The sequence below is a fragment of the Pelophylax lessonae genome (genome assembly GCF_965119305.1).
Source record: "Pelophylax lessonae genome assembly, chromosome: 13".
NCBI lineage: Eukaryota > Metazoa > Chordata > Amphibia > Anura > Ranidae > Pelophylax > Pelophylax lessonae.
The window spans coordinates 108,770,325-108,839,459 of NC_138780.1; the positions used below are offsets into that span (position 1 = coordinate 108,770,325).

Below are 69,135 nucleotides of genomic sequence, written 5' to 3' on the forward strand. Positions count from 1 at the left end.
CAGAGTAATGTCTCTTTAATGTCAAGGTACGGATGAATTTATTCAGATCCTTAAACAGACCAAACTTGTTTGGTGCTGCTGAAGGGGAGAAACTGAGTCCTTTTTTCAGCAACGCCAGTTCAGCACCTGTAAGAGAATACGATGAAAGGTTGTAAATTTTCATCGTATTTTCTATCCCTTCACCTCTGTACCGTGGGATAGCGCTGCTGCCCCTCCCCCCCATTCACTGACTTATGCTGAATCAGCATTAATTAGCAGCAGCACCACACGGTAATTTGACTTTATTCATTCCTGAGAGTGAGAGATATCACAGTCAGCGCTGGAAGTCCCTTTGTTGTTTGTCAGGGGGGTTAGGACCACCTAAAGCGGAAGTTCCACTTTTGGGTGGAACTCCGCTTTAAATAGGCTTTTCAGGTGTCCATATGTCTAACGCGTTTCGAGGGAGAACCCTCTTCCTCAGAGCCGACTCTGAGGAAGATGGTCCTCCCTCAAAACGCGTTAGCCATATGGACACCTTCAAGCTTTCCTGTCACAAGTAAGCATTACGGTCCTATGGTCTCTGGACAGCTGAAGGGACTCTCTCCTTTTCACTTGTTTATAGCGTACTCTTGTAAGTAGAATATATGTTGTTTTAACTATTTTTTAATAAATATCTTATGGTATTGCACTAGGTCGGTGCGCCCTTCTCTTGTCTTTAAGCTTTCAGCTTGTGTGGATACCCATAATCCCAAGAGGGCAGCAAGACCTTTGATGCTTATGATGCAGCCAATGCCTCTCTGGCCTACATGCACCTTTTGAGATATTTACTTGCCTTAAATAGGCTTTCCCTGACCCAAGATGGCTTCTCGAGTCACATGGGCTGGCAACATCCAATTGGATTGATGACCCGGTGAGCCAGGAAACCATCGATTAACCATGTTCCTCTTGACTTCCCACCTCCGCAGTGGTACTGTGGAATAGCATCCAATAGCATCAGTGCCCATTAGTGCAACCTATCAGTGCCCATTAGTGCAACCTATCAGTGCCCATTAGTGCAACCTATCAGTGCCCATTAGTGCAACCTATCAGTGCCCTTTAGTGCAACCTATCAGTGCTCATCAGTGCAGCCTCAACAGCACACATCAGTGAAGGAGAAAAAAATAAATGTTTTCAAAATTTTGTAACAGAAACCAAGAAAAAACTCTATGTCTCCAAAAATTGATAGAAATGTCATATGAGTACATTGCTGCATGACCGCGCTATTGTCCTGTAAAGTGTGACAGCGCTGAAAGTTGAAAATACCCTGGGTAGGAAGGGGGTGAAAGTGCCCAGTAGGCAGGTGGTGAAAGAGTATTGCTGTCTGTGTATATCTGTTCTGGTGTCCCCAGTCCTCATTTGTTGCCCTGGTGTCACAGGACACAGGGAGGGAAAATCTCCCAAAACTTTCCAGAAGTTTTAACCCTTCCCTCCTTCTATCCATATATAATCGGTTGTGGCTCTATATGATTCGTATGTTGTTGATGGTGCCCAATGCCGACACCGGTGTATGCGTACAATTCAGAAAAGCTGACAGCTGTTCAGTCTGTGTGTCCTCCTGGGGATTTCCCCTACTAACCTGGCAGACTGACCGAACGAGTCTCCCAATTCAGTAAGGGGCACACCACAGGAGGATACAGACTGGGAGACCCGCTCCGCTTTATAGGAGTGAAATGTTCGCCTCTGACGGAACAAAGAGTAGAGGACTTAATACAACGCCTCACAACAACCGGAACCTTTATTCCGGAAGCGCAGCTGCAGCCCGGACCTGTATTGTTGTTGGACCGGAAGCCGGTGAATAAGTGAATGCAGGCTGAGCTGGTGCGGTGATTGGAGGAGATTTGCTGGCGGGATGGAGGCCGATTTGTTGGACACGCTGGAGTCTCTGGGGTGAGAGGAGATCCTTACAGGATGTATTGTGATCCATCCACTGTACACAGATCCCTGATACTGCTCTACTGCATGAATGGATGTTTGCTTGTACCTGGCTTCTGTCTCTGGCACTTGCCTCTCCCTGGTCCTTATCTCTCCCGTCCTCTGTGGCCCTTGTCCCCCTATATGTCTGTCTTCTGTGGCCACTGTCTCCTCCCACCTGTCTTCTGTGGCCACTGTCTCCTCCCACCTGTCTTCTGTGGCCCCTGTCTCCTCCCACCTGTCTTCTGTGGCCCCTGTCTCCTCCCACCTGTCTTCTGTGGCCATTGTCTCCTCCCACCTGTCTTCTGTGGCCACTGTCTCCTCCCACCTGTCTTCTGTGGCCCCTGTCTCCTCCCACCTGTCTTCTGTGGCCATTGTCTCCTCCCACCTGTCTTCTGTGGCCACTGTCTCCTCCCACCTGTCTTCTGTGGCCACTGTCTCCTCCCACCTGTCTTCTGTGGCCACTGTCTCCTCCCACCTGTCTTCTGTGGCCACTGTCTCCTCCCACCTGTCTTCTGTGGCCACTGTCTCCTCCCACCTGTCTTCTGTGGCCACTGTCTCCTCCCACCTGTCTTCTGTGGCCCCCTGTCCCCTCCCACCTGTCTTCTGTGGCCCCCTGTCCCCTCCCACCTGTCTTCTGTGGCCCCCTGTCCCCTCCCACCTGTCTTCTGTGGCCCCCTGTCCCCTCCCACCTGTCTTCTGTGGCCCCCTGTCCCCTCCCACCTGTCTTCTGTGGCCCCCTGTCCCCTCCCACCTGTCTTCTGTGGCCCCCTGTCCCCTCCCACCTGTCTTCTGTGGCCCCCTGTCCCCTCCCACCTGTCTTCTGTGGCCCCCTGTCTCTTCACAGCTGTCTTCTGTGGCCCCTGTCTCTTCACAGCTGTCTTCTGTGGCCCCCTGTCTCTTCACAGCTGTCTTCTGTGGCCCCCTGTCTCCTCCCATCTGTCTTCTGTGGCCACTGTCTCCTCCCACCTGTCTTCTGTGGCCACTGTCTCCTCCCACCTGTCTTCTGTGGCCACTGTCTCCTCCCACCTGTCTTCTGTGGCCACTGTCTCCTCCCACCTGTCTTCTGTGGCCACTGTCTCCTCCCACCTGTCTTCTGTGGCCACTGTCTCCTCCCACCTGTCTTCTGTGGCCACTGTCTCCTCCCACCTGTCTTCTGTGGCCACTGTCTCCTCCCACCTGTCTTCTGTGGCCACTGTCTCCTCCCACCTGTCTTCTGTGGCCCCCTGTCCCCTCCCACCTGTCTTCTGTGGCCCCCTGTCCCCTCCCACCTGTCTTCTGTGGCCCCCTGTCCCCTCCCACCTGTCTTCTGTGGCCCCCTGTCCCCTCCCACCTGTCTTCTGTGGCCCCCTGTCCCCTCCCACCTGTCTTCTGTGGCCCCCTGTCCCCTCCCACCTGTCTTCTGTGGCCCCCTGTCCCCTCCCACCTGTCTTCTGTGGCCCCCTGTCCCCTCCCACCTGTCTTCTGTGGCCCCCTGTCTCTTCACAGCTGTCTTCTGTGGCCCCTGTCTCTTCACAGCTGTCTTCTGTGGCCCCCTGTCTCTTCACAGCTGTCTTCTGTGGCCCCCTGTCTCCTCCCATCTGTCTTCTGTGGCCCCCTGTCTCCTCCCATCTGTCTTCTGTGGCCACTGTCTCCTCCCACCTGTCTTCTGTGGCCACTGTCTCCTCCCACCTGTCTTCTGTGGCCACTGTCTCCTCCCACCTGTCTTCTGTGGCCACTGTCTCCTCCCACCTGTCTTCTGTGGCCCCCTGTCCCCTCCCACCTGTCTTCTGTGGCCCCCTGTCTCTTCACAGCTGTCTTCTGTGGCCCCCTGTCTCCTCCCAGCTGTCTTCTGTGGCCCTTGTCTCCCCCCACCCACATTTGTCTTCTGTGGCCCTTGTCTCCCCCCCCCCCCCCACGTCTGTCTTCTGTGGCCCTTGTCTCCCCCCCCCCCCCCACGTCTGTCTTCTGTGGCCCTTGTCCCCCCCCCACGTCTGTCTTCTGTGGCCCTTGTCCCCCCCCCACGTCTGTCTTCTGTGGCCCTTGTCCCCCCCCCCACGTCTGTCTTCTGTGGCCCTTGTCCCCCCCCCACGTCTGTCTTCTGTGGCCCTTGTCCCCCCCCACGTCTGTCTTCTGTGGCCCTTGTTTCCCTCTGATGACAATGTGACTGCCTACCTAAATGGAAGCCAAATTTCAACATATTGAACACACTTTGAGATGATCTCTTCTCATGCCAGGTACCAGGGTCCCCTGTCGGATGAGACCACTCTAGGTCCAGCTTTAGAGGGCGGGTTGTCCTCTTCGGAATACTGTCAGCTCTTGTGTTGGCTCAGCTCTCAGATACAGTTATTAGGTAACTTAGAAGAAACTGTCAGCTCTGAAGGTAAGTAATGAATTTCATCAGATACGACATTGCACTGAGCCTTGTAAGAGATGCTTAGATCTATATGAATAATCTCAAATCTTCACCTTTTCATTTTGAATAATGCCAACTCACCTTGGCATGTCCCAAACCAGAAAGCAAAACGCAGTAATGTATTCCCATGCATTGCAGATGCTATTCAAAATGAATGGCAGTGCATTGTACTGACACATGAATGTTGCGGCACCATGCGTTACCGCAGCGCAAAAGTGTCAGTCTGAGTGTGAATTAAATTATGTGCAAATTCTCCTTATTTAACCACTTCAATACAGGGCACTTTCACCCCCTTCCTGCCCAGGCCAATTTTCAGCTTTCAGCGCTGTCACACTTTGAATGACGATTGCGCGGTCATGCTACATTCTACCCATATGAAATTTGTATCATTTTTTTTTCACACAAATAGAGCTTTCTTTTGGTGGTATTTTTATTTCTTACAAAAAAAAGAAAAAAGAACATTTTGAAAAAAAAAAAAAGTTTTTCTTATTTTCTGTGAGTAAATTTTGAAAATTCACTGATGGGCACTGATAGGCTGCATTGATGAGGTGGCACTTATGGGCACTGATGAGGTGGCACTGATGGGTGGCACCATCAGTGCCCATAGTGCTGCCAGTCAGTGCCTAGATTAGCAAGCACTGATGGGCACTGACTGGCAGCACTATGGGCACTGATGGTGGGCATTGACTGGCACTTTATTTCACTTTTGTGTAATCAGGGCAGTGATGATCGGTGCCCTGATTACCTGTCCTGGTCTCCCCTATGAGGAGGAGCCACTGATCGGCTCTCCTTGCCTCACACTCTGACAGCGTGAGACGAGGAGAGCCGAATAATGGCACTTCCTCATTTACATGTGACCGGCTGTGATTGGACACAGCCGATCACATGGGTAAAGAGTCATGTCATTGACTCTTTACCGAGATCGGGGTGGCACCATGATCACCACTCTGCGCGCCCCAGAGAGGCAGTTCTGGTGCGCCGTCATATGAAAGTGATGCTTGGGGGAGATGGCTAGAGGAGCAAAAGGGATGGGAACTTGACTAACAAGGGGGGGGGGACCTGCTGCTGCCGTTACCACTGATATTTTAACCAATTTCTTTTTTATTGTTTAAGGTAGTGTGGCTGCTTTTGAGCGCATGATAATAAAAAGTGGTGTCTGTTGCCTTACCTGTAATAGGTGGAGACCTGGAGAGTATGCAGCTGGAAATAAGTGGATTCTTAAAGGAGCTCTCTTGCCCATATCCTTCTCTGGTGTCTGGAGATATCAAAAGCAGACTCCAAAACAAGGAGGATTGTCTGAAGTTGCTGTGTAAGTACAAATATAACACCTGTATATGAACTAAGGGATATTGAAAGTTTTCAAAATGAAATAAAAGACAATAATTCTGTGCCCCCTCACCATCTTTGACCTTTTTTCTTTTCTCATATGTCCCAGTATTCTTAGGTTCAGAACTTCAGGCTGTACAGATCCTACAGACTAAGTCATCAACTTGTTCAGGTCCAAGCGATGCTGTGAATAAAGAACTAAAAACTATTTTTGAAGCTCTTCGGTTGCCTTTGCCATCCACTTCAGATATTGTTGACCAGTTAAAAAGTGTGCAGGAAAAGGTACAAAGCTTATCTATCTACTATATTGTCAAGTATTGGAACGCCAGCCTTTACACACACAAGAACTTTTATGGCATCCCAGTCTTAGTCCATAGGGTTCAATATTGAGTTGGCCCACCCTTTGCAGCTGTAACCACTTCAATGCTTCAGGGAAGGCTGTCCACAAGGTTTAGGAGTGTATCTATGGGAATGTTTGACTATTCTTCCAGAAGCGTATTTGTGAGGTCAGGCACTGATGAACGAGAAGGCCTGGCTTGCATTCTCCGCTCTAATTCATCCCAAAGCTGTTCTATTAGGTAGAGGTGAGGACTCTGTGCAGGCCAGTCAAGTTCCTCCACACCAAACCCCACACCATAAACCCCCCCCCCCCCCCCCCTTCACCAAACGATTTTGGACCAGTGCACAAAGCAAGGTCCATAAAGAGATGGAGTGAGTTTGGGGTAAAGGAACTTGATTGGCCTGCACAGAGTCCTGACCTCAACCCGATAGAACCCCTTTAGGATGAATTGCAGCAGAGACTGCGAGCACTGCCTTCTCATCCAACATCAGTGCCTGACCTCACAAATGCGCTTTTGAAAGAATGGTCAAACATTCCCATAGACACATTCCTAAACCTTGTGGACAGCCTTCCCAGAAGAGTTGAAGCTACAGACTAATGCCTCGTACACACGCAACGATTGTTGGCCGTGAATTTTAGGCCAACGTCCGATCGGCCGATTTTCGGCTTGTTAGTATGATGCTTCCGACAACCGACTCCAACTTTTCGGCCGAACAAAATCTGGTGTTCATGCTATAAAATTTTTGTTGGCCGTCAACCGAGCGGCCGATTTTTCTGTCAGTCAGTGCAGATTTTGGCAGACAAAAGTCAGATGAGCAAGACTGGGCATGCTCAGAGAAGAAAAAACACATGGAAAGTAAACCAGCACATGACATCACTTCTAAAGTTGGTTTTTGTTGGCCGAGAAAATTTGTGTGCAGTCTAGAGCACTTTTCAACCAACACAACAACACTGGACAAAAGACGGCCGATCGGTAGGCCGATAATCGTTGCGTGTGTACGAGGCTTAAGACTGGGAATGCTATTATAAGTTCATGTGTGTGTAAAGGTAGGCGTCCCATTTGTGTGTGTGTGTGTGTGTATGTATGTATGGAGATATATAATATATATGTATGTGTGTGTGTATGTGTATATAATATATATATATATATATATATATATATATATATATATATATATATAAAAAATTTTAATCGAAGTATAGCACAAAGTCAATTAAACTCCTGGAATATTGATCTGGTTAGTTAAGTAGCCGAGGGGGGTGGTAATCAGTTTCAGCTACTCTGATGTTAATGAAATTAACAGGTGCTCTAGATGGGCAACAATGAGACAACATACTAAACAGGAATGGTTTTACAGGTGGAGACCACTGACATGTTTTTTCCCCACTCATCTTTTCTGACTGTTTTGCACTAATTTTGCATTTGGCTGTGTTCAGTGTCACTACTGGTAGCATGAGGCGATACCTGGACCCTATAGAGGTTGTGCAGGAAGTCCAACTCCCCAAGGATGGCACATAAATATATGCCATTGCCAAAATGTTTGCTGTGTCTCCCAGGACAGTTTTAAGAGCATGGAGGAGATTCCAGGAGACAGGCAGTTATTCTAGGGGAGCTGGACAGGGCCATAGAATGTCCTTAATTCATCAGCAGGACCAGTATCTGCTCCTTTGTGCAAAGAAGAACAGGATGAGCACTGCCAGAGCCCTACAAAATGACCTCCAGCAGGCCACTGGTGTGAATGTTTATGACTAAACAATCAGAAACAGACGTCATGAAGCCATGGAGCTCGATTGGCATTTGCTATTGAACACCAGAACTGGCAGGTCCGCCAATGACGCTCCCCGTGCTTTTTACAGATGAGAGTAGGTTCCCCTGAGCACATGTGACAGACGTGAAAGGGTCTGGAGAAGCCGTGGAGAACATTATGCTGCCTGTAACATAGTTCAGCATGTCTGGTTTGGCGGTGGGTCAGTGATGATCTGGGAAGGCATATCCATGGAGGGACGCACAGACCTCTACAGGCTGGTCAGTGGCACCCTGACTGCCATTAGGTATTGGGATGAAATCCTTGGACCCATTGTCAGACCCTACGCTGGTGCAGTGGGTCCTGGGTTCCTCCTCGTGCATGACAATGTCCGGTCTCATGTGGGCAGAGTAAGCAGCCAGTTCCTGGAGGATGAAGGAATTGATACCATTGAATGGCCCCCATGCTCACCTGACCTAAATCCAATAGAACAACTCTGGGATGTTATGTTTCGGTCCATTCGATCCCGCTAGGTTGCACCTCTGTTTGTTAAGGAGCTCAGTGATGCCCTGGTCCAGATTTGGGGGAAAATACCCCAGGACACCATCCGTTGTCTCATTAGGAGTATGACTCAATGTTGTCAGGCATGCATACAAGCACGGGGGGACCATACAAAACTACTGTGCCATTTTGAGTTGCTGCAATGAAATTTCAGCAAAATGGACTACTAGCCTGCTTTATCATTTTTTCACTTTGATTTTCGGGTTGTTCTACCTCCTGTAAGTGCATAATTTTCATTTCCATCAAATAATGTGGCACCCTTTCATTCTTAACACACTACCCAGTCCATATCAGTATAGATATCCAACATGAGATTTTTCCCCATTGAGATCTGATGTGTTTTCAAAGTGTTCCTTAAATTTTTTGAGCAGTGTATAAATAAATATATAAATACACTGCTCAAAAAAATTAAGGAACCCTTTGAAAACGCATCATACCTCAACGGGGAAAAATATGGAAAACTATACTGATATGGACTGGGTAATGTGCTGGAATGAAGAGTTCAAAGACACCCCGAAGTCAAAGGGAAAAAATTACGCAGCAGGCTAGTCCATTTTGCTGAAATTTCATTACAGCAACTCAAAATGGTACTTTGTATATGGGGCCCCCACAAGCTTGTAAAAAAAATGATCCTAAAAACAGGAAGAAAAAAAAAATATATATAAATATATAAATATATATATATATATATCTATGGCCCTGTTCAGCTCTCCTAGAATAACTGCCTGTCTCCTGGAATCTCCTCTATGCTCTTGAGACAACCTTATGGTAATGGCACCTTCCTGGAGCAGCTGGACTGCCTGTGCAACCTCTATAGGGTCCAAGTATCGCCTCATGCTACCAGTAGTGACACTGGCCCTAGCCAAATGCAAAACTAGTGAAAAACAGTCAGAAAAGACGAGTAGGGGGAAAAAAAAGGCAATGGCCTCAACCTCCATAACAGGAATGGTTTTACAGGTGATCTCATTGTTGCCCATCTAGTGCTTCTGTTAATCCGTTTCAGCTGCTTTGGTGTTAATGAAATAATGAACAACCCCCTTTGCTACTTAACTGACCAGATCAATACCCCAGGAGTTTAATTGACTTGATGCAATGCTCTGATTAAAAGGTGTTCCTTTATTTTTTTTGGCAGTGTGTATAAAATATAATGTATATAGTCTAAAAGGGCTTGACATTTTTTTTCTTTAAATCTAGGAGCCAGCTAAAAAAGTTAAGACCTTATTTTTTTAACTAACAAATTATACAGGTGAAACATGTAATGTGTTTCTTAAGATGAACCTATCCTTTCACAGCCAGAGGCGATTTTGCGATTTTTGCACACGTTTAAAAATATATTTAGCCTGAAGGTTACATAAAACCCCCAAACATATTTTATTTTCTGACAGTAGACACCCTAGACTTAGAGAATAAAATAACAATCATTTTTTATGTCACACGATATTACAGCAAAAGTCTAGGAAACACAATATTTCCTAGAAAAAAGTTAATTTTAGAGGCACAAAAATGCAATAAATTACCCAACTTTTTGGTAAAATATAAAAGCCAAGATTGCACTGAGTAAATACCCAACATGTCAAACCTTAAACCTATCAGTACCCTATATTTTCTAGAGAACATTTTAACTGGTTGCTGACCGTCCGCAGCCTCTCCCAGGCAAATCGCCGTAGATGCACGTCGCTCTCGTACGCGCGTCTAGGGGGGCGGCGGCGCGCTCCGCCCCCACTCATCAGCAGGGAAGCCAATGCATGGAGCAGGCTGCTGCGATTGCCGCCTGACACCCGCGATCGCTCCCGGCTGAGAGAGAAGAACGGTCAGCTGTTGTAGACACAGCTGACCGTACTTCCCCCTGCAATGATCATAGAGCCCCTGTGATCCTTCTGTATAGGATCACATGAAGAAAAAAGAATTCCGTGATTGAATAGGCCATCGTCCTAAATTATGTTCAAAAACCAAAAAAGAAGAGAGAAAGCGGGACTATGTAGGCCACCAAAACGAAGGGATGCTCACAAGTATTAACAGTTTTGATAAAATGACATCTTTATTACCAACTTAAAAAAACAAAAAGCACATATACAAATGTAAAAGGTTTAGATCATTAGCTCCTGTCCAGGGCGCTATTATAGAATACCAAGATTGTCTGTGATCTAAACGTAAGTGCAGTCTGACGGTCCCCGGTAAGCCAACGCGTTTCGCAATTTATAGCTTCCTCAGGACACCAAAAGATCAAAGAGACCATTGCACTGATAATAGCCCTCAAGGGGCTTAGGGCAGGCTGGAGAACTGTATTCCTGGGCAGGCGTTGGGACCCCTTGTATGCTAGTAAGTATATAGATGTATAAAAATATCCTTTTGTATCTGCACCAACAATAGGGACATGTTCATCATCTCAATTGTTGATGTCAGTATCTCTCTTTCTATTTTAATATGACATCATATAGAGTCTTCAGTCCAATATCGGGGTGCTAGTAGGTGGTAGTCACGCCCTTAAGTATAAATGTGTCCCTCTTAGAAACATATACCAGAAAGATTTCTGATCCAGAGTCCAGACGTCCAATGCATCACCAGACCAACAGCCTCAGACCAGTTCCAAATAGGTCTATCTGTGTCCAAACAGTCTCCAGCATATACTGCCTGGATCACACGTCTCTATGGTCATTTCAGAAGACACGCCCCCCCCCCCCCCCCCCCACCACAGTTGGAATCACTCCCCTAGGCTCACATTTAACCCCTTGATCAACCATGTTAACCTCTTCCCTGCCAGTGTCATTATTGCCGTTACAGTGCATATTCTTAGCACTGATTACTGTAGGAATGTCACTGCCCCCCCCCCCCCCCCAAAGTGTCAAAAATGTCAGTTAGGGGTCCGATTTGTCCGCCGCAATGTCGCACTCCCACAAACCATCGCAAATCGCCGCCATTGCTAGTAAAAAAAACAATAAAAATTACATAAATCTTTCCCATAGTTAGTAAACGCCATAACTTTTGTGCAAACCAATCAAAATCTGCTTATTGAAATTTTTGTTTACCAAAAATATGTAGCGGAAAACAAATTGGCCTAAAATGTTACATTTTGTTTTAAAAATGTTTTTTTGAGAATGTCATATAGCAGAATGTGAAAAATATATATATATTTATTTTTTTCAAAATTGTCGCTCTTTTTTTTATTTATAGCGCAAAAAAAAAAAAAACTTGCACAGGTGATCAAATACCACCAAAAGAAAGCTCTGTTTGTGGGGAAAAAAGGACATCAATTTTATTTGGGTACAGCGTCGCACGACTGTGCAATTATCCGTTTAAAATAATGCAGTGCCGAATCGCAAAATAGGGCCTGGTCAGGAAGGGGGCAAATCCTTCCGGTCTTAAAGTGGTTAAAAGCTTTCCTTAGGTCATCAGTTTAGCATTACGAAGGAGGTCTGGTGCTAGAATTTTTGCTCTTTTGATCAATTTGGTGATATGTAACGTGTATTGCAATTTATGTTTTCAGGCATAGGTGCCCCGCTGCATGCATTTCATTTGTACTTGTGGGGGCGCCTTAATTTTCTTCCCGGGGTTGGGGTGGGAATTCCTTTTTAAGTTAATTACAATTAAAAAAATTACTTTTTTTTTTTTTTCTATCGCATAAGAAACAAAGTCCCCTATGTGATGAGTGTTTGTTTTTTTTTGGTGACAGGTTCTCTTTAATGAGACATCCAGAGTCTAAAAGGCCCAGCATGCCTCCTCTATTCTGTGAATGTAATACAATGCACATCACACTGCATTGCATTCATTCCCGACCGGGGAAACTGAACGGGGACTCAGAAGTGACTTCACTTCCGGGTCAACAACTCGCCTGTACCCGGCGATACCCGCTAGGCTGCTCCTGGGCCCGCAGATGGGCAAGCAGAGCCCGGGATGCAAAGCGAGGGGGGGAATTCGGGTGGCTCCCCAAGCGCCAACACTAAACTTCTGGTCGCCATGGCACCCTGGGGTTTGTCGAGCCCTGCAGTAGAATTGAGGAGCATGTGCGTGCAATATGGATGCCTCCTTGAACTTTTAAAGTTCATTATTGCGCACGGAACCTTTTTTTATTTCAATGAGCACCCAGAAGCTGGGGTTTTCTGAGAGTCAATGGCTGACGTCCTTTTTACTGTTACCAGAAGGAAGCATTGAAGCAAGCAGCTCAGCATAAGAGCTGGGCAATAAGTGTTCAGGAGGAGATCAGCAATGACAGCCCACCTATTTCTCTCATGACAGCTTACTGTAAGAATACAAGGAGCAATTAAACATTTGCATCTGAGCATTGGCTATGTACTTTTGAGGGTTTATTCAGTCCTGTTTAATGATATCTCCTTTCTAGGTTTTTAGTGGCTAGAAATACTAGGTATGACAAGGATTTTAAAAAAGCTGAGATTTTTAAGGCTTAATTCGTATCTGATTTATTCTTTTATGAAGAAAAACATACTCTTTCATAACTGACAGGTGGTTTTACAATTTAGCAGGAAAGAAATAATGTGCAAAATGCCATATATTATATTTATGTTGCCTGTTTCATCTCATTCACAGGTAACAGAATTATTGCCTAAAGTTCAGTCAAATAGCATTAACAAGACACTCCTCAGTGTGGAACTGAATGCAGAACAGCTGGTAAGAAACAAATGGGGGGGAAAAAAGTAACCCTAACATTTAGGCCATCTTGCTAAGTGACAAGCCCTGAAACGTCTAATTTCAGGCCTGGAATTGTCGACTTTCCCAGGTCAGACTTCCGGTTGTCCTGGTTTTCACTCTTCTAATTGGTGAAGAAATTATTAAACCCCGCCCACCCCCACTGCAGACAGCAGGAAGTAATATATGCAAATAGTTTGCAGTATAGAATGACTAGTGATATGCCCCAGTTCTACCCATAGACCTTCTAAAAGTAATTTCTCTTACGTCCTCCGACAGTCGCCGCCTCTTCATATTCGTCACATATGGGGTATTAGACTTTGCTCCGAAGGAGTAGCTAGGCAACAGAATATGTTAACATTAAAGCTTTTAACATATCCCACCCTCAAGGGGTGGTCCCCTCAGTCAATACCCTCCTACTTCCTGCAACCATATCTCAGTTTCAATGTCTAGCTTGTCAGGAGTGGCTGGCTCTCTCTGTGCTGGGGCTTTGTGCCCCAGACTCTTTCTTCTTTTTTTGATTTTTTGTTTGAGTTTTCTCTCTACCTTTGCTTAGCTGTTCTTTTTGTCAGCATTAGTTAGTTCTTCTGATGAAGAGGATCATGCGGGCTGGGTCTCGGGCTGATCCCCCTGGTCGCAGGTCGTGGGTCAGTGGCTTCCCAGCCTTCCATCGAGCGTTCAGCAAGGTAACGCTCCTGGCACAGTGAACGACCCATCCCTGTTCGGTGCAGGGATGATTGGTGAGGTGGCTACCTCACTGGACGCTGTGCGGTTTCTTAACCCCCGTTTTGTGCGTCTTGTATGCGACTCTCCCTGCCTCATGTGCAGCGGCTTGTTCGCCTGTGCGGGTCCCCCACGCCTTTGTGAGGTAAGTGTATCTATGTGGGGACCTGTCTGTCTGGAGGGGTGTCAGTCTGGGACTTTGTAACCTGCCTCTGTTCTCACTGTTTGTCTCTCTATCACTCGGCTGCATGCTGTGGGCTGCAAGGGGGGGGGAGCTGTGTGACACTATGTGTGTCAGCTTTGTCAGTGTGAGAAGCTGTGTGCTGTGGGGCATGTTTTGTGGCATATTTGGGCACTATACAGCGATCGCTGCGGCGATCTACCATGTTTTTTTATATATGGCTAAATGTGTGCATTACTGTACTGTGGAGCGGCGGTTTCGGCGCCAAACGGCGCCATTTTGCCTACACTCGCTCCGGCCGCATGTTCTACATGCATGGCGGCCATTTTCTTGTAGCCTCCCATAGGCTTTAATAGAGCGCCCTGGTCACATCACTTCCTCTTCTCCTGGGTACACCGATCGAGGCAGCAGCAGCGGCGAGGGTCTCCTCAGGTTATATCCTTCTTATCCATTGCCTGTGTCCGTTTTATTGTCCCTGTGGGGGTCTCATTGTGCTTGTGTGTGGTGCGGTGGGCTGCGCTCGCCGCGCTTGTTAAAGGGGCAGTTAACCTTTTATTATCCGGCATTTTGATATTGGGGCAATGGATTCTCAGGAGGGCAAATTTCCTACCGCCTTGGTGGATAGCCAGGGGACCGCTGTTTCCCCCCCAGGGGGGGATTTGGCCACTATTGTGGCTGGCCTTGCTGCTCAGGTGCAGATGCTGGTGGCTGCTCAATCTACCAAGAGACCCAGAGTTTCTCTTTCCTCTGAGTCTGAGGGTGAAGGTGATGGGGCTGTTATGGCGGGGGTCCCCTTATCGGGGTACCGCTCCTCCCTGGATCTAGTGGGGTCCGAGGTGGAGGCTGAAGTTGAAGGGGTTGATAATTCTCCCCCTGGCTCGCCTGAAGAGCTTGCAATCATGGATGAATTGATTGCTTCCATAAAACAAACGCTGCGTTTGCAGGATGAAGTGTGTCCCCCCGCTGCCTTGGCGGCTTTTGGGACGCAGAGGAAACGCAGGACGCCGCAGGTTTTTCCCTGCAATGATGATTTTCAGCGCGCTGTTACGGAACAATGGCGCAATCTACGCAAACCTTTTGCTGTGCCGAGTAGGTTCAAGCTGCGTTATCCTTTCTCACCTTCCACTGATGAACGGTGGTGTGTGCCACCCCCGGTGAATCACGCAATTGCGGTTTTAAACAAATCTACTGCGATTCCTGCAGAGGATTCCCCGGTGTTCCGTGATGCCACGGATAGGAGATTGGAGTCTCTTGCCCGTCATACTTACTCTATTACGGGTTCTATGCTTAAGGCTCTGTTTGCCTCTCTCATGGCGGCCCAGGCTGTCGCAAGTTGGACGCAGATGCTTAGGCGCGTCCTAGTGGCCGATTCGGCCTCGCCGGCGACCCTGGATATGGTGGATCAAATCCATCAGGGTGTCATGTATCTGTGTGATGCGGACTTGGACTTAGTTCCGTTGGCTGCACGTGTGCACAGCGTGGCGGTGTTGTCTCGCCGCCTGGTTTGGTTGAAATGTTGGTCGGTGGACCAATCTTCACGTAAGACCTTAGCCAATCTGCCTTATGATGGGTCTCGCCTTTTTGGGGAGTCCTTGGATGTGTTGATTAAGGGGATCACCGGAGGTAAGAGCACTCTCTTGCCCCATTTCCCCAAGGCTAAAGGGGCTTCTGGGAAGAAGCATGCTAATTTTCGGCCCCCTCAGGGGTCCTTTCGTGCCTTTCGGTCGCACTACAAGGGCAAACCGTTCAAAGGTCAAGGCTCTCAAAAGAAGCCCTGGTCTGGGAAACAGAAGTCCGGTCAGTCCGGATCCGCAGCCCATAACAGTGCGGCCTGAAGGGGCGCCCTCACCCAGTTTTGGGGTGGGGGGACGCTTGCTCGTTTTTCTTCAACCCTGGTTGGCCCGCGTGCGGGACAGATGGGTTCAGGAGATCGTTCGATCTGGTTACAAGATCGAGTTTCTCTCTCGGCCGGAGAGCAGATTTTTTCCCTCAAATCTTCAGCTGTCTCCGGAGCGTTTACGGGACCTGCACCAAGGAGGGCAAGGTTCGTCCAATTCTGGACTTGAAGGCTCTGAACCGCTCTGTGCGGGTTCGCAAGTTCCGCATGGAATCCCTGCGGTCGGTGGTGGCTGCCCTGGTTCCGGGGGAATTCATGGCCTCCATCGATTTGAAGGATGCGTATCTTCACATCCCCATTTTCGAGGGTCACCAGCGGTACCTTCGATTCGCCATTGCGGAGGATCACTACCAGTTCGTGGCGTTGCCTTTTGGTCTCGCCTCGGCTCCGCGGGTTTTCACCAAGGTGCTTGCACCGGTTCTGGCATTATTGAGAGCCCAGGGCATTTCTGTCCTGGGGTATCTGGACGACATTCTGGTTCGGTCTGCGACCAGCCAGGGTCTGGAGGAGGACCTGTCTGTCACGATGCAAACTCTGCAGGAGTTTGGTTGGACGATAAATTTTCCAAAGTCGACACTGAGTCCGTCGGTTCGTCTTCCCTACCTGGGAATGATCCTGGACTCGGTGCAGGCGAAGGTCTTCCTGCCGGAAGACAAACTCAGAACTCTCCAGGAGGAAGTCAGGTCCCTCCGGGACGTTCCGCTCTCATCTCTGCGGACGTGCATGAGATGTCTGGGATTGATGGTCTCGGCCTTCGAGGCGATTCCCTTCGCCCAGTTTCACACGCGGGGTCTCCAAGCGGAGATCCTGTCCATGTGGGACGGGCGAACTCAATCTCTGGATCTTCAAATCTCGTTGAGTCATCGCACCAGAAGAGACCTTCTGTGGTGGCTCCAGTCCCCGATGGTGTCCGGGGGCAAGTCGTTTCGTCCTATCTCGTGGACGGTGATCACCACGGATGCCAGCCTGTCAGGCTGGGGTGGTGTTCTGAGCGTTCTGTCCGCCCAGGGAACTTGGTCGGAGGGGGAGTCCTCCCTTCCGATCAACATTCTGGAATTGCGTGCGATAAATCTGTCTTCATCGCTGGACGGACCGGCTGCAGGGCTGCCCGGTTCGGGTGCAGACGGACAATGCCACGGCGGTGGCCTACATCAACCACCAAGGGGGCACCAGGAGTGCCCGAGCGGCTCGAGAAGTGGCCGACATTCTGACTTGGGCCGAGACTCATGTCCCGGCGATAACGGCGGTGCACATTCCGGGGGTGGAGAACTAGCAGGCGGACTATCTGAGTCGCCAGACCCTGGATCAGGGGGAATGGTCTCTCCACCCGGCTGTCTTCCAGATGTTGTGCGCGAAGTGGGGTCTTCCAGATGTGGACCTGTTCGCGTCTCGTCTCAACAACAAGGTGAGGAGGTTCGTGGCAAGGACGCGCGACCCTCGGGCAGACGCGTCGGACGCGTTAGTGGCATCAGTACAAGCTGATGTACGCGTTTCCACCGATTCAGTTGCTGTCCAGGTTCCTTCGCAGGTTACAATCGGAACGCAGCACAGTGATTCTTGTGGCGCCGGACTGGCCTCGCCGGTCCTGGTACGCAGACCTCGTGAATCTGGCGGTCGACGCCCCGTGGCGTCTACCTCTTCGAGACGATCTCCTGTCTCAAGGGCCGATATACCATCCTGCTTTACAGTCGCTGGCTTTGACGGCCTGGCTGTTGAGACCGAGGTCCTGAAGGAGAAGGGTCTCTCCCCGGAGGTCGTTCATACCTTGATCAACGCGAGGAAATCTTCCTCGGGGAAGGTTTACTACCGTACTTGGAAGGCCTATTTTGCCTGGTGTGAGTCCAGGGGGTTTTCACCCCGCACGTACTCGGTTTCCCGAGTGCTGTCCTTCCTTCAAACAGGTGTCGATCAGCGTTTTGGCGCTGGCTACGATAAAGGGTCAGGTGTCTGCGCTGGCCGTTCTGTTTCAACGTCCCGTGGCTTCCAACTCCTTGGTTGGCTCTTTTGTTCAGGGAGTGCGGCATCTGGTTCCTCCTAGGAGGGATCCTTTGCCCCCTTGGGACTTGAATCTCGTTTTATCTGTGTTACAACGTGCTCCTTTTGAACAGATCAGGGAGATCTCGTTGTCTATGTTGTCCAAAAAGGTCGCCTTTTTGGTTGCGATCACTTCGGCTCGCAGAGTGTCGGAGCTGGCGGCTTTGTCCTGCAAGTCTCCGTATCTGGTTGTTCATTTGGATAAGGTGGTCTTGCGACCTAATCCTTCTTTTCTTCCGAAGCGAGTTTCGGAATTCCATCTTAATGAGGATATTTTCTTGCCTTTGCTGTGCGCGAAGCCTAAACATCCGAAAGAGGTGAGACTACATTCTTTGGATGTTGTTCGGGCGATAAGGGTTTACCTTAAATCGACTGAGTCTTTTCGAAAGACGCATTCCTTGTTTGTTCTTCCAGAAGGTCCTCGGAAGGGCATGGCGGCGTCGGCCTCTACCATCGCCAAATGGATCAGGCAGACCATTGAACAGGCCTATGCTTTGCAGGGGAAGGTTCCCCCTGTGCCTGTGAAGGCGCACTCTACTAGATCTCTGAGTACGTCTTGGGCCTGTCGTCATGGGGCTTCTGTAGCCCAGGTGTGTAAGGCGGCGACCTGGTCGACCGTGCACACTTTCACAAAATTCTACAAAGTAGATGTTCAGGCATCGGCGGATGCTTCCTTTGGCCGCAAGGTTCTTAGTGTGGCAATTCCCTAGGGTCCCTTGTTGGGGACCTCTGGCTGTTGGGATAAGTTTTTTATCCCCTGATTCTTTGTCTTTTCCTGGGTTGTTGCTCCTGTTGAGCAATTATTTTTTCCTGTAGCCCAGCTGGTTTCCTTCCTTTGGTAAGGTTCCTTTCTTTGATGCGGAGACTGCGTTGCCTTTCGGCGCGGATGCGTTTCCCACCCCTCATGTTTGCACTGCTTTGGGACGTCCCCATATGTGACGAATATGAAGAGGCGGCGACTGTCGGAGGACGTAAGAGAAAACTGAATTTTTGTAAAATCTTACCTGTAAAATTCCTTTCTCGGAGTCCTCCGACAGTCGCCGCCCCCGCCCCTCTTTTGGGGTTTGGTTGTATACTCTACTGCTATTCCACTGAAACTGAGATATGGTTGCAGGAAGTAGGAGGGTATTGACTGAGGGGACCACCCCTTGAGGGTGGGATATGTTTAAAGCTTTAATGTTAACATATTCTGTTGCCTAGCTACTCCTTCGGAGCAAAGTCTAATACCCCATATGTGACGAATATGAAGAGGCGGCGACTGTCGGAGGACTCAGAGAAAGGAATTTTACAGGTAAGATTTTACAAAAATTCCGTTTTTTTAATCTAAAAATGACATTATGTATAATAAAGCATATTTCTCTTTTGGTCATTGACGGGCACCGCTCCATATCTTCTTTGACCCTTGGGTTATGCTGCTCTCTATTGGAGTAGGACTAGGCGGAAACAAATTTGACTATGCTGCTATAGGACCTCAGTTTTTTTTCTGCCTAGTCAGAAGTAAGGACCTGGTTCCTTGCTGGGATCTCTTATCTTGGCATTTTTTCTGTTTTAATTGGAATTTTGTTTCTTTTTTTCTATTCCTGTGAGAACTACAATCAACTGCCGGACTGGGCGACGCACTTGATATCCTAGATCTTTACGGTCTTCCCAGTCTGGTCAGCGAGCGCGACCCAACTTTAGCTGTGCGCTAGGTTGACTGTGACATAGCCCTTCTGGACGGGGGCTGGCCGGCGAGTGAAACACCTCGTGAGCCCTGGTCACGACCTGAGTTGCAGCATACCTCCTGGCTGCAGCACCCCCATTCCAAGATGGTGTGGTGGACTGTCCGGAGTAGTGCCCGCTCAGTTCGCAGGTGTGGTGAGTAGTGTCCCCCCCTTTCCGCTGTGGAAAATGTTAGGATGAAAATGTTAGGATGGACGCCGGCCCTTTCTGATCACTGCATGGCAAGTAGCTTGGCGCTCTGCATCCTTCCCCAAGTCGGTGGTGATCCCTGCAGGTGTACAACTTCTTCTTTCTGCTATAGCAGCGCAGCTTGTGCGCTGGGACTTGGAAGTACTACCGCTGCATCAGTGAGATGGGGTTTTTTTATTGCAATTTTTTTCACATATTGTGGGCTGCTTCCGGGTTAACCATGGAGTTCCTGGAGCATGTGTCACCACCTGACCCACTCTCAGGAGCTGCGGGACCCTCTGGGTCTCAGTCTGCATGACGGCGGTCCTGCAATCACTAGTGTCCAAAGTTGATATGGCCTTTCAAAAGTGTCCTAGCAAGAAGCGCTCCCCGCCTTCACCCGTATCCTCTGCCTCCTCAGATTCTGAAGTGGATTTGGCCACTGCGGACGCGAGTCAACCCACCGGTACTCTGACAGTGAGAATTAATCCTCTTCCACTACAGCTGCACGTGAAAAGGCGCTTGTGGAGGCGCTGATTGTGTCAGTGCGGGAAACTAAAATTGGAGGACACAGCTAATGCTGCGTCGGTGCAGTTTGGTACCTGCAGACCATCCAAGTTGACTAAGGTGTTCCCCTTTCCTGCCTATTTTGACGAGATTGACTCAAGTCAGTGGGGATTCCCGAAACGCATGGTTGGGATACCTAAGCGTTTCGCTAGGAGGTATTCTTTTGAAGAAACTGACAGTTCCACTGGTGGTGGATTCTCAGGTTTCCATATTGAATAAAGCCACGCTTTTTTCGGTGGAGGATTCCCTGTCTTTTAAAGACCCTGTGGACAAGAGAGCTGAGGCTCTGGTCCGATACCTTTTACACTGTGGCAGGTTCAATTTTGCGGCCGGTGTTTGCCATCACCTTTTGTCTCCCAGACCTTAACGGAATGGGCTTCCACAGGTTACCAAGAGCAAAGAGCCTCGTCGTCAACGTGGTCCTTTCTTCTCGGCTCACAAACGGCCCTTTTGTCCCGCGGGCTCGCAGGACAAGGGACAAAAATCCACCCGTAACTTCGTGGGAGGTTCCAAGAGGCCCTGGGCTGGAAAGTCAAAAGTGGGTTCCACTGGTCCCACAGACAAGCCCTCTTCTGCCTGAAGTGGCGCCCTCACCTGTATCTGGGGTGGGGGGGGACGTCTTTGCTTCTTTCCAGACCTGTGGATCTCTTTCATTCAAGACAAATGAGTCCACAAGTTGATTTGGTCCGGTTACAAGAACGGGTTTCGGTCCTTGCCTCCGGTAAGGTTCTTCCCTTCCAATTTGCGCCTGTCCCCGGATCGGCTGCAGGGCCTTTTATATGACAGTGCAGGATCTGCTATCACCGATAAATTATGCCAGTTCCAGAGTTAACGTTTTTAGGGATTTTATTCAAATCTGTTTACTGTTCTCAGGAAGTCAATGTTCAATTTTGGACCTCAAGGCTCTGAATTGCCTTGTGCGGGTTCAGAAATTTCAGATGGAGTCCATTCGCACGGTGGTGGCATCCCTTCATCAAAGGGATTTACTGGCCTTTATCGATATCAAGGACGCTTACCTTCATATCCCAATATATGTTGGGCACCAGCGTTTCCTTCGCTTTGCTGCTGTGGGAGAGAAGGATAATCAGTTTGTGGCTTTTACCTTTTTGGTCTCTCCTCAGCTCCTCGGGTATTCAATATAGTGTTAAACCCCGGTGTTAGCCTTGCTCAGGCAGAGGGGGGTCGCAATACAGGGGTACCTGGATGATCTCCTTCTGCGAGCAGAGTCTTTGTCTTAACAGACTATCTGGACATCACTGTGCGAACTCTGCAAGAGTTCAGCTGGACACTAAATTTTTAGAAATCAGCTCTGACTCTGTCCAACTACCTGGGCCTGACTTTGGATTCAGCCTCAGCCAGGGTATTTCTTCCCGAGGCAAAACTGCTGATGTTTCAGCAAGTGATTCGGTTCCTGTTGTTCAACCATCGTTCGTCTCTCAGGACTTGCATGCAGGTTCTGGGCTTGATGGTCTCCACCTTCGAGGCGGTTCAGTTTGCTCAGTTCCATACCAGGCATCTGCAAAAACAGATTCTTGCCAAATGGGACAAGACTCCTCAATCTATGGACAATCTGATCCTGTTGAGCTGGGATGTCAGGGCAGATTCAGTTTAGGGGGTTTGGACTCGGGAGGAGTCAAGTCTGCCGATCAATATCCTGGAGATTCGGGCCATCAGGCTTTGCTAGTCCCTGTGGATGGATTGTCTGCAGAGGTGCCCGGTAAGGATTCAATTGGACAATCCCAAGGCTGTGGTATATGTCAATTATTAGGAGGCACCAAAAGTGCCCTAGACAATATGTTCCAGCCCTCTACTGTGCACATTCCAGGGGTGGAAAATTGGCAGGCCGACTACCTAATCCATCAGGCGTTGAACCCGGGCGATTGGTCCCTTCACCCGGAAGTGTTTCAACAACTGTCTCTCCGGTAGGGGACTCCTGATGTGGACCTGTTTGGCCTCTCGTCTCAACCGGAAGGTTCAGAGGTTTGTTGCAAGATCTTGGGATCCTTTGGCCGACACCGCTGACGCTCTGGTGGCCCCTTGGGGTCAGTATCGTCTGATTTACAAAAAGAGAAAATTCCACGCTAGGATATAGAGATATGAATATGTATATATGATAAAAAGGAAAGAAAAATGGCTGCAGCCTACCTCCTATCTATAATCCAAGTAGGAAATATAGTGAAGTATAAAGATATGGGAGAGTAGAATGGCGCTGCCAAAAAGTGCTTAATAGATGAATAAGTAAAGTAAGTAGAGGGAATCGTGTCCAAGAGTGTCACTATACGATCACAATGCAATAAATAGGGGAAAATGCTAAATATTTTAAGCAATAAATCATATGTACATAAAGTGCTGGTGAGTGACTCAATATTGAACAGGAATAAAACAACAATGTATTAAAATACTGCAGTAATAAATATGACAATAGGATAAGTAAGGGGAATGGGATCCGAGAATGTGTCACTAAGGTTACAATGCAACAAATTGGGAGTAAGGGAAAAATTCCTAAAGCAGTAAATAACATATATAAAGTGCTGATGGTAGAAAGTGCTTCAATAGTGAGCAGTAATAAAATGTCAATGTGTTAGAGTATAATAAAAAAAAAATGCTGAAGTGATAAATATGACAAAGTGCAGATATCAAAGAGATCAATATAAGGTGACTAAGTGCTGATAAGTCAAATTTATGATATATAAACCGACAAAGATGTGTGAAATAACATAACTCAAAGGTCCGAATCGCACATAAAGTGACTTAGTGAAAAAAGTGTTAAGTCAACGAAATAAGTATACAATGCAGTGGTATAAGTAAATGTCTAAATCACATATAAAGTGACTAAGTGCTAAAACGAAAATTCAGCGCGACTCTCGATGGAATCGCACAAACAAAACTGTTCAAACATCCGAGTCGCATGTGAAAGTGATCCAGTGCTGAGGAGTTCAATGTGATTCCAAAAAAAGCATATGAAGGTGACTGTGGTGCTTTAAACTGATCCTTCGGCTCTCCAAGTGTGGCCGGTGTGATGGGTCAACCGTGCACTCCCAGGACCGCACTTACCAGAAGTCCTAACCCCTACAGGGGTAACACCCCTGTAATCCAGGCCAGATATGGTTTTTAATGGACTGCAGTCCCCTATCTCATGGCTCCTTAAGGTAGCGTGGCCAATAAATTCAGGGGTGCTACGGGCTTATTTACTCATAACCAGACTGGTGTTTATCTTCTTCAGTTATAACTGCGTCTTGAGTACATATCATAGAGAGCTACTGATCTGAAGTTTGTATGTAAATATATATTAGTATTTGACTTTTTAATTAATATTATGAATTTTTTGTCAGTCATTATTGGCACCTAAAGAAATAAAAAAAAAAAAAAAAGTATCCCTTTAACCATTTGCCCACCAGCCGCCGCAGTTATAGGGCGGAAGGTCGACCGGTTCCCACGGATCACCATACCTGTACGGCGGTCCGCGGGAGCAATCCTGGGGGTGCGCATGTGTGCCCACAGGGCTGGAGGCTGAGATTGCCGCCGGGAACCTGCAATCGCTCCCTGTGAAGAGACAACAGCGCTCTGCTGTTGTAAACAGAGCAGACTGTTCTCTCAGGAATCAATGCAGAGCTCCTGTGTTCCTCCTATTTAGGAACACAGGTCATGTATTGATTTCACAAGCCCATCCCCCCACAGTTGGAAAACACCCCCTAGGCTCACAATTAACCCTTTGACCGCCCCTGAGTTAACCCCTTCCCTGCCAGTGTCATTACAGTAAACCCCCCTCCATTGCGGGGGTTACGTTCCGGACCCAGCCGCGAAAAGTGAAATTCCGCGAAATAGAAAAACCCTATTAAAATGCATTGTAGGCATGTTTTTTTTACTGTCACTGTACGTGTAGAAGCATTTTAAGGTCTTTAAACACACTTTTAAAACAATAGAAACTTATTTAAACACATAAAAGATACTTAGAGACAGAGCAAGAGCTATGAAAAACACAAAAATCTTTCATTTTTAATGATTTATATAGTAAAATAACATTACAAAAAAAACCGCGAATTACCGGGACCGCAAAAACTGAACCGCGATGTAGCAGGGGATTACTGTATTACAGTAACAGTGCATATTTTTAGCACTGATTACTGTAGTGTCACTGGTCCCCCTAAAAGTGTCAAATGTCAGGTAGGTGTCCGATTTGTCCACAGCAATGTCCCAGTCCAGCTAAAAATCGCTGATCGCCGCCATTACTAGTAAAAAAAAATAAAAATAAAAATGGCATAAATCTTTTCCCTAGTTTGTAGACATAACATTTGTGCAAACCAATCAAAATACTTTTATTGGGATTTTAGCTGAATATAAATTGGCCTAAAATAATGAAGAAAATGCGATTTTAAATTTTTTTTTTGAGGGGGGGGGGGGTGTTCTATAGCATAGTTTTTTTTTTTTTCAGAATTGTCCCTCGGTTTTTGTTTTTAGCGCAAAAAATAAAAATCGCACAGTGATCAAATATCACAAAAAAGCTCCATTTGTGGGGAAAAAGATGACATCAATTTTATTTGGGTAAAGCATCGCACGACCGCACAATTGTCCATTAAATAACTCAGTGCAGAACCGCAAAAAATGGCCTGGTCATTAAGGGGGGAAATCTTCCGGTCCAGAAGTTGTTAAATTCTATGTGTGTCTATGTCTTCACACTGGCCCGTTGTGGTGTTAAATCTTGCTTGGTGAATTTCTGGTCAGTTAAGAAAACCGCACCAAAAACGCACCTACCCGTTGAAATGCATTGAAAACCCAGCAAGAACACCTCAATAACAAACCCAAAATTGCTGCAAAATCGCATGCGTTTTCAGCATCGTTATCGGCACCTTTTGTCTCTTATTGGCAAAATGCAGATAATCCCATTTTCAGAAGATATCTTTCAGCGGCCAAAATGTTGGTGCTTCTCTAGCCTGTGGTAGTTAGTCTCTCAGTGCTGCCTTGTGGAAAGAAGAAAAGAGGTCATGTGATCTTCTATACCCAGAAGTAATGGGCATTTCACTTTCCTCCTTTGGGTGAATGGATGGCAAGTAGAACCACAGCCACTGCTTTGATTTTTCTTTTTTTGTTTTTTGTTGGGGTTTCCCTTTTTGCCTCCTCATTACTCCAGTTTACAGCTCAGGTATGAAGATTACTGTCAGAGAGTTGAACTCCCCGTCTTATCAGTGAAGTTCCAATGTTGTTATGACAGCCACCTACTCTCTATCATTAACTCCTGGGCTCCTGATAAATTGCTGTCATGCTGATAGTGCATCTCTGCTGATTACACAGGGAAAGCTGTGCTCTCCCAGTGTAATCTGCAAGACTGAGATTTCAATGTGAGAAGCCGGTCCATTTGTTGAATGAAAGTTGATATTGTAGCCTTTATACATAAGTTACTGTAGTGTTAAGTATGAAAAAATAGCCCCTCGTCACCCAAATTTAGCCCTTTTTTTTTTTTCTTTCTCTTATGCATACACTGGTTAACCTCAAAGCGGAGTTCCACCCTAAAATACATTTTTTTAACTAAAAATACCCCTAGGACAGTCAGGACTAGTGCATTTAACCACTTAAGCCCCGGAAGATTTTACCCCCTTCCTGACCAGGGCCTATTTTGCGATTCGGCACTGCGTGACTTTAACGGACAATTGCGCGGTCGTGCGACATTGTACCCAAATTAAATTGATGTCCTTTTTTTCCCACAAACAGAGCTTTCTTTTGGTGGTATTTGATCACCTGTGCGATTTTTTGATCATGCGCTAAAAAAACAAAAAAAGAGCGTCAATTTTGCAAAAATAACAATATTTTTCACATTTCTTTATATGAAATTCCCCAATAAAAAAAAAAGTGAAAATCAAAATTTTTTTAACATTTTGGGCCAATTTGTTTTATGCTACATATGTTTGGTAAAAAAAATCGCAAAAAGCGTATTTTGATTGGTTTGCACAAATGTTATCGCGTTTACTAACAAAGTGAAAGATTTTTGTCATTTTTGTTGTTTGTTTTTTTTTTTTTTAACGCGTAATGGAGGCGATCTGCGATTTTTTTTTTTTTTTTTTTTTTTTTTTGCGGGACTGCGACATTGCGGAGGACAGATCGGAACCTTGACTGACATTTTTGACACTTTTGGGGTTACCAGTGACATTTCTACAGTAATCAGTGCTATACATATGCACTGTTACTGTAAAATTACACTGGCAGTGAAAGGGTTAACTTTTTTTGAGAGGGAGGGGTTATGTGTGTCCCTAGGGGCGTGATTCTAACTGTGATTGGCTGTGGCTTGAGGTGTAGGAACAGTGATCAACGGTCCTACATAGTAGAACCGTATGATTACTCTTCCTACACAGGGGAGAATGACAGGCGGCTTGTTTACATCAGCCGCCTGCCTTCTCCCTCTGCACAGACGATCGCCGAGTGACCGGCGGACATCAGGTCCCTAGACCCTCACAGGCTAGGGACCTAGTACTACGTCGCTCTGCCTGTGAGGGGCTGACTGCCGACGTAAATAGTCGTGCGGCGGTCGACAAGTGGTTAAGCAACGATAGCCTCTGAACTGTCCCCTGTTTAGCTTACCTGTAAGAAGAAAAACTTACCTTGAAAATTTCTTGTCCAGCACTGCCATCTGCGTTGTGGGCAGCTGAAGCCGTATTGTCCCTCTTTGTGTCCTCTTCCGTGATGTCTGAGTCCCAGAATGCCATGCTCGTCACTTCCGGGGCAGGCGCGTCATCCCGCAGCTGGTTCTGCGCATGCCCAGAAGCTGTTCTAGTTGATTCAGCAGGGAATGACGCGCCTGAACCGGAAGTGACACCGGTGCAGGCGCATTGACTCCTGGGATTGATGACGCTCATCTCCCAGGATGCAATGCAATGGAGGAAGTGACGTCGGGGGCCGCGGATGCAGAGGGAGGAAGTGGAAGGTAGGTAAGTTAATGTTCAGAAAAAATAAGGTAAGTGAAACAAAAAAAAAAAAAACGATCCAATTCTTTTTCAGGTTGTTTTAAGCTAATGGAAGGTGCAAAGTTGTAAAATAGGGTGGAACTCCATACAACCAATAATGATACCAGGCTCTTTACTTTTGAAGCAGTAATCCCTTAAAATCCCCATCTATGCTGCTTTGTGAGCAAGCATGAATATTTATAATATGTACAGCGGAAAGATTATATATACATATTTAACTTTTCTTCTAATTCTTTAGGAACGCCTAGAGAAGATAAATGAAGCTCTCTGTAAAGAGTATGAGTGTCGGCGACGAATGTTAATTAAACGTCTTGATGTCACTGTTCAGTCATTTGGCTGGTCAGAGAGGGCCAAGGTGGGTGCATTTCTGTACAATACACGAGTTATCTGCCAGATGTCACACTTTCCCTCTTCATAGACAATGCATTGTTATCAAATGTTACATTGCAAGATACTGTGTGAACGTTTACTAATGATATGATAGCAATAATATAAATACATTTGTTTTTAATGGTTAGTAAAAAATATATATTTTTTTCCATTAGGAAAAAACAGATGAGATTGCACGTGCTTATCAGCCAGTGCGATACTCGCTGTGCTCAAAATCGAACATTACGTTATCGCACCTCTTGGCTGCTAGGGAGGATCTCTCCAGAATAGTGCGCACTAGCAGTGGTTTATCAAGGGAGAAGACTATGTGTTCCGTGAACAAGGTACATTGCTATATAAACATTCTGTATTTTTGTTTCTTTGTGAGGTTGTTGGTATTCTGTTTTAAGTTTTGAAATTTTTTACATAATTACATCACTGAGAATGCAGGACTTGAGAAACACCTAAATGCAGTCTGAGGTAGAGTCAAGAGCCAACAAAAATGTTTTATATCAAACATACAGTGCCTTGCAAAAGTATCAAAAGTATTTACCCCCCACCCCCCCCCCCCTTGACTTTTTACCTATTTTGTTACATTACAGCCAATGTTTTGTTAATCTGAATTTTATGTGATCAGAACACAATAGCCTAAGTTGGTGAAGTGAAATGAGAAAAATAATTACATAAAACTTTTTTCTTAGAAATAGAAAACAGAAAATTGGCATGTGTGTATGTATTCACCCCCTTTGTTATGAACCCCAAAAAAGCTCTGGTGCAACCAATTACCTTCAGAAGTCACATAATTAGTGAAATGAAGTGCACCTGTGTGCAATCTAAGTGTCACATGATCCGTCATTGCATATAAACACCTTTTTTGAAAGGCCCCAGAGGCTGCAACAGCTGAGCAAGAGGCACCACTAACCAAACACTGCCATGAAGACCAAAGAACTCTCCAAATAAGTAAGGGACAAAGTTTTTGAGAAGTACAAGTCAGGGTTAGGTTATAAAAAAAAAAAAAAAAATCCAAATCTTTGATGATCCCCTTCAGCACCATCAAATCTATGAAAAAAAGGGAGGTGTGGTGACTGTTGTCACTCACGTGATCGCACCTAGGACCAGAAGGTGTCAAAAAATATATAAATTGATAAACAATTTTATGTTCAAATAAATTGAGCTGCTAGTCAAAAAACAACAATGTGTTTGTGAACGTGAAAAAACAGAAAAAGACAGCGCTCAATATAATCTGTGCAATATGTATCTCTGTGCAATTCAATATATAAGACCATACACAGTACTAATAAATTATAAATTATGGGTTGCCCCAAGTGATAAATGAAATAACTGTGCAAGATATATTCTGAGCAATATATATCTCTTTGCAATTCAGTAATATAGGACCATCCACAGTACTAATAAATTATGGGTTGCCCCAAGTAATAAATATATATAAAGTGACTGTGCAAAAAATTATGTACAAATACAAAAAAATAGTCCTTAACCACTTAAGCCCCGGAAGATTTTACCCCCTTCTTGACCAGGGGGTATGTTGCGATTCGGCACTGCGTGACTTTAACGGACAATTGCGCGGTCGTGCGACGCTGTACCTAAACGAATTTGGCGTCCTTTTTTTCCCACAAACAGAGCTTTCTTTTGGCGGTATTTGATCACCTGTGCGATTTTTTGATCACGCGCTATAAACAAAAAAAGAGCGTAAATTTTGCAAAAATAGCAATATTTTTCCCTTTTTTTTTATATGAAATTCCCCCAAAAATAAATGTAAAAATCAAAATTTTTTAATATTTTCGCCCAATTTGTTTTATGCTACCTATGTTTGGTAAAAAAAATCGCAAAAAGCGTATTTTGATTGGTTTGCGCAAAAGTTATTGCGTTTACTAACAAAGGGAAAGATTTTTGTCATTTTTGTTGTTTTTTTTTTTAACGCGTAATGGCGGCGATCTGCGATTTTTTTTTTTGCGGTACTGCGACAATGCGGCGGACAGATCGGACCCTTGACTGACATTTTTGACACTTTTGGGGTTACCAGTGACATTTCTACAGTAATCAGTGCTATATATATGCACTGTTACTGTAAAAATACACTGGTAGTGAAGGGGTTAACTTTATTTGAGAGGGAGGGGCTGTGTGTGTCCCTAGGGGCGTGCTTCTAACTGTGATTGGCTGGGGCTTCAACTGTATGCAGAGTGATCAATGGATCTACATAGTAGATCCATGTGATCAGCTCTCATACAGAGAGGAGAATGACAGGCAGCTTGTTTACACAAGCTGCCTGACTTTCTCCCTCTCCCCCGCCGATCGCAGAGTGGCCGGCGGCGATCGGGTCCGCCGGTCACGCGCGCGGGGGGGTCCGTGACCACGCGGGAGCGCGCCTCCGGCGGCGCGCGCTCGCTCCCTAAACCCTCACAGGCGAGCGACGTAGACCTACGTCACTTTGCCTGTGAGGGGCTGACCGCCCACGTAGATAGTCGTGCGGCGGTCGGCAAGTGGTTAAGCTTGAAAGTGCAGATTGTGCAGCAAACAAATCAAGGTGATCGCAGTGCTAAGTGTTCAAAAAAGAAATTGCATCCTCCATATAGGTAAGGGAAAAAGGAAGGAAGGAATCCACCACCAGATACCGCACTCACTTACCAGGTGACCCCTTGGGGGTCTCACAAAGGTAAGTGGTAACTTTCAGGAGGGTCCCGGTATTCAAAACGGACTCTCGTCTCCCCGCTCTCTATAACTTCCGTATATCCACTAGGTGAGGGGGGTCGGTGTAGGTTCCACTGGGTACTTCACTCGGGCAATATTCAGTCAAGCCATAAAGAAATAGAGGAGCTTCATGGTGTAGTATGTATATGCCAAATTTAATGAAAAATGTAGCCACTTACATTTGGGTTAACACGGAACAGCATTCAATAGCGTCGCAGCCGGTTTGCCTTCCGCCTGCGTTCCAAGGAACCGGAAGTGACGTAGGGCGTAGCACGGGGACCATCAAATCTATCATAACCAAATGGAAGGAACATGGCACAACAAGCAAACCTGCCAAGGGACGGCTGCCAAAACTCACAGACCGGGCAAGGAAGGCATTAATCAGAGAGGCAGCACAGAGACCTAAAGTAATCCTGGCAGAGCTGCAGAGTTCCACAGCAGAGACTGGAGTATCTGTACATAGGATGACAATAAGCCGTACGCTCCATAGAGTTGGGCTTTATGGCAGAGAGGCCAGAAGAAACCCATTACTTTCAGCAAAAGACAAAATGGCACGTTTTGAGTTTGCGAAAAAGGCATGTGGGAGACTCCCAAAATGTATGGAGGAAGGTACTCTGGTCTGATGAGACTAAAATTTAACTTTTCGGCCATCAAAGAAAACGCTATGTCTGTCGCAAACCCAACACCTCACATCACCCGAAGAACACCATCCCCACAGTGAAACATGGTGGTGGCAGCAACATGCTGTGGGGATTTTTTTCAGCAGCCGGACTGGGAAACTGGTCAGAGTTGAGGGAAAGATGGATGGTGCTAAATAAAGGGATATTCTTGAGCAAAACCTGTCCCACTCTGTGCGTGATTTGGGGCTAGGACGGAGGTTCACCTTCTTCCAGCAGGACAATGACCCCAAACACACTGCTAAAGCAACACTTGAGTGGTTTAAGGGGAAACATGTAAATGTGTTGGAATGGCCTAGTCAAAGCCCAGACCTCAATCCAATAGAAAATCTGTGGTCAGACTTAAAGATTGCTGTTCACAAGCGCAAACCATCCAACTTGAAGGAGCTGGAGCAGTTTTGCCAGGAGGAATGTGCAAAAATCCCAGTGGTAAGATGTGGCAAGCTCATAGAGACTTATCCAAAGCGACTTGGAGCTGTGATTGATGCAAAAGGTGGCTCTACAAATTATTGAATGATTGAATAGTTATCAGGGTTCGTACGTTCATGAAAAATCTGGGAAAGTCATGGAATTTTAAAATGGCAATTTCCAGGCCTGGAAAAGTTTTGGAAAATAATTTAACCCACAACGTTTTGGAAAAGTCATGGAAATTTGTTTCACAATCACTGTATATTCGAATATGCATAAAAGCGAGAAAGGCGCCACTCAGTGTAGCAGATGTAAATAATTTTACTGACACAAAGCGTCTATCTTCATAGCTTGGCGTCCTTCTGGGTCTGCGGTATTTCTGTCCCTGAGGCTGGCCAGCAGCCGGGAGATGACACTAGGGGAGAACAAATCGGGGTACTCAGTCAGATCGAGGCATCGGTAAATCGCATACCTCACTGGAGGGCCGCACGAACGTGACGACGAGCGCATGGGGGGGCGGTACGCGAACCGCTCCTTCTTCAGACCCCGACTCATGCAGTGCTTTTTTGATGGGAAGATGGGTGGAGCCAAATACAGGACCATTCTGGAAGAAAACCCGATGGAGTCTGCAAAAGACCTGAGACTGGGATGGAGATTTGTCTTCCAACAAGACAATGATCCAAAACATAAAGCAAAATCTACAATGGAATGGTTCACAAATAAACATATCCAGGTGTTAGAATGGCCAAGTCAAAGTCCAGACCTGAATCCAATCGAGAATCTGTAGAAAGAACTGAAAACTGCTGTTCACAAACGCTCTCCATCCAACCTCACTGAGCTCGAGCTTTTTTGCAAGGCGGAATGGGCAAAAATTTCAGTCTCTCGATTGTGCAAAACTGATAGAGACATACCCCAAGCGACTTACAGCTGTAATCGCAGCAAAAGGTGGCGCTACAAAGTATTAACTTAACCACTTAAGCCCCGGAAGATTTTACCCCCTTTCTGACCAGGGGGTATTTTGCGATTTGGCACTGCATGACTTTAACAGACAATTGCGCGGTCGTGCGACGCTGTACCTAAATTAATTTTACGTCCTTTTTTTCCCACAAACAGAGCTTTCTTTTGGTGGTATTTGATCACCTGTGTGATTTTTTTTTTTTTTTTTTTTTTTGATCATGCTGTAATAAAAAAAAAACAGCGACAATTTTGCAAAAATAACTATTTTTCACATTTTTTTTAATATGAAATTCCCCAAAAAAAATGTAAAAATCAAAAATTTTTTACATTTTTGGCCAATTTCTGCCAATTTTTCTGCTACCTATGTTTGGTAAAAAAAAAAAATCACAATAAGCGTATTTTGATTAGTTTGCGCAAAAGTTATTGTGTTTTACTAACTAAGGGAAAGGTTTTTGTAATTTTTGTTGCTTTTTTTTAACGAGTAATGGCGGCGATCTACGATTTTTTTTTTTTTTTTTTCTTGTTTTTTTTTTTTTTTTTGTTTTTTTGTTTTTGCGGGACTGCGACATTGCGGCGGACAGATCAGACCCTTGACTGACATTTTTGACACTTTTGGGGGTACCAGTGACATTACTACAGTAATCAGTGCTATACATATGCACTGTTACTGTAAAAATGACACTGGCAGGGAAGGGGTTAACTTTATTGGAGAGGGAGGGGTTAAGTGTGTCCCTAGGGGCGTGTTTCTAACTGCAGGGATGTGGCTGTGTGTGTAACAGCACAGATCAACGGTCCTACATAGCAGAACCGTTAGATCAGTGCTTTTACACAGGGAAGAATGACAGGCGGCTTTGTTTACACTAGCCACCTGCCCTTCTCCCTTCACAGCGGACGATCGCGAGTGACCCGATGTCCGCCGGTCACATGCACGGAGGTGTCCGTGAACGAGCAGAGGCAGGCGCGCCTCCGGGCGGTGGGCGCCCGCCCGCTATTGGCTCCCAGGCTAGTGATGTACCGGTACGTCACTTTGCCTGGCCGGGGTTGACCGCCGCAGTATATGTACTTGCGGCGGTCGGCAACCGGTTAAGGGGGCTGAATAATTTTGTGCGGCCAATTTTTCAGTTTATTTGTAAACAAAGTTTGAAATATCCTATAAATTTCGTTCCACTTCATGATTGTGTCCCACTTGTTGATTCTTCACAAAAAATTACAGTTTTATATCTTTATGTTTGAAGCCTGAAATGTGGCAAAAGGTTGCAAAGTTCAAGGGGGCCGAATACTTTCGCAAGGCACTGTACATCCAAACGAAGGAAGACAACATTAAGTGAGAGGAAATGTACCCCTAGGATGGGAAATTCACTCCTGTAGAAGTTATCGTTGGAAGAAGGTGTCTCCAATGAAGCTTTATCACCAATCCTAATTTCCACAAGCCAAAATTTTCAAAATACAATTGTCAAAGGGACAGAAAGTGAGGTGAAATCTTCTGAACTGGGGCACAGACAGCAAAACAAATGTTACAGGGTTTTTAACCCTTCCCTGTGCGCTTACTAAAATAAGTTTGCCTGGAGGTACACTTAAAAATGTACCTTTCCCAACTAGCATACAAATTCAACTTAAAGCATAGTTCCACCCAAAAGTGGATCTTCCGCTCTTTTGTTTCCTCTCCCCATCCGGTGCCACATTTGGCACCTTTCAGGGTGGGAACGGGTACCTGTTTTTGACAGGTACCCATCCCCACTTCCGGGATACGGCGCCGCAGCGCGGTCCCTCGGAAGTTCGGCCCCCTCCTCTGCCACCAAGCCAATAGGAATGCGCAGCGCGCTTCGCGCATGTGCAATAGGGACCCGCCCGTGAAGCTGCAAGGCTTCACTGCCGGGTTCCCTTACCGGCAATGGCGGCAGCAGCACCCGACAGCTGATGGAAACATTGGCTGCAGCGCCGACATCGCTGGACTCCAGGTAAGTGTCCTAATATTAAAAGTCAGCAGCTACAGTATGTGTAGCTGCTGACTTTTTTTAATTTTTGGAGGGGAAGGCGGAACTCCGCTTTAAGAACAAACGTAAAGAACCGATCTTGTTGTTAACCCGAAGACTGCCTATACGTTTAAGGAAAGGGGTGTTCTATTTGAAACTGTGTTCTTTGTATTGCATTTTATCAGTATTTTAAAATAGGAAAAGGTATTTAGCAATATAATACTATCGGTTTACCTGAACGGCATCTTGGGAGTTTTTTCTGTGCATCTCAAGGTTTGAAAATTGGCTTTGTTTCAATCATTAGTGAGATTATACATAAGGGGTAAAGTAATGCAAATGTGTTTATTTTTCATCCATCAAAAAAAATACAGCAGTTAAAATTATGATTTTTACCTGACTTTTTAAGGTTTACTGTGGTGAATTGGTCATATTATCTTGCTTTTATTTTCTTTTTTATTCACCTATTACAGGTTCTAATGGGAAGGGTGCCTGATCGAGGAGGAAGACCCTCAGAGATTGAACGCCCACCTCCAGAAATGCCACCCTGGCAGAAAAGACAAGATGATGGAGGAAGGGGAGGTTGGAGGGGAGGAGGTCGAGGAGGATGGCGAGGAGGAGGAGGTGGTGGTGGTGGTGGTGGTAGTGGTGGATTTGGAAGAGGAGGTCCCAGAGGTGGAAGAGGAGGTGGCGGAGGATACCAGGGCAGGGGAGGATACAGTGATTATGGAGGAAGGGGAAATTATAGGAGGTTCTGAATGCACAGCGGTCTAGACTGTGTTGCCAAAAGTTTACATTTCATGAATTGATTCTGGATCTGTAAAGGTATTAATGACCTCTCTGGTACAGACGGTATTCCTTCTCAATAAACCAGAAATTAATTTTTTTACATTTGATATAGAACAGCAGTAACACAAAATTTCACCTTGGGAGCATGGGGGTGGAGTCAAATGTGCGTTCTGCTGAACTTATCCTCCGTCTTGATCACATATAGTGATTGAATCGTTATTGGTGATCTATGCACAGTCCTGCAATAATTTTATTTTTACATGGTTTGACACAATGAATTACTGTTTTTGTGCAGCATGTACACTGCACTCTATGAATATTAGACAATGTTAAGGACATAAATAGTTTCTCTTTCTTGTGCTGCCACCTACAGAGGATATGAAAACTGGCAACAAAAAAAAAACAAAAATCAGCCTGGCTTAACCCTTCCCACCCCCAGCATGTTTCAGTTTTAGCCAGTGTACTAGGGAGGTAGGCTTTTTCTCTCTTTGAAGAATAGTTGAACCCTTTTTAATAGCAATTTTTCTTTTTTTTTTTGTCTCCTAATTAAAGACTTCATCGTGAGCTTGTCTTAGTTCAGCCCATCCAGATTGGTGTATCTTCAATAATACACCAATAGCTTTGGAGACTATACTAAGACCCTGCTGCCTTGGGCGATCGCAGGGCTTGCCTGGAATGTGATCTTAGGGCACTGAACTCTGCACTGTGGTGCTTTCCAGACCTCTGTGTATGGTCAGTTAGCCACAGAATGCTTTCCAGGTTCAGAGCCATGGTGCCTCTAGTGTGACCCAGCCTCTGAAGACTCATTTTATGAGTAGGCCATGTGGGCTGAGCACCTGGAGCTACTTAATTTATTAAAACGACTGAGCAGCATTATTTCCAATGCTGAGACAAAAACAAACCAATATAACCCACTACAATTCCCAGTTTTCACCAATATATGTCAGGAACATTAAAACAGCTCAGGGGAATTTTGATGTTTGTGCTACAAGGATCCGGCAGCTTACAGTGTAGATCTGAGAAGATCCAGAAAGGTCAGAAGATATAAAAATAGCAGTGCAGAATCCCCATTAACATGGTAAAAATCCTTTTATTACAACAAAAAACATAGCACATCTACTTTTAAAACTCTTGACATCAGGACAAGGATACCATATGGACTTCAACAGGTGTTGGAATGCAGCAGCAGTTTAGGAATCTCAAGCCAGCATGTAAAGAAACTATTTTGACAGATGTAAAAAAAAGCCACTGCAACTCAGCGCCCTTCTGCACTATGTACTGACTCGTGGTAAGCCCTATGTGATACTAGGCATAGTGGGCAGTGATAGGGGGCAGTACCTAGGTACCTAGATCCCAATGCAGACAGTCCAGAACGTTGTCCCCTGCATGAGTTCCTACATTCCTCAAAGTCTTCCTTAACTCCATCGGGTGCAACCCCTTCCTTGGTTGGTTACTCTAGGTACCGCCCCCTATCACCCTGACATGGCATGGGGTGTCATGCGTGCACATTCCATGCTCCTTTTCACGTCATTCAGTGTGAGGTACTGCCTTCCTGCTACTGCCCCTTATTGCAAGGAACGCACTCTTGTACTTTGGTTAGTCCTTGCTGCCCACAATGATCTGGTCATTGGAGCCTTTTTTGCTTCTAGCAGTCGATTTGTGAGTGCTCAAGATTTTGTGTTGTATTTGTACTAATTTGTCCCTGATTGAAGTGCAACATGTCTGATCCCAAACACATGAAGAGTAGTTCCGCTTACCCGGTCCCTCCCCTAACCGTTTAGGGGCGGTATATAGTGTTCACTTGCAAGAGCCTGATGCAGACAGTCCAGAACGTTTTACCCTGCACGGGTTCCTACACTCCTCTTAAGTCTTCCTTTGCTTCATCAGGCGCAACCCCCTCCTTGGTCCTAACCAACAGAATTTATTTTTAGTTGTATAGAATTTTATGAGCTAGATTGCAATTTTGCCTGCTAACTGACTACAAAGGCCATATATGCACCTCAACTTTCTCAATATAACTGGAGACTTACAGAGCCCTATTTGAATCTTATTGCAGTGTGTGCCCACCTAAAGTTGGAGTAGCAGGCTGTACCATTCACCAGCTTTGCTACCAGTTTAGGATTTCTGAGGCCTAATAACATTTTCCCATGCATACACTATTATTATGGGTCATGTATGCTTATTGGGAAACTCCCGATAAAGTTTACACCTTCTTTTCCAAAACCCGTTTGAGAAGGCCTTAATTAGGAGGGGGCTGTTCTCATGGTTGATCTGGCATTGTGTTGCCATAATATAGCACTGCTGATTCTTATAGAGGATGGTACAGCATTTAAAGATCTCGTAGATCTTGTTACCCTGGCAAGCCCTACATTGCAACCTGCCATGGCTTTGATGTCAGCCTTTCAAACATTAGGGAAATGGACTATGAGAAGGTACCCAGCTTTACTCTAAACTGATCCTCTTTGTGAAGCAATTATAATTCATGCTAAGTGCCCTACTCTGTAGATGGGTACCCGAATGTCTACCATCTTTTTTCCCAAATTAGTCTCCTATCTGTTTAACAATGTGGAGAACTCCACATGTTGAGCAGCTTAGCAGGCATGTAATATTCTTTTTACAGCAATTTGCTTTCAAGGAGAAACATGTCTTCAGAGCCATCTTGGGCAACCTTGTCAAGGATGTCACCAGGGGTGAAACTACTTATTTACCCTAGCAGAAGAAGCCTAGGACTCAAGCTAGGAAGAATCCCACTATACCGTAATAACCTGTCGTCATGGGACAAATTGGTTAATTCTATGGAAAAACTGGTTCGCCTGATAACAATGATCAGGTTCCCTTTGTCCTGGTGGCTCAGAAATGCAGCTCTGAAGTCCCGTTTGTGCTGGATACTGCGCAGGACTGACTGGATCAGTCACTAGTCATGGGTGATTGTGTGGGCAAAGTGGAACAAGTCTCTTCCAGTAAATCGTGCCCAATGGTGGTGGTGGACCCTCTTAGGGGCTTGGGCTGCTACCTTTCCAAAGCGGCCTCATGGTTTTCTCAGTGAGAAAACTTGGGTAGGAAAGGAGCGCCCAGTGTGCAGAAAACTGCAACTTTTGATGTATGGTTCAGAAGACGTTTAATAAATAATTGTGTATCGGGCCAGTGTGTTTCTGGGGAATGGGCTCCCCTTTCTTCAGGGCTGTTGCTGCGAGCTGTTGGATGGAAATGGTTCCCAAATTTATATATTGATTCTGAGATTTTAGAAAAGCAGAATCTCGGCATCCCTAGCTGGCTCTCATTTTGCTTTCTGAAGTCTTCTAATCAATATATCATTTTGGGAACCATTTCCATCTAATAGCATGCAGCAACCGCCCCTCAAACGCATTGGCTCAATGTACATGTTTACACTTAACCACTTGCCGACTGAAATAGGAACATATACGTTGCTGTTTGCAAGTGGTTTACCAGAGAATCCTAACACCGGTATTGTTTTTGCAACTGGCTTTCTCATGAAAGTGGTAAGAGCAGCTAGTTAGCCACTGGATCGCTTTTAGAAGCGGTGGGAGGGGACATATCTAGCCCCTAACCCCACCCACCCCACAGTCAGCAAACAATGCACAACCCCCCCCCCCCCCTCCACACACACACTCACCGGTGTTTACTGTTTTGACCAGCTCACCAAGAAACAATACGATGCGCCTGGCCATAGAGGTTCTCAGAGACCTGATCGCCTTTATGGTCTTGGAGGACTGGAGCGACGTCATGATGTCCCTTCCGGTCTAGGGTAAACAATCTTTTTAAAGCGTCATACGTTTACGTAAGTTGCACACGTATATGTAAACTGTGTTTGCACCGCACATGTAAGGTATCACTGCGAACGTTATAGCGAGAGCAATAATTCTAGCATCAGACCAACTCTGTAACTCTTAATAGGTAAGCTGTAAAAATTGAAAGTGTTGCCTATGGAGATTTTTAAGTATCGTTTGTCGCCATTCCACGAGTGTGCACAATCCAAGCATGACAAGTTAGGTATCTCTCTACTCAGCGTAACATCATCTTTCATATTTTCCCAAAAAATTGGGGAATATATTATTGTGGGTTTTTTTTTTCTTCTTTTTTTTTTTTTTTTATTTAAGGTGTATTTTTTTCTATAAAAAAAAAAAACGTTGTGAAAACACTGTAAAATAAAATATTGCAACGATTGCCATTTTATTCTCTGGGGTCTCTGCTAAAATATATATAATGTTTGGGTTCTAAGTAATTTTCTAGCAAAAGCTACTTCTCTAAACTTGTATATAAACAGAAAGTACCAGAAAATGCTTGATCGGCAAGTGGTTTAATAAACGTCTTATGAACCATACGTCAAAAGTTGCAGTTTTCTGGACATCGGGCACTTTTTCTTTCCTACCCAGCCTCTGAAGTTGGGGCAATTTCTTTTGACTTCTTGGATCATGGCCACAACAGACACCAGCCTATCAGGCTAGGGGGTAAGAGATCCTAGACACCTTGTAGGTGCAGGAGACTTGGATCCCGGAGGTATCCCATTTCCTAATCCACATTCTGCAGCTTCAGTTGTCACTAAATTGCTAGACATCCTGACTGGTTGGCCCTTCTGATCAGTATCCAATCAGACCGTGCCATAGCAGAGAAGCCAAAATGATACTGTCCCATGTGGAACTTCACATCCCAGCCTTGTCTGACATTTACATTCCAGGCATAGACAATTTGGCAGGCAGACTACCTCAGCCAGGAATGCTTGGACCCAGAAGGATGGTCCCTAAACCTGGAGATGTTCCAGGACCTGTACCACAGTGGGGGGGACACCAGATGTGGACCTTCTGGCCTTTATGTTCAACAACAAACTGGACAAGGTTATCTACAACAGGCTTGGAAGCTCAGGTGGCTCTGTGGGATCAGTATGCCCAGGTCTACATCCTTCCTTCCTTGAAACTTCCTCTTCATCCGCTTCACAGGATCAAGATGCAAGGATACTCAGCCCTGCACTGGCCAAGGTGCATGTGGCACTCTTGATTGTCAGGACTCCTGGCAGATATGGTGTGGGCTCTTCCAGATTGACCGGATCTTCTAGCCCAAGGTCTGGTTTACCACTCTGCTTCACAGCTATTGACAAACGGCATAGTGGTTGAAGCTGAGTCTTTATAGAAAAGGCACCTATTTGATTCAGTGATACCCATGTTGCTAAAAGCCAGGAAGTATGCTTCCCGCAAGCTGTACCATCACACATGGCATACTTTGCTTTGTGCAAGAAACCAAGCCTTCATCCCTGAAAATATTCAGTGCGATGAATCCTGACATTTTTTGCAGCCAGGTCTGGATCAGCAATTGTCTCGGAGTACCATCATGGGGCATATCTTGGCACTTGCAATTGTTCCAGAAACTTCTAGCCAGCCGTTCATTGATTAGGACTTTTGTACAGGGTTTTTCCCATGAGGTTCCCCTGTACGTACCCATGTCTCCCACAGAAGACCTACAATTTGGTTCTCCTGGCGCTTCAAAAACTGTCATTTGAACCTATCAGGAATATTCCTCTTTCTATTTTCACTCACAAGGTTGCGTTCCTGGATGCCATCACCTCTGTGAGGCCTGTGCCTGAACTGGCTACTTTAATAACCTTTTCATGGTCTTCCACAAGGACAAGTTGCCTCCTTCCTTGCTAAAGTGGTATATACCTTTCATCTCAACCTGGACGTGTTTTTGTTCCTTTGTTTGACGGAACTACAATCGAAGAGAATTCCAACCTCTCAGCAACTGCGACTGACTGCCTCTCAATTATTCTGGAGATTCCCCGCAAAGGCAAGCCAGCTTCTTGTTCCACCATTTTTAACTTTCTCCTGCAGGTCATTTTTCAAGCTTATAGTATAAGGCTCCATTTTCACCAGGGTGTATTGGGATTGCGGCAGAATCGCTGTAAATCTGCCCACGATCTCAAAACGCACTACAATAGCAAAATGCGGGTTCGGGTACCATTATTTTCAATGGCACCTAAAATTTAGTGTGATTGTGGAGTGATTAATCGCTCGGAAAATCGCATCGCGTGAAGCTTGTCGCCCAAAAGAAGCTCCTGCTCCTTTTTTGGTGACCAGCTTCACGCAATGTAATAAATTGCAGCAAAACTACACCCGATTTTAGTTGCCATTGAAAACAATTGCTCCTGAACCTGCGTTTTTCTATTGTAGTGCATTTGAGATCGCGGACAGAATCGCAGAGATTCTGCCATAATCCCAAAAATGCCCAGGTGTGAATGGAGCCTGGGTGTGAACACCCATGTGATCCGATTCCACTGTGGACCAAAAAAGGGTCCTGCACTGTTTTGGTCCCAATACGATGCAAATTTGGCCATACAATCTGTATGGCTGAATTTGCATTGCACAGAAATCGCATGTGATCTTTACGGCAATGCGGTGCAAATCACATCCAATGTCTGGCATCTTGCTAGGGTGAACCCGGCACTCAATGATTGGGTTCCAGCCTTCCCTGTCCAGGCACATTCTAGATCCCTAGAGTGCTCCTTGGGCTTTTTAGCATGGAGAAACTCCTTTTCGGATTTGCAAGGCTGCTACTTGGCATTCTGTTCACACGTTCTCTAAGTTTTGCCAGGTAGATATTCAGGTCGCCTCTGATGCCAGCTTTAGGTGAAATGTCCTTCCGGTGGCTCCTTGAGCTGCTTGCAGTCCTTTTTTAGTTGAGCCTGGTAGTATTGTGTATGCTGTGTTGCCCAGCCCCTTGGTAGTACTGCTTTTCGATGTCCCAATTGTCTCTGAATCCTGTGTCCCTGAGAGTCAGTTCACACTGGGGCGACTTAGTCGCCTGACAAGTAGCGCTCGATTCAGTGCAGTGGAACCGTTCTAATTAAAGCGCCTCAAGTCGCTCCGACTTAGAAAAAGGTTCCTGCACTACTTGGGGGGGACTTCGAAGTGGCTTGCATTGACTTCTATTAAAGAAGTCGTTTGCAGGCCATGCTGAAGTCGCGCTGCAAGGGGCAGCTTCAGAGTCGGGCAGCTTTCAAGCCGCCCCAGTGTGAACTGGCTCTTAATGGATTAGCTTGTTACAAAACAGGTATGCTGGGAGTGTGGGGTGTTCTACCAGGCTGTCCACTTAGGTAGGAGAAATATTCAATGTAAAAGAAGGTCTGTTCACTGTTTTTTCCCCGGTAGCCATCATCTGTCTCTGGTTCAGGTACGAAATTGCCTGAACCTGTGGGTATCCTCCAGGTTTATTGGTATTGCAGCTAGCCAGTGAAGCTCTAGATCAGGTTGTGGGTTCCGAAATTGCAGAAATGTGTGTGGGCTGGCTTGGTTAGGGAACATAATGTTTATAGCCCAATAAGGTAGTCAAGCTATTATCTGATTCCACTATAGTGGGGAAAAGTTCCATTGCTGTATGATTATAGAAGTTATTTGGAGCTGGGAACCCTGGTAGTGAAAGGTCATTAGTGGAGCCTCAGTAAGTATTGAGCAACCAAAGAGCCTCAAGCCTCGTACACACGCGTCGAAAATCGACAGGGAATTTTCGTCCGACGACCGATCTGCCGATTTTCGGTTTGTTAGTATGATGCTTCCGACAACCGACTCCGACTTTTCGGCCGAAAAAAATCTGTGCAGGCTATAAAATTTTTGTCCGCCTTCAAAACACGGCCGATTTTTCGTGCAGTCAGTACAGATTTCGACAGGGAAAAAATCTAATGAGCAAGTCTGGGCATGCTCAGAGAAGAAAGAACACAAAGAAAGCAAACCAACACATGACATCACTTCTGAAGTAGAATTTTGTCGGGCGAGAAAATTTGTGTGCAGTCTAGGCACATTCCAACCAACAGACACCACTCTGGACAAAAGACGGAACGATCGGTCGGCCGATAATCGTTGCGTGTGTACTAGGCTTTAGTCTGTCTGTGCATACTGAAACATTGATAACATTTGGACTTGGCCTTTGTGAGTATAAATAATGAAAGTTGTAAGCTAAAAATAAGAAGTAGTAGGTAGTAACTCTATTTAAATCAAGGAATTTTTTTTTTTTTTTTATCCTTATTTATTTTTTATATATTTTTTTTTTTCTTCTCCCCACATTCGGCTCCAGTAGAGCCATTGTATGAAATGTTAGTTCTTGCAGCTGCCATTTTTTTTTTCTTTTTTAAATAGTCCCAAATGAACATATTCCCATTCTTTACTTACTTATTACTGGATCTTGTTATGCTGGAAATAAAATACTTTACTGCATCAACTTGTAAAATATACAGCCAGTGGAACTTTGTGTGCTGCTTTTTATTTATTTATTTTTTTAAAGGGAAATCTGCTACTGCATAATGTTGACTGTACATGGTGGACAGATTGCCAAAAGCCCTTTCTTTTCACAACTCGGGTAATCATGTTTTGTGGCAAGATGTCCGGTAACACTGACAGCTGCAATCAAAGACCCAGGCAGGAAGATGCATTAGAAATTAGAAAAATTATTTTGTCTTCCAGACTTGGCTTGTAACCTCTAAAGAGGAAAAAATTGTACCCTGTACAATTTCCATTCTCCTTGTGCTGTGCTCAGCAGTCACTATACTGGATCTACAATACATTCTTTTATTGCAGGACACCAGTTACATACATGGCACATACTGGGCAGTAGGCTCAATACATTAGGATAAATTACGGTAGTTTATTTTTATAAGCTTATTTTATGATTTTTTTTTTTTCTCCTAATCTTGCACGATTCACAAACATAATTTGGTGTGGAATCCTTATCCTCTCCCGCCGTGAAATAAGCATTTAACTACCAAATGCCTTATTTCTTTATAAACAATTACTTTATCTAAACAGTTTTTCTTCTTGTCTCTTCAATAGACAAATCACTGAAGCTCTAGTAATTTAAGGAGTGACAATCTGTGAATTGCCTTTTACAGTTGATAAAATAATTATACCGTCAATGCATTTGATGTGTGCTTGTAAATCCTTTATAAAATTTAAATATCCAAATTATGAAAAGCTAACGCATGCTATCAAAATGATTGCATTGTTATGCTTGTGTGTATTGAGCCTTTTGAAGGAAGCAGAACTTGGCTTGTCCTGTTCTCCTTCAGTGCCAGACATTGCTTGCAAAAATCTCTCTGGTCTGTGAGAGCTACTAAGCTGATCTGTGAGAGCCACATAATACATAATGCTCTGATGACTGGTTTTCTTACTTAAGACTAACCTCTAGGCCCCTTTCACACAAGCGGACCCCGTTCAGATCCGCCTGTCCGTATTTCAGGCAGATCTGAACGGATGCTCCATGCATCTCTATGGGGCATTGGATGTCACCGGGGACATGTCCGATGACATCCGATCCGCCAAATCCGGACGGATGGAAACCCTATTTTCCATCCGTCTGGCGGATCGGATGAGCACGGACAGACGGTCCGTTCTCATCTGATTCCCCCATAGAGAAGAATGTGGACCTGACAGCTCTGTCTCCGCACACAGGGCGGAGACAGAGCTGCCATCTGCCTGCTCAGCGGGGGATTGGCGGATCGATCCCCCGCTGAGAAAAACGGAGTCCGCTGACGGACTACTGTATATGAACAAATGTAGGAGCTGCCATTGCTGAAGACTTACTATAAAAAAAGTATGCTATCACCCAAGGCCTTTTTGCTTTAAAACTTTAAATCACTGACTTGAAGCAAGTATGCAGATTGTCCTATAAAAAAAGAAAAGTACTGAAGTAAGAGTCCACTGAACAGCCATGCAACTTGAAATTTCAGAACAATGTCCGCCCCAATAATTTTCTCCCTAAAGGTTTGTTCAGCAAGGCTACCACTTGTGAGTTATTAGTATTTTAGACTTTATTATCTCTATTTTAGACTAGCATCATGAATAGCTCAATGAGCAAAACTGCTCTACTTATTTTAAGTATCCTTTGTGATAAGGGAATATTGGCCAGAAAAGAAGACCCATAATGTGGCCTGGACTTTACATCTACAACAGGGTCATCATTCTTTTTAGTATAATAGGGGAAAGGTAAGGAATTTTAAGCACAGAAATAAAATGTTTATTATTCTTGGTACTGGCCACACTGAGATAGCTTTCTATTGAAATATGTACATGCCATGTAAAAGTTTTTTTCTGTGATTGGATCTGAGCTGTTTGTTAAACCATTGCAACATGAATTTCAGATAACTGTTGAATGACTTCATTATTAGTAAATGTTTTAAATCAAATGAGTTAGTGATACCTTAAAAAATTGTGCTGTTGTGTGGTCACATGTTTATGTGCAGCAGATACTTTGTGAGATCTGTGTTTTTAGACTATTTATACTGCCAGTAAAATTTCTTGTTTTAACTATCTGCTTGATTTATTATTTCCTGTACATGATACACAGTAATGTAATGTTTGTAAATTAAAGCCCATTTATTAGATCTTAGCCCCGACTACAGATGTAAAATTTCTGGAAATTTTGAAGCAATAAGAAAAAAATGTTTTCCTGGGAAAATGGACATTTTCGGTAAATGTGAAAAAAATTAAAATCAGTGTAGAGTTGTTTTTACAAATTGAAATAATTTTGCTTTTCAGATGTAATGTAGGTGTAATTTTCAGCAGTAATTTGCAACACTTCCTTACTTGAAGATGCTGCTGGTGAAGAAACACTTTGTGATGATCCAGAAGCAGCAGGCTGTTTCTGGAAGAACTCTGGAGGAAAAAGCTACTTGTACTTTCAGTGGTCCTCATCATCTCATTCCATTAAGTGTTTTCATTGTCTTTAGGGCACGTCTGGCATGCCCTATTGTTGGGAAACAATATTTGCAAATTAGAGCTTTTCTCTCTCTTTTTTTTTTTTTTAAACAGATGTACTTTATTGTGTATAAAGTACAAAAAAAAAATTACAATTGGTAGAAAATAGGTTATATGGCAAGATAATAAAACACAGGTACTGTGTTCACTGTATATAGAAAAAAAAATCAGGCAGAAAATCTGAGAAGTAGTCCAGAACGTAAGGCAGTTCAACTTCCACATTACATAGCCAGCACTCCGAATATGTACAGTGTAATGTAGAGGTAATAAGGGAGGGCTGAGGAATGGGTAAAGGGGAAAGAGTAGGGGGGGGATACCTAATAACATTCACAGAGACAGTCCTCTAGTCTCCACCCATGTACCCCATACCTTTATAGAATTTTTTCAAACAATTATGACCCATATTGGTTAATTTATATAACTGAAGCACCTGATTGACCAGTGTTCTCCACTGTTGGACCGCGGGCACCACCGCTGTTTTCCATTTTATTAGGATGAGCTTCCGCGCATAGAATGTTGAATAAAACAGGAAGCATAGTTGATGAAAGGAAATAGCTACACTGCTACCCACACCCAACAGGAGGAAAGCTGGATCTCATGGGACCTGCAGATCCAGAAGGGCACCAAGCTCCTCTACCACTGCTTGCCAAAAGGTTTGAAGAGTGGGACAAGACTATGTGCAAGAACATGCCTATCTCTGACCTGCATGTAGGACAATCCTTATCAGTTGTGGGGTAGATAAAAGAGATCTGCTGGGGGGTATAATATGGCCAGTGTAGAAATGTTATACTAAATGAATCTATCTTTGGCCGAAATCATCATTGGGATGTATTGCTGTATGTCTCTCTTCCCCCCCCCACCCCCCCCCAAAGTCCTCGTCAGTGAGGCTGGGTATATCACTTTGCCAGGTGTGACATAGAGTAATCTTAGTTGTCTCTTTCCCAGAAATTCAGAGATGGAGAGAATATAGTATCCTATCTGCATTTTTTGAAACCAAATAGCTCTCCACTGAATGTGATGTTGGAACAATAGCAGTAGGAAATTGTGCCCTAACCACATGCTGTAATTGGAGGTATCTAAAAAAAACATTCTGTTGGGAAGGTGAAACTCTGTCTTCAAATCATTAATGGGTAATTCCTCTTTCGTGGGGGGGGATTGCAAATAAAGAAAAAATAATATAGTGTATACAATTGCGACACAAATCATATTATTGAATTTTATTAGAAATTACCTTTATTTTTTAATCTGCAGCTCTGTAATTTTCTGAAAATGCAATGCAATATGACTACCTGGAGTTGTACTGTACACAGAATGTGTACTGACCACACCCCAGAAACATATTTTCCTCCTTGTGTGATTGGCTCACCAATTTTCCCAGAAGTCTGCCTAAGATACAAGTCATATTTTAGGCATCCCCTGCAACGAAAATGTCATTTTTTGATGTGATACTTTCACTAGGAACACGTCTAAAGGGATGCAGGCCTAGCAGAATTTCCTCATTAGTGCTCCACAGCTGATTAATAATTATGAAACCACTCCCATTAGACCCACTCAGCAGAGAGAAACAAATGGATTTCTTCAGAATACCAAAAGGTAGGAATCTGCAACAAAGTTTATGATCCTTGCAATGTACACAAATCACCCAAAGGGAAATGTTTTTTTCTCAACAAAAGTGGAGTTATGCTTTAAAAGTCAGCAGAGAACAGTTTTTGAAAATATGATTAAGCGTAATAATACCAAATCTTGCCCACACCGCAGGATCCAGAATCTATCGGAGGTGCAGAAGAGAGGGTTTACACCATAGCGGTGTAAATGGTGAGATATTGGGTTCATTCAAAAATGTAGTCACCTGCTGCCAGACCTTAATCATAGTACGCATCGGCATTGTCATCTACTGCTATGCCCACCCCCTGGTATTAATGTACAAAGTATGGGATGCAGCTAAAAAAAATGATGGGGATCTCTAGCCCTACCAGATATACTCCTATCTGGGAAAACAATCGGTTCCCTGAGCTTTCTATTCTCCAGGGTGTTCAGAGATGGGAGAAAGCAGGTACCCACCTTAGTCCAACTATGAGAATGGCCATCTTAAAACTTATAAGCAGTTGAGGAGGAGAGTACTCCTTACAATCAAGGTGGTTTTATCAGTTTCTCCAGTTGCATCACGCATTACATGCCCAGTTTTCCTAAGTTGAGATGTCCTTTTCTCCCACACCTGTCCTGGATAGAATAGAGCAAGCAAAGTCAACTAAGGGACCTATCTCTATAATATATATGGTCCTATTAGACAAGTTTTTGCTGAGATTTTCTATTCGTTCCAGTGCAAGATTGGAACAGGATATTGGTATTATCTCTGAGGAGGTTTGGGAAGAAGTTCTTCGGTCCCTCCAGGTTTGAGATCTCACCCAGCCTTTGCCAGATGTGGCAATTCAGGTACCCTTCTACATCTTTTGTGGTGGTGCTCCAAACTCAAGATATTGGGAGGAGGTGGTTGTTGTTGACCCATGTATTTGGCTTTTGGGCTATCTTGATCCTACTGTTTATACTTTTCCTATTTCAAATTCTATTTCTCGTGCTCTTTTTTGTGGCCCACAGTCAAATTGCACCTGGTGGCCCTCTCCATATCCTCCCATGTTGTCTGATTGGGAGTTGCAAAGTAGTTTTTTGCTAAGCGAGGAATTTTCTCCTTTCTGATAAACGGGGTAAGAAGTTGATCAATTTTGTCAAAAAAAGCCTTGGGAATCAAAACAGGGGTATTACGAAATATATAGAGAATTTTTTGCAAAAAGGTCATCTTTATCAAATTGATTCGACCTACTGGCGTTAGGGGCAGATATTTCCATATCCCATATTTAAAAGCAAGGTGAGTCATAACCGGTTGAAGCTTGTTGGCCAAGAACTGCTTGAGATCTAGTGTTATTTGAATTCCCAGGTACTTAAACTTGCGTGACCAATAGAAGTGGCAGATTGCCGATCGCAGGGTTACCCGTATGCCAGAGAACACCCTAAAATTGTCAATGAGAAACACCCACCTCCAACGAAGATCCCGAATCCCTCAAAAACAGGGTGTAGGCATATAAAGAAACCTTCTCAGTAATAGAACCCACTGTTATGCCTTCCACACTCTCAAACGAATTGAAGGCTTCTTCTGCAACCAATGAGGCCACCGCCCCACGGTCAGAGGCAGAACCGGCAGCATCTATAACCGTAAACAGACAACGCAGGTTAACATTCGTCCCTTTGCCCGGCATAAATCCTGATTGATCCCCATAAATAAATCTGGGGTGCCAAGGTTTGCCATCACTGCCCTAGGTAATTGTAATTGCTGGCTTGGCAGAAAGCCGTGAATAGCTGTGGCCACTGTTGAGCTGTCATTGAAGTGAGCCGATGGCTGCACCTGACCACAGCAGGAATCAGAAGATTACTACCACTACTATCCCCACCAATCGATTATTAACGGACTTAACAAACCATTAAAGCGAATCTCCAGTGTGGGCTGGGGATAGGTAGCGTGTATCATGCTCCATGGGAGTTAGCAGACTTTGTTTTACAGAAACCAGTCCAGTAGTTTTATGGTGAACAATGGTGAGTATCTCGGCTTACTACACATGGGCAATCCTAACTATCAAGCTGCCCAAGCCTTGTCAACCTCCACATAATCAGTTTTGCAGTTTTCACCAAGTTTGGCCCCTTTCATACTGCTCCATTGAAGACAACACAGTAATAATGCGTGTGCGTTTTGGGGGCATTTTCTGGTTGTATGACTTCAATCATGCACCTGTGAAACATGGACTTGTGACTCAAAAAGCAGTATGTTTTCAATATTTTCTATTTATTTTAATGAGGAGGTGCATTTTTTGATATGCTTTTTGGGGCCCTTTCACAATGTTCCATTGAAAAAAAAACAGTGTTTTTGGCGCGTTTTCTGGTTGCCTGATCATGCACCTGTGAAACATTGACATGTGACTCAAAAAGCGCACCAAAAATGCAACCGAGTTGTGTTTTTGATGCATTTTCCATTCTTTTCAACATTGAGGTGCACTTTTTAAACGTGTACCAAAAATGTAGCATGCAGGACTTAAAAAAATAAAAATGCACTGCACCCTCACCACATTAAGCCCCGTACACACGATCAGATTATCGAACGATCTGTCGTCCGTTTTTTGTGGCATGCTAGTCTGATGTGGAAAGTGAAGAGGTTATTTTCATACGAATTTTCCCGTACGACAGAATTCTACTTCAGAAGTGATGTCATGTGTTGGATTGCTTTGTGTGTGTTCTTTCGTCTCTGAGCATGCCTAGTCTTGCTCTTAAGATTTTTTTCCGGCGAAATCTGTACTAATCAGACGAAAATCGGACGTTGTATTACGGACGAAAAAATTATATAGCCTGCACATCAGGATTTTGTCAGCCCGAAAAGTCGAAGTTGGGTGTCGAAAGTACCATACTATCAGAAAATCGGCAGATCGGTCGTTGGACGAATTTTCCCTACAGATTTTCTTATCGTGTGTACGGCCTTTATGGGCCCTACACACTATAAGATTTTCTGAAGACTTTTTCCTTATATATATATATATATATATATATATATATATATATATATATATATTTGTTTATACCGGACTCTGCCTATGTGACCCTTACACTATATGGTTTGGGGGTCCCAGGAATATGGTGAACCACCACTAGGGGATCATAAATCAAGAAGATGCTAAGGCATTTAAATGTTCAGAGTGCAAGCAGAGAAGAGTCCAATTGTCCAAAAGGAGCACTTGCAAGTCTCTCACGGAAAACCTTAGAGGCACTATTCTTAAATGAGAACTGTCGAAAAGTATATGAAATGGGGAGCTACAGGCTTATTGAGCCCAGTCAATTTTAATAGTAAAATAGTACAAATATTTAGAAAGTCTCCTGTAGTAAACAAGGGCACAGAACATGGTATGCATAGGTACTCAGTATAATGTTACCAAACAGCAGGATTAAACTGCAGCATATGTATATCAGTGATGCAAACATATTACCCGGAACAGTTTACGTATTCCAGGGGTTCAATGGTCAGCAGCCCATTCTCGTAGGCCCACCAGAATGAACAGAAGCCTTGGGCAAGAACTTTCCATAGGAGCTGGAGAGCATATAAAATGGATCTACACATAAAATCTGACATCCCAGGAAAATAGAGCAATGGCACAGACTATAGAAGAGAAAGGGGTACACTTGTTCCAACCTAGCGGAACTCACAATCTAGGCAACGTCTCAATCCGCTGAGAAGCATCCTCTGGAGTGAAAAATAGAACAGAATTACTGTGTTGCACCCTCAGACACGCGGAGAAAAGTATGCTGTATTTGAGGCCTTTACGGTGCAATGCAATCTTCACCTGGTGAAAGGACCGCTGGAGCCTCTGCGTCTCCACCGAATATTCTGGAAAGATCATCAGCTTAGCCGCCTCATATCTCAGTTCCTCCTGCTTCCTCGCCACCCGGAGGATCAGATCCCGGTCATGAAAGTACAGCAAACCGCTAATAAAAGTGCAGGGTGGTGAGCCCTGAGGGCCCCGGGTTGATGCCATTCTGTGCGTCCTTTCCACTGCAAATTAGGGGGAAAACTGCGCCTGAGGCAGCAGTGTTTGAAGGAGTCGCTCAGCAAAGGCTGCGGGTTTCTGGCTCTCAGCTTCTTCCAGCACCCTGATAACGCACAGGTTATTCCTGTAATTGCGGTTCTCCGCATCTTCAGACCTAAACTCTAGAGGCTTAACTTTAGTGCGGAGTGTGTAAAGTTCTGCTGTATGGTCATGGAGCATATCCTCAGTCTCCCAGGTGGCATTCGGCCTCCATCAGTCGACCCTGAAATTTCTCCATATCCCACCTTATGAGCCCGATGTCTAGCTGAAGGGCATCTATCTTAGTAGTAAGAGTGGTTTGACAGCCTGTAATGGCCTGCATTAGGACTTAACATTGATGTTTCTCTGCTTGCCCCGGGTCTACAGCTTCAGTTTGGGTCACCATATTGGCACAGTGGCCGGCCTGTTGGTCCGCCTCCTGAGTCTCACTCACTGTCTGCCAGAGTTCATCGGGTCCCTGTCTGTCTCTGACCTCCCGTCATCATCCATGGGAGATCCCGATAGCAAGGTGGGCAGTTTTGCTTGTCTTTGCTCTATGATCAAGGATAAAAGCACAGCTGGGAAGAAGAGCTCAACTCTCACACCTCCTGTCGCCATCTGGCAGAAATGCATAGTTCTCTTGTTTTAGAACTGCACTGAGAAGTACAATTGTATTTCAGGATCTGCGTGTCTTCACCTGAGTCTGAGAGAGCTTGCAAAATTTGAGACTTTAGATAAAGTCTCTGAAAACTTTTCATTATATAGTTTCAATACCAGGTCATAGATATATTATTTATCATTGTAAAATAACATATACCACACTTTTTCTTAAATTTTTCCAGAAAAAAAAACAAAAAATGGCTTTGGAAAAACTTTTTTCCAGGCCTCTAGCCATGACTTTGGACATTTTGCATTGTAAAAATATATTGCCGCTAATGAAGAGTAGGACATTTACAGGATCTCACAAAAGTGAGTACACCCCTCACATTTCTGTAAATATTTTATTATATCTTTTCATGTGACAACACATGAAATGACACTTTGCTACAATGTAAAGTAGTGAGTGTACAGCTTGTATAACAGTGTAAATTTGCTGTCCCCTCAAAATAACTCAACACACAGCCATTAATGTCTAAACCGCAGGCAACAAAAGTGAGTACACCCCTAAGTGAAATAGCCCAAATTGGGCCCAATTAGCCATTTTTCCTCCCCGATGTCATGTGACTCGTTAGTGTTACAAGGTCTCAGGTTTGAATGGGGAGCAGGTGTGTTAACCGCTTCCATACAGAGCAGTTAGACACCCTTCCTGCCCAGACCAATTTTCAGCTTTCAGCACTCTCACACTTTGAATGACAATTGCTCAGTCATGCTACACTGTAACCAAACAAAATTTTTATCATTTTTTTCACACAAATAGAGCTTTCTTTTGGTGGTATTTGATCACAACTGGGGTTTTTTTTTTCGTGATATATGCAAAAAAAGAGCAAAAATTTTGAAAAAAAAACACTTTTTTTTAGTTTTAATTATGAAATTTTGCAAAAAATAAATTTTTCTTCATACATTTGGGCCAAAATGTATACTGCTACATGTCTCTGGTAAAATTAACCCAAATTAGTGTATATTATTTAGTCTGTGTGAAAGTTATTGAGTCTAGAAGCTATGGTACCAATTACTGAAAATTGATCACACCAGATGTACTGACTGCCTATCTCCTTTTTGAGGCCCTGAAATGTCAGGACAGTACAAATACCGACCAAATGACCCCTTTTTGTAAAGTAGACAGTCCAAGGTATTTAGTAAGAGGCATGGTGAATTTTTTGAAGTTGTAATTTTTTCCCACAATTCTTGGGAAAATGAAGAAAAAAAATTTTTTTTCTTTTTTTCCCACAAAGTTGTCAATTTATAAGCTATTTCTAACACATAGCATGTACACAGCAAAAATTACACCCAAAAATACATTCTGCTACTCCTTCCGAGTATGGCGATACCACATGTGTGAGACTTTTACACAGCCTGGCCACAAAAAGAGACTCCACGTCCAAGAAGCACATTCAGGCGTTCTAGGAGCATAAATACACATAAAACTTTCTTACTACCTATCACACTTTTCAAGGCCCTAGAGCACCAATACATTGGAAAAGTTCACAAAATGACCCCATTTTGGAAAGCAAACACTCCAACGTATATTCTATGAGGCATTATGGGTCGTTTGAACATATCATTTTTTTCCACAGGTTTTTGGAAAATGTGGGAAAAAAATGAAAACTTTTTTTTTTTACACAAAGTTGTCAATTTATAGGATATTCCTAACACATAGCATGTACACAGCAAAAATGACACCCCAAAATACATTCTGCCACTCCTCCTGAGTATGGCAATACCACATGTGTGAGACTTTTTCACAGCTTAGCCATATAGAGGGGCCTAACATCCAAGGAGCATCATCATGCATCCTAGCCACTTGCCTAGGCCTATTTTTGACATTTGGTGTTTACAAGCTAAAATCAGTTGTTTTGCTAGAAAACTGCTTAGAACCCCCAAACATTATATATTTTTTTTTAGCAGAGACCCTAGAGAATAAAATTGAGATTATTGCAATATTTTTTATCACACCGTATTTGCGTAGCGGTCTTCCAAACGCAATTTTTTTGGGAAAAAATCACTTTTTTTAATTAAAAAATAAGAAACCAGTAAAGTTAGCCCAATTTTTTTCCATAATGTGAAAGATAATGTTACGCCGAGTAAATAGATACCCAACATGTCATGTTTCAAAATTGCGCACGCTCACGGAATGGTGACAAACTTTGGTACTTAAAAATCCCCATAGGCGACAATTTAAAAATTTCTACAGGTTGCCATCTTTGAGTTACAGAGGAGGTCTAGGGCTCAAATTATTCCCCTTGCTCTAACGATCGCGGCGATACCTCACATGTGTGGTTTGAACACCGTTTACATATGTGGGCGGGGTTTCTGTATGCATTCGCTTCTGCGCGCGAGCTAACAGGGACAGGGCGCTTTAATTTTTTTTTTTTTTTACTATTTATTTTATTTATTATTTTTTATTTTTACACCGTTTAAAAAAAAAAAAAAAAATGATCATTTTTATTTCTTTTAAAAGAAATTTAAATATTCCTCGTAATAGAAATAGGCACGACAGGACCTCTTTTTTGTGAGATCTGGGGTCAAAAAGTCCTCAGATCTCACAAGTACACTAAAAGATAGAAAAAAAAAAAATAATAATAATTATAATATAAAATGAAAAAAAAAAAAAAAGGACCTTTAAACCGGTTGCTAGGCAACAACATTTTCCGTAGCTCCGGTCCTCCAAGACCATAGAGTCAAGTGAGGGCAAGCTTGCCCTCACTCGACATCCTGTCTGTGAGGATTCGGGACCGGATCGTTTTCCCCGCTGTCGGCGGGTCCGGTAAGCCGGGAAAAGGACCGGAACGCGTCGGGAGGGGGGGGGGCGCCTCTTCCGCCATCCCGGAAGGGTGATCCCACGGCGAATCCGCCGCTGGGACCACCCTTATCGGAAAGCCAACCGTCCACCGTTTAAAAAAATACCAGGGTTATGGCAGCTATCTGCTGCCATAACACCGGTATTAAGGTTTAAACGGTGGACGTATATAAACCTTTTTGGACTTGGACATGGTGGCTGTATGAAGGGTGACAGGTACTCGGGTACTTTGTTGGGCAGGTGACAGGTACTCTGGTACTGATGAGCAGGTGGCAGGTACTCGGGTACTCCGATAGGCAGGTGACAGGTACTCGGGTACTCTGATGGGCAGGTGACAGGCAGGTGATAGGTACTGATGAGTAGTACTCACTGACTGATAGGTGATACTGTACTGATGGGTACTGATGATCAGTACTGATACGTGATAGGTACTGATGAGTACTGATGAGTAGTGATGGGTACTGATGAGCAGGCGGCAAGTACTTGGGTACTTCAGGCGTCAGGTACTCTGATGAGCAGGTGGAAGGTACTCGGGTACTCTGATGGGTAGGTGACAGGTACTCAGGTACTCTGATGACGGGTACTCCGTTGACAGGTACTCAAAGTACCCGAGTACCTGTCATCAGAGTACCCGAGTACCTGTCATCAGAGTACCCGAGTACCTGTCATCAGAGTACCCGAGTACCCGTCATCAGAGTACCCGAGTACCTGTCATCAGAGTACCTGTCAGAGTACCCGAGTACCCGTCATCAGAGTACCCGAGTACCCGTCATCAGAGTACTCGAGTACCTGTCATCAGAGTACCCGAGTACCCGTCATCAGAGTACCCGAGTACCCGTCATCAGAGTACCCGAGTACCCGTCATCAGAGTACCCGAGTACCCGTCATCAGAGTACCCGAGTACCTGTCATCAGAGTACCCGTCATCAGAGTACCCGAGTACCCGTCAGAGTACCCGAGTACCTGTCATCAGAGTACCCGAGTACCTGTCATCAGAGTATCCGTCATCAGAGTACCTGAGTACCTGTCATCAGAGTACCCGAATACCTGTCACCAGCCCATCAGAGTACCCAAGTTACCTGTCATCTGAGTACCTGATAGGCTGGTGACAGGTACTCGGGTACTTTGATGGGCTAGTGACAGGTGCTCTTTATTGGGGGGGGGGGGCAATCAGTGTGTTTGGGGTGCACTGTAGTTGGTAACTAGCTGTTACCACAATCTCCTCCTCACACAGGATCAGTTTGTGAGGAGGAGAACACGGTGACAGCTAGTTACCGTGTTCTCTGTTGACATTTGTGACCGGCTGTGATTGGACACAGCCGGTCACGTGGTAAAGAGCCAATTTCATTGGCTATTTACCTAGATCGGGGATCGACTCTGTCCGAGGGACGAGCCTCGTCCCCGATCGCGGCTCGTGCTGGAGCCGCTCATGTGATCGGCTGTGATTGACACAGCCGATCACGTGGTAAACAGCCAATTTCTATTGGCTGTTTACCTTGATCAGGGATGGGCTATGTCCGAGGGACGAGCCTCATCCCTGATCGCGCCGCTGCGCGCCGCCGGGGGCGCGCAGTAGCAGCTAGAACGGGCCGACGTCATATGACGGCGGCCCGGATCTAGACAACCACTTTGCCGACGTCATTTTACATGACTCGGTATGGAAGTGGTTAAATTTGGTGTTATTGCTCTCACTCTCTCATACTGGTTACTGGAAGTTCAACATAGCACCCCATGGCAAAAAACTCTTTGAGGATCTAAAAAAAAGAATTGCTGCTCTACATAAAGATGGCCTAGGCTTTAGGAAGATTGCCAAGACCCTGAAACTGAGCTGCAGCACGGTGGCCAAGACCATACAGCGGTTTAACAGGACAGGTTCCACTCAGAACAGGCCTCGCCATGGTAGACCACAGAGTTTAAGTGCACATGCTCAGCGTCATATCCAGGGGTTGACTTTGGGAAATAGACATATGAGTTCTGCCAGCATTGCTGCAAAGATTAAAGGGGTGGGGGGTCAGGCTGTCAGTGCTCAGACCATACGCAGCACACTGCATCAAATTAGTCTGCATTGCTGTCGTTTTAGAAGGAAGTCTCTTCTAAAGATTGTCAGAATATTTATTCTTGCCTGAATATAACAGTGTCTATTTATGTCAATAAGCAAAGATCTGTGAGGAAGGAGAATCTCCACTTATTTCCACAAATCAATATGTAGCAAATTATTTTTAATTTCTTTTTAAAAGCATATACCAATCTTAGTGAGTACAGTCTACAGCAGGAGTTCCCAAACTGTGGGTCGGGACCCCCTGTTGGGTCGCGAGCGGCATTTGAGTGGGTCGCAAAGAGCCAGAAATCACTGAGAGCGGGCCTGCTTAAATTGTGCTGTGCGAGCCTGCGCAAATTACAGAGAGCCAGAACAGTCAAATCGCAATGGATTCAGGACCCTGCCCATGCAGTTTATGGAGGCTGGTCTGCATTTCCCACGAGGAGGATACTTGCATCAGTGAGTACGTATGTGGGCTGTTATGTAGGATATGTTCATGGGGTGCAGAGTCAGCTCCTCGGTCCTGCTGCCAGCAGCGGTGGTGGCTAGACTGGCGGCGGGATTCTCTCGGCTATAGCGGACAGAGACAGCAGCCTTGGTGCCATAGGAGGACCAGGTGGCCTGGTGGGGTCAGGAGTTCATGGCAGCTTCTGTGACCCCAGTAGAGGATCTGAAGGAGAAGAGCCAGGACACCAAGACCAGCATAGAGCTTCTCATCATGGAGACTCTGGGTGAGGTGTGCTGGGCCCTGGAGAGGGCAAACAGGGGCTTCACCTTCACTGGGAGAGGAAGGAGGGTGAGTGCCATATAGCCTTATATTTATTTAAATATGAAGTGTATTAAAAAAAAATTGATTGATATTTTAAATTTAACGTCCCCCTCCCTTTAAAATATGCATTATTATTATTAATATTTGCATTTATATAGCGCCAACAAATTCCGTAGCGCTTTACAATATTCAATTACAAGCAAGTGGGTCCCGAAAAATAACTGTATTCAGAAGTGGGTCTCGGCCCAAAAAAGTTTGGGAAGCCCTGGTCTACAGTATGGAATATATAAAAATATTTATTCACACGATATGTATTCACAATAAATGATCAAGCAGGAAGTGACACAAAAAGATAACTCTACATAAAATACAAACTTCAAACAATAAATGCAATGTGATGTTTAGCTCAATAATGAAAGTGAAAATGAAACAAGATTACCTTTTCTCCAGGTATAGCATAAACCATAGGTAAGTATTCTATATAAACAGACCACAATTGTCTGCGATTTCCGTAGCCGAAAGTCATTCCACTGCAGATGGAGCGAGAATAAGCCATGCAAAACAGAAAACTAAAATCGCAATAATGCGCTTAATCTGATATTAATAAAAATGTATAAAAACAAAAATCAGCTTTTTAGAGAAAAATCTACTATGGTTTATACGGCTGGGATTGTAATCTGATTACCCTTAAATATGCAATATAAAACATATAAGGAAGAAAATAAACAATATTGAATCAAATCAAATAACACAGCAAGGCATATTTACCACACTTAAGATGGCTGCTAGCTTCAAGTGGTCGTTACCAGAGTCCTAAGATGGATGCCTTCCCAAGATGGCGACCAGTGAGGGAGGAGTTTCATTTGGCTTCCCTCAAAGTTTCAGATAAATGATGGAGCAAGATGGAGTATGTCTAGATGAGTATATCGAGGGATGTAGTAGTGTGTGTGTTGCAAGTGTAATGTATGTTGTGTAATGTAATGTGTAATGTCTCACATCTGGATTCTTCTTTTTATATGGTATGAACAAAGGACTATTAAAATTACCATAAGTTAAACCCAGAGGGATAAAACATTATCCCCATTGGTTGGGATATTCTATACCTTAACTGGTGAGGTCATAGTCACACCTCTCCTAATAACCCAATATTTTGTATAATAAAATTAAAGGATGATTTCTTTATATTCAAGATTAACCATAAAAGCAACATAAAAACTTGTCCATACTCTCAGTACATACATAAATGTCCATCTAATCTCCATCATTCATCTTGGCAATTAATGCCATTTCAATAATAATTATATTTTTAATACAATATATATATTTATATTGGAAATATCTAATTTACCCCGAGACTGCATTTATTAGTTTGTCCAAAGGAGGCAGTATTGTACTGTTCATTAGATTTTGTATTTAAAATAATTAGAACATACAATCAGATCACTATTCAAAGATAACCTTTTGACCTCTTGGCTAGGGAAGATCCATTAATTATTTGACCATGCCATATGCTGTCAGACATTGCGTCTGGCTTTTAGGATTTATATCACTTTAAAAACTTACACACAAACTTACATAAAGTGAGGTAATTAGTATTCACTCTTTGTCTAAGTAAGATTACTACTGTACGAATATAAACCCAAAATGGGATATACAGATAATTTCTAAATATGTATATGCCTTACATAATATAATGACATAATTATTGCTAATATCTTCTCACACATGATGTATCTTTAAAAACTTATAGTTCAAATGAACTTAATGAATACACTATTGCCCATTGTTGCAATACAGACAGACATTGACCCTTATCTGATGAGATGTCCATGTACCACTTTATTTATACCAAAAGAAAACAGAAATATCTGCTGAAATTATGAGACTCTATTGTAAGAGAAATTTTGTTTAACAAGTACATATGAACTTTCATTCACCTCCAAACAAAATGGAAGCTGTGCTGTTCACAATCTCTATGAGACTGAATATACATGGCTTTTTAAATCCATTTTTTTTATTATTTAATCCCCAATAATCCCGACAAGATGATGCACAAGAAAGCCGGCAGTTTGCTTAAGACAAGCAGACTAAGGACGTGGGTTACTGGAACCATGTCCTGTGGTCTGATGAGACCAAGATAAACTTATTTTATTCAGATGGTGTCAAGCGTGTGTGGTGGCAACCAGGTGAGGAGTACAAAGAAAAGTGTCTTGCCTACAGTCTAGCATGGTGGTTGGAGTGTCATGGTCTGGGGCTGCATGAGTGCTGCAAGCACTGGGGAGCTACAGTTTATTGAGGGAACCATGAATGCCAACATATACTGTGATATCTGAAGCAGAGCATGATCCCCTCTTTTTGGAGACTGGGCCACAGGGCAGTATTCCAACATGATAACAACCCCAAACAGACCCCCAAGATGACCACTGCCTTGCTAAAGTAGCTCGGGGTAAAGGTGATGGACTGGCCAAATGAGTCTCCAGACCTAAACGCTAATGAGTATCTATGGGGCATCCTTAAACGGAAGGTGGAGGAGCGCAAGGTCTTTAACATCCACTAGCTCTGTTATGTCTTCACGGAGGAGTGGAAGAGGACTCCAGTGGCAATCTGTGAAGCTCTGGTGAACTCCATGCCCAAGAGGGTTAAGGCAGTGCTGAAAAATAATAAATGACTCATGGGGCTGTACTCACTTTTGTTGCCAGCGGTTTAGACATTAATGCCTGTGTGTTGAGCTATTTTGAGGGGACAGCAAATTTACAGTTATACAACCTGTATACTCACTATTTTACATTGTAGCAAAGTGTAATTTCTTCAGTGTTGTTAGATGAAAAGATATAATAATATATTTAGAAAAATGGAAGGGATGTACTCACTTTTGTGAGATACTGTATGGCTTCTGCTATGTTAGGGTAAACTTTTACTTTCTTTTATTTTTTCTTTTATATTTTTCAAATGCAGCAAGCAGCCACGCATGTCACACTTTATTAGTGCAAATGTCCAATAATTTGTTTTTGCTGTAGTTTAGCATCAACTAAGACAGTATAACACACAACTGTGGACTAAGGGTGGATGCGGCGGGGGAAAACACCGAAAGACATAAAACAGACTTTCAAAACAACCGAAAACCGTAGACGTGCCAAGGCTAACCCCTCACACTCCTAGCATGCCTGTTTTGCAGCAAAGCAGTACTAAGAGAATGATCATAAACACAGAGGTGTTCGACCTGTGTGCCTCAATGGACGCTAAGAAAAATAAATTACAGGGAGTACATAATTTCTTTCTCCTCCCTTGTGGGACACAGGAAGTTTGTAATCTTCGGAATATCCAAAAGCAGTCCAACTGAATAATTGCGGAAACAATCGAAAAATGGGCACCCAACATCTGTGAAGCTACATAGACCAAGAATACCCTCTAATAAGTGGGACTTTAACAGTTACATAACAACATATATTGAACAAAAAAGTTATTAGTACAAATTATTAAAATTGAAGTACATTTCTTCAATATTTATGTAAATTGGATGTATACTATGCTGTAATTTACATGTTCAACTTTGCATGGCCGCAGATTTTTACCTATAAAGGTGTCCTTTTATTCATTTGTACTAATAACTTTTTTACTCAATATTTGTTGTTCTGTAGCCATTAAAGTCCCACTTTTTAGAGGGTACTCTTGGTCTAACTGAATAATTGCTAACAAGCCCAGCAGGTTGACCTGGTACATCCAGGTTGATAAATTTTTGTTTAATGCTTAATGGCTGGCTTGCTGCACCCTGTGTTGTGTGGCTGGCTTTCTGGCACCCTGTGGTGGGTGGCTGGCTTGCTGGCACCCTGTGGTGGATGGCTGGCTGTCTGACACCCTGTCTGTGGGTGCCTGGCTGTCTGGCACCCTGTCTGTGGGTGGCTGGCTGTCTGGCACCCTGTGGTGGGTGGGTGGCTGGCACAGGGGTTGTGGGTGGCTGGCTGGTACAGGGCCTGTGGCTGGCTGGCAGGCTGGCTGGTACAGGGCCTGTGGCTGGCAGGCTGGCTGGTACAGGGCCTGTGGCTGGCAGGCTGGCTGGTACAGGGCCTGTGGGTGGATGGGTGGGTGGGTGGGTGGGTGGCTAGCTGGCTCGCTAGTACATTGCCTGTGGCTGGCTGGCTGGTACAGGGCCTGTGGATATGGGTGGCTGGCCCCATGCTGCTGTGGGTGGGTGTATGGCTGTGATACACTCCCGTGAGACTATTCCCGACTCCAGACGAGGCTGTCCAAGGCGAGGGAGGCGGCCTAAGAAGGCAGAATGATGTCACAAAAATATCGGCCAGTTCCGGGGCCGATACCGATACTAAGTTCTAACCCAACCTATCTGCAAGAACGGAAGACTCCTCTGGGGCAAAATCTCTGATAGCCCTTGCTAGAAAACCCTTCTCATCACTAAAAGGGTTACCTCACAGACCCCTTCTCCCTGGCAACTCCCAAACATAGACAAGGAATTAACAACAGAGTGGATTCACTGAAGATTTTTCTGTGGAAGAAATCTTCTAGTCTAAGCTACCACCTGGCGATGAAGAATTCAAGCACTGATTTTTCCAGGGATTTAGAATTGTTGAGACAGCTAGACAATTAAAAACATTTTTTAAGAGGTCCCATGCCAACTGTTTCCTCCACAGAGGGTCCTCCGAAGTATCCCACAATAGGGATGCAATGATAATTTACTATGCCCAACACTGGGAATGAAGAACTTTCCAGGTGCAGGGCAACGACCAACAGGTCAGAGCACTAGAAGGATATGGACCTGTAGGTACCCAACCTAGTTAAACACTGAACCCAGAAAATCTCTCTAGGAAAGGCAAGGAATCCTAGATCTGGTGGATACCATGCATGATGTTTGGACTTACAGGACCAGAAAAGGTTTTTTTTTTTTTATCAGGTAGAACAGTGACCCAGGTTGGACCAATCTGACACAGAAGGTGGGACAATAATATACTATTCTTCACCGGTCTGAGAAGTTAAAGTCATAAGAAAATGGGGGAAAAAAGGGCAGGGTCCACCAGCGAGAACAGAGTTGTAAAGAGTGTTTCAAACTGCCAATTAGTAGGATTCTTGAATACAGGAATGCCCTCCAGTACCCTCGTGGTTTACTTGTGGAGGTGGCTACTAGACATGGGCCGAACGACCCCCAGTTCAAATCGCAGCAGAACTTTCGAACATCACAAAGTTCAGAACTGAATAACAAACCCCATTGAAGTCTATGGGACCCGAACTGGAAAAATCAACAATGCCCATTTCGATGGCTTATATGCAAGTAATTGGGCATACAATGGTTTTGGGTGTCTGGGTACTGCCCTGGGGGACATGTATCAATAAAAAGAGGTTTGTAAAAAACATTATTTTTAAATGAGCAGTGATTTACTGATGCTTAAAGGGAAACCATAAAATGTGAAATAACAATAACAATAAAAATGAAAATTTCTTTAAATATAGTGCCTGAGGGGTCCCCTTAGTCTGCCTGTAATTTGGCACATCTGTACCGTGTATAGAATCTGCTGCAGCAATAAAGACATTTATAAAGCCAAGAAAAATTACATTTTCCCTGCAAGATTTCTTTATTTTGTAAACAACTGCTTAGGGAGCCAATCTGTAAAATGATGCCACAATTTAGTGCTCTCGGAACATGATTAGAGATTTTCTGGTTGAATTCTGGTGTCTGTTGCACAAACTTTGGATAGAAGTAACAGGTGTGGAAAAATTAGGTTTTGGGTGTTGGTGATGCCTTCACACCATAACCCTATACAGTAGAGGTACTGTTGATGAATCAAGTAATGGCTGTGCATCATCAAGGAGCAAGTGGCTGAAGCTGTGTTCAAATAACTCAGCTGACTCCTCCATGCCTGATGCTGGCGCTATGGCAGGAGTAGCTGTGGACAAGGAGGCAGAATAAGCCACTCTGGCAGCTGCGGTGGACTGCACACTAGTCTCTGCTTGGGTGATGGAGGATGAGGAGGATAAGGATGGTTTAGTAAGCCAGTCTGCCACCTCCTCTGCATGCTATGGCTGGATAGCACAGGCAACATCACTAAACAGAGGAAATTATGCCCTGCCTGAGGTTGGACCAAGTCCACCTTTGCCTGTAAACACAGACGCTGCTGGCCCCCCTCACAGTGCCATGGGAACGTCAACCTCTCCTTGTTGGCCTCCCAGACATGATGGGGGGTGGGCTTATTAACAAAATGTAATAAAGATGGGGAAATGTGTATGTGAATGCACTTTATTTAATGGCAAGTGGTGTGTGGTGCACTTTATCTTGAGTACTCACTACACAGACACACTCCATTGACACACTGCAATATATTGTCTTAAACGTGCACCAATGCACTGCATTATACTGGGAGAAACGTGCGCTAACGCATTGCAATATACTACGTTAAACATGCAAAAAAGAACTGCAATATACTGGGGTAAATGTGCAATAACGCACTGACATTTACTGCATTAAATGTGCACAAACGCACTGCAATATACTATGTTAAACGTGTAAAATCACAATAGCACATTAACTCACTAGTAGCACTGAACAGAACCATGGTTTATCTCTCTCCACACCAATATCACACTGCAAATGGCCACTATGTGAAGAATATTTTTATAGTGTGGGGGGGACTAAGAGCAATGAGCCATGATTGGATAGGGTCATCATGACAGTGTCCAATCATGCCTCTGACAGTGCTATATGCCCTTATTTAAATACATCCCACAGGGGAACCCAAGGGACATTGGAAGGAAAGCCACCTAATACTAGCATAAGGACAGATGTTTCAAATAAACAAAGTGGTCCAATACACCGAGGTGATATGACAACACCCAATGGCAGATTCAGAGCAGGCAATAGGGGAAGGGGGAAAAAAACAACCCCCAAGAGGAGTTAATTATCCAACTAAACCCAATTATGTAAATTATCAGGATAACAGAGAACACAGGGATTCATATCCAGCTACCTCCAATCGATATGAACCCTTGTATGACTATAGAGAAAAAGACATCCCCCTACCCCTCTGCACTGGCTCCCACTTTTTTAGGGAGAGGAGGGAGGGGCAATTTTAGGGGCCAAGGTGGCAGACCTTGTAGGGGACGACCACCTCATACACACCAACCTCCCACAGAGCAGGGATGGTGGAATCCTCCTCAATGGGAGAGACCACACACACCAATAAGCCAAGAGAGACCGAATGACCGGTATACATAATGTCACAGATGTGGAATTGACAGATAAAGAGATAAACATTTTGAATGCGGGTTTAAAATGCTCTCTAAAAAAAAGCCTATTAAAAATGTTATGTGTATGTCGACATACATAAGCACATAAGAAAAATTAATATGAAAAATTACTTTCTAGGTTATAGAAACAATACAGATAATAGTATAGGTTCTAGGATCATAGGTGTGGACAGTGGATTAAAAAATAAATCTCTGTTCAATCCCCCATCCACCTCTAATGAGATTATAATTCGCCCTACAGATAAGGAAGGAGGGGTGGTTTTTCTGGATAAACACTTTTATCATGCCCAAGTATCTGAAATGTTGGCAGATAATGAAACATACGTAATACTTATAGAGATCCCACTAGTCAGTGGATACAGACGTGATTTAAAGAATTGAATTGAATATGGGTATGATATGAGAGTGATAACTAAAAAGGAGAAAATGTATCTTATACCCAGTCACAGTCGTATACCCAACATATATACCCTTCCAAAGATCCTATCAATCCACTGGCTGGACCGATTGTTAATATATTAGGCTCAGTTTCAGCAAGAGTAGGGCAGTATCTGGATAGATTTCTACAAATTAATGTTATTAATACGAAAGTCTATTTGAAAGATGCAAAGAATCTTTTACAACTTTTAAATGGTGTGACATTACCTAGTTATGAGGATGTCTATTTATTAACCACAGATGTATCATCAGTGTATACTGTGATCCAACATGACGATGCACTGCTAGCCCTAAATTGGGCTTTTAGTAAGTGAGATGATCTCCCCCATATGGAAAAAAAGGGAGGTGTTTCTGCGCTAATGATTGATGAAGTTGTGAAGAAATAAGTGAAAAAATAAAAAAATCAGCTAACACAAGATCCACAGACAGTGATCAAAAGGTACAAATATTCACAAAAAGTGCAGCGCTAAGCATAAAAATGATATTGGATGCAGTGATAAAAAAGAAACAAAAGTTCATTCAAATGACATTATGAAAAGTCATATAGAAATAAGTGTGGAGTGACTAAGAATCCCAAGGAAAGTCCAAATTAAACCAAATCCAAGAAGGTAATTGTGGTAACAGTCCCTCCTTCCTGTGACACCCAGGGAATGTGTAGAGTGGGGACACCATGGTGCACTAATATGGGAAGCAGCTTACCAAAAAGCCGTGGCTACTCAAATGAATGAGAAAGCCTCGCCAGATAAAGCATATCACATAGATCTCAGGAACTCCAAGAAGCATAAAGCATATCACATAGATCTCAGGAACTCAAAGAAACCATAGGAAACGACATGGAATAGTTGATTCCTCAAGGAAGCTCCGTACAGGTCAGATGGATGTATAGAAAAAGAATGTACAAAAGACCATAGCTTAATCCCATAAATGACAATGGTGAAGTTTATTTAAGAAAAACTACTCACATAAATGTAGTACAAGCAAGCACATATAGTATGGTGGCTGGGAATTCAATCACGGCGTCCCGCATGTATCCAGTCACATAGACAATAGTAGCCGGCTCAGAGAAGGGGCGTGTGGATGTTGCGTCTGGAGTCGCCAACGTTTCGTCATCAAAAAACTTCACCATTGTCATTTATGGGATTACGCTATGGTCTTTTGTACATTCTTTTTCTATACATCCATCTGACCTGTATGGAGCTTCCTTGAGGAATCAACTATTCTATGTCGTTTCCTATGGTTTCTTGGAGTTCCTGAGATCTATGTGATATGCTTTATGCTTCTTGGAGTCCCTGAGATCTATGTGATATGCTTTATCTGGCGAGGCTTTCTCATTCATTTGACCAGTGACACTAATACAGTGATCAGTGCTAAAAATATGCACTGTCTCTGTACTAATGACACTGGCAGGGAATGGGTTAACATCAGGGGCAATCAAAGGTATAAATGTGTTCCTAGGGACTGCTTGCTAACTGGGGGGGGGGGGGGTGCTTGTACTGTGGGAAGGCAGAGATCCATGTTCCTGGATCACAGGATCTCGGTCTTCCCTTGTCACAGAACGGCTATCTGACTTGTTAACATAGGCAGACCGCCATTCTGTGTCTCTCTGGAATGATCTGCGGGTCCCCGGCGGATATCATGTCTGCTGGACCTGCTGATTGGCTCCCACTGTGTCCAATTAATATCCGATCAATACAGTTGGCATGATGTTAGAATACTTGTTTTGGGTCAACATCTAAAAAATTAAAGCCTTTATATCAGTATGGCAACCAGAGCACGCCAAAGGGTAAGTTCTCTATATGAGTAGGCATGAAGCGGACCAATGCTTTTTCTTTACACCCTCAGTGAGCAATAAAATTGAACTGACAGCATATTGGTTTAACTTTTGCAGGACCCTTGGCAGGTGATTGAGGTGCCAGGGCCAAGCAATGCCACTATCTACAAAGAATCAGCTACAGAGTGCTTGTTACTTGCACACTATCCAATGTATTTAAGATTGATTTTATTAATTTTATCCACTAATCCAGAGGTTTTTTTTAACTCTGGGTATCCATACACCTTGGGGGTATGGAAATGGATCTCTATATAAACAAAACAGGAATCCTAAACTAGAAATCAAAGTGGAAAAATTGACAATGTGTTTTATTTAAAGGTTCCCTTTTTTAATTCAGTTCAAGTTCAGGTTGTAGGACTTACTTGGTACCGTTCCACCTCCTGTATGAAATATTTGCCGTTTGTCCAGTTCCAATAATGTCCCATGATTGCTGCAACCCCACAGTTTCCAGTGGCTGGGTGGCCTCTTTCTTTTACAGCATCCTCTGGAACCATTCTTGGAGGCATTTTTGCCAGTTGTCAATGTGAACAGACAGAAGCACAGGCAAGCTATTCCCTAGCTGCCTCCTTCTCCCTGCCAGTGGTTGCAAGCACTGGAACTTTGGGCAAACATATAAAGTAAAACATGTACTGTGTCATCTTTTATTACATCCTTCAAATGCATTTATTAAAAATACAGAAACGTAATACTACTTAAATGTATTAGATGACATGTAAGTAACATTGCCAGTACCTCAGTTCCATGGTGCAATTGCAAGGCCTTGTATAGCTAGAGGCAAGCTTCGAGCAGCTTTGTTAAAACTTTTAAAATCCTATTCAGTTTCAGTTTGGGAATATTAGGCACGTATTCCAATGTGGCTGCTGCCTTTTAAATTATGCAAGCTGCTACCTGGGTTCAACAGACTTTCAACAAGCATCCCGTCGTACTGAAACTTATTGGAGCCTACTAGCAGCTTGTATAATGTGACAGCACTCCCATTAAACTCTGAGTTTAACATTCCCCAACTGGAAGCTTAATGGGGTTTCTTTAACACAGATCCGCAAATGCTTTGCTAAAAGCTTACTGTACACATTGCTGATATACAAATTAAGCATGTCTGAAGAAGGCATGAAAATAGAAAAATCTGACTAGTTATAGCTATTTGTGATTTGACATATGCATATAAATAAATATAAAATCCTCATGATTTTTGTTCTTCTGTTGTTTTCCTAGCTATCCATATGTAATGTAAAATTAAGTTATTGACATTTTATTGATAACATACTGGTACCGAATAGGACTGGTGATTTGAACAGTCTGGCAAAGGGCATATTGGGGACATTTTGGTTAATATTTTTTTATTGAAAAAAAGTTAATGCTTGTGCAATAGGACGATGATGACAATCAGTTGTCAGTCATTTTACATTTGAGTCTGTTATATAGTTTCCATGCTATATTGTAAGTAGATTTCACCATCAGTGATGAGCCATGTGCGTCATCAGCACACAGTAACTATTGTGTTTTTAAATATAGGATAAAGTTTTGTCAGACTTGGAATGAGGGCTTTTTGATGTATGAGATCTAAAGAAAGATACTGTCACCCATTACATTTCTGCTCTGTCGCTGTGTGTGTGTAACACAACACTAAGGTAAAGGAGTATTCTGCTCTAAACAGTATATTTGTAGCAAAGCTGCTTGTTGTCTAATGTGTCCATTTATGAAACCGAGATGAGCCAAGATCCTGATGATCGCAGCTCATCTCGGATCATTATTCGTTTATGAAACAGAGATGATCGGAGGAGAACATGTTTTCCGCTGATCATCTCCACACACAGAGAATGTGTCATTGACTGACATAGAAAACGGCCAGTTTATGAAGCTGCGATCTCCGCACTTCACTGGCGATCTATGCCAGAAATTAACAATCCCAGATTCACCAGCCTTGAGGTGGAGAATCAGGGAGA

The 69,135-nt window shown here is 44.2% G+C and overlaps 1 protein-coding gene across 1 annotated transcript; it reads left to right on the forward strand.

The window, feature by feature from the left end:
* The first annotated feature begins 1,826 nt into the window (after window positions 1–1,826).
* On the forward strand, window positions 1,827–35,269 carry FAM98B (family with sequence similarity 98 member B). Its single transcript, XM_082242734.1, has 8 exons — window positions 1,827–1,905; window positions 4,146–4,291; window positions 5,502–5,633; window positions 5,760–5,932; window positions 12,839–12,919; window positions 27,421–27,537; window positions 27,728–27,895; window positions 34,746–35,269. Exons 1-8 carry the CDS (start codon window positions 1,868–1,870, stop codon window positions 35,028–35,030), a joined length of 1,140 nt encoding a protein of 379 aa, XP_082098860.1. The 5' UTR covers window positions 1,827–1,867; the 3' UTR covers window positions 35,031–35,269.
* The last annotated feature ends 33,866 nt before the right edge of the window (window positions 35,270–69,135 follow it).

Coding starts and splice junctions, on each gene's coding strand:
- FAM98B (XM_082242734.1), top strand. CDS start 1,868: ATGGAGGCCGATTTGTTGGACACGCTGGAGTCTCTGGG. Junction 5,933..12,838: donor TAAAAAGTGTGCAGGAAAAG/GTACAAAGCTTA, acceptor TCTCATTCACAG/GTAACAGAATTATTGCCTAA. Junction 12,920..27,420: donor AACTGAATGCAGAACAGCTG/GTAAGAAACAAA, acceptor CTAATTCTTTAG/GAACGCCTAGAGAAGATAAA.